The sequence below is a fragment of the Misgurnus anguillicaudatus genome, chromosome 17 (assembly GCF_027580225.2).
Source record: "Misgurnus anguillicaudatus chromosome 17, ASM2758022v2, whole genome shotgun sequence".
Lineage (NCBI taxonomy): Eukaryota > Metazoa > Chordata > Actinopteri > Cypriniformes > Cobitidae > Misgurnus > Misgurnus anguillicaudatus.
The window spans coordinates 39,299,016-39,358,859 of record NC_073353.2 but is presented as its reverse complement, the minus strand read 5'-3'; the positions used below and the strand labels follow the sequence as shown (position 1 = coordinate 39,358,859).

General features: G+C 38.6%; 2 protein-coding genes across 2 annotated transcripts; both read right to left on the bottom strand.

Annotated features, from left to right (window-relative positions):
- Positions 1–7,533: 7,533 nt before the first annotated feature.
- Positions 7,534–28,770, bottom strand: LOC129451595 (transient receptor potential cation channel subfamily M member 2-like). Its single transcript, XM_073854796.1, has 7 exons — positions 28,667–28,770; positions 24,461–24,629; positions 23,988–24,168; positions 9,149–9,315; positions 9,017–9,070; positions 8,377–8,638; positions 7,534–7,640 (listed from the first exon to the last, which is right to left on the bottom strand). The coding sequence occupies exons 1-7, from the start codon at positions 28,768–28,770 to the stop codon at positions 7,534–7,536; spliced, it is 1,044 nt and encodes a 347-aa protein (XP_073710897.1).
- Positions 28,771–36,785: 8,015 nt separating this feature from the next.
- On the bottom strand, positions 36,786–56,205 carry LOC129451722 (interleukin-1 receptor-like 1). Its single transcript, XM_073854745.1, has 9 exons — positions 56,044–56,205; positions 55,022–55,187; positions 52,531–52,684; positions 52,386–52,454; positions 52,054–52,177; positions 50,258–50,388; positions 46,925–47,071; positions 46,423–46,587; positions 36,786–45,635 (listed from the first exon to the last, which is right to left on the bottom strand). The coding sequence occupies exons 1-9, from the start codon at positions 56,154–56,156 to the stop codon at positions 45,244–45,246; spliced, it is 1,461 nt and encodes a 486-aa protein (XP_073710846.1). The 5' UTR covers positions 56,157–56,205; the 3' UTR covers positions 36,786–45,243.
- Between the last annotated feature and the right edge of the window lie 3,639 nt (positions 56,206–59,844).

Genomic DNA, 59,844 nt, shown 5'->3' with positions numbered 1-59,844 from the left:
GTAATCAACCACGTCACCAAAGAGCACGTGTGTTGAATGTGTTTACAACAAAATGGCTGCCGCTGGAGAATTCAGATGTGTGGATTCTGACATCGAGTCTGTTCTAAAAGATATCGACAGAGCATTGATTTTAAAAGAGGAACAGAGACACGCGAGCAAGGCATTTGTTTATGTTTTTGCCATCGTTCCTACGTGATTCAGCAAAAGTTGGTCGCACTTATGGAGGACAAATTTAAAGAAGCTACTGAAATGAGTGTCACGGCGATATAACTCGGCCTGCACGACGAGATGGATATAATTAGGGGTCGGTGCCAGCTTCTTTTCTGAACACCGGAATTGTGGCTGCTGAATAAGTGGAGGGACATGCTAGGCTCCGATATTTTTCAAGCCAACGTAACGTTAATGGGTATCGTCGTGGATGAAGTTCATCTAACGTACAAATGGTAAGAGATAGTCGTACTCTATGACTTAGTAAATACTTCATGTTGTGATATAAATGAAATGTTGTAAACATAGTAGGTGTTGATGTACGTTGCTAACTCAAACTTAGTATAATCACAATGATAGTGTCATTGTAGCGAAATAACTAGCAGTTCGGTCAGGCTGCAAAAGACGACATTTCAACATACGTTACACACTCCGTTGCTCTGATTGGTCATAGGTCTATCCAATTGAGTGGAGAGGCATTTTTCGGTTGAGACATGCCTCATAATTATAGCTCAATGGAGCGGTATCAGACTCAAATTCTGTATGACAACGTCAGGCTATTGGCTTGCCTGAAAAATATCAAATTTTTTATGAAACTTCACATAAATGATGATCTAAATTTGATTTAAATTGTTTTTAGATATTGATCTAGGTATTAGGTGTTGAGTTTAGCCATCGTTTTTTAGAAGAAAAAATAATTACTGTTTAGGAATTAAATAATTTCGATCAGCAGATGCCCATAGAGACCCATTCATTTTACTGGATGTGGCCAACTGCTCAAATCACTACTTTAGTGATACATTTTGTGAATTTAACATTAGAAAGGAAATTTAAAAAAATATTTTATTTCAAATAGTAATATTTGATAGTTTTTGATGCGTTTTGAAATGTCTGTTTTTACAAAATGCCTCAGAAATTCGACTGGGTATAAATGTGTGGGTCTGTGTGTGCGTGCACGTGAGTGTACATCTGCGTGCATTAGGTCACACCCCTTTATATGTTGTTTTCTGCATTTGTGACTGATTTTATTTGCCAAATTCCATACAAATGCTCTTTGTGGCAGTCATACCCGTGTGTGTGTGTGTTTGTTTGTATGTGTTTGTGTGAGCATGTGTTTTTTGCATCGCATTTGTGCACAAGTACCAGGCCTTCATCTGTGTCAAAATTATCATATTTATGCTGGATTTATTGATATTTATTTTTTGACAAATGGAAATAAAAACATTTTAATAAAAACATTTTTTTACATACCTTTAGAACAATCGAATCAAGCCCAGTTTTTTGTGTACGTAAAATATAGATTATTTAGGAAAAGTCACAAAGTTTTATATCTCTGAGATGAAGGGAACCTTTTTAACTAATGAAATATAGACCCCAAGGACCGTTTGAGGGTTAAGTAAAAGTATAAATCAATAAATCAAAAACTTGAAATGAAATGTAGTGGAGTAAAATTATGATAATATGCTTTGGAATTTATGTTTAAAAAAATACTGATAAAATATGAATACTTAAAAATGTACTTTTATGTAGAAAGTAAAAATACTTAAGTAGTGTCTGCCTCTGCCTAAATCTCATTACTGTATTACAATTAAAATTTACTGCAAGTTACAGTAAGGAGAATTAAATGAACTTCAACTGAATGAATAGTATGTTTTTTTTATATCCATGGTATTACTACAGTAGTTTTTGATAGCTCAGCCATAGTTATTTTTTGGTAACCATGGTTTAACTATAGTAACCATGTTTTTTGTGGTTTTAACTTCAGTATAATATTCATAAGGGGAGATTATTGTAAAATGTATAATTTCCCATGAAAATATAGGGGAATATACATTTAATCCTCATAAAAATGACGTAACAAAAACCAAAAAACTAAAACCACATCCTGGTGTAATTCATTCCTTATTCAGCTTACCATTGAAACCCTGTTGTCTTTAGTTGCTTTGTGTCGTGATGAGTCGTACAGAGGCTGAGTGAAGCTGCCCAACAAATGTGTTAATTCTTCAGACACGTGAATCAGTGAAACTTCATTACTGCCGGATGAAGGTGAATGACCACGTTTGTTCAGCTTACGTAAGAAGAAACAGCTGGGCATGTTGTCCTGAAGTTTGCCATAAAGTTTACAGAGCGTCTCCTCATGTTCCAGAAACTGCCGAACACACACACCGTTCTCCAGCAGAAGATGCACGAACTCCGGCTTATTGCCCTCCAGAGCCGAGAACATGGACGGGTGAAGATCACTAGACTGAGATAGAAAATCACTCTTTTAATTTCATTATAAACAAATCCAGCACAACAAACACCCTTAAACTATCAGTAAAATAAGTTCAAATACTAAGTCTAATGTTAAGGCTTTTGTGATCAGTTTAGTCTTCAGGTCACTGTCATAATACAGCAATGCTTTAAGAAATTTGCACACTGTAAAAAATCCTTTGATGCCTTAAAATTTTTTGTTGAATCAATTCGGATTTACAAGTCATTTCAACTTACTATTATTTATCTTGACTAGAGATGAGTTGTTATAGCTACAGGTGAGTTGGTATAACTTATAAAATGAAATTGACTTTTCTCAACTATATTTTATAAGTTGTGACAACTCATCTCTGTTGACACGACTTGTAAATCTGAGTTGATTTAACAAAAAAATTAAGGCAGCAAAGGTTTTTGTTACAGTGCATGAATTTACATTTGTGCATGTAGGCCTATGACTAACAGTGACTAGCAGTGTTTATTTGGTATTGTCTACATGTTTTAAATATGCAGCTCCAGTCAAAGTTATATTTGTTGCCTTTGTGAAATGCTGATTGCTGACTGGCTGTCAACAGTATGAATAACAGTAAAAAGATGAATAACTTTTATAATCTGACTATTAATATGAATAAATCTATTATAATTTTTTAACACACCGTCCATTGGCTCTCCTCAGTGAAAATCTCGGTCTTTGCAATGTCAACTCGATTCCAGGCCATGGCGAGCTCCAGCTGTCTCTTCCAAGACTGTCGACCGGTGCTTTCTTCATTCCTGGAGGCTAAAGAGACAACAAATGTTACACACAAAAATTGTACAGCGCACAATAAAATCAGCAGTTCCTTGCAGATGATGCTCTTCAATTTCCAGGTGTCTGGTGTGCATCGGTTCACTATGAAGCTTGTGTATTCTGGGTAGGGGTGGCTGATATGAGCCCGATATTTTCCACTTTCCAGCTGGTATATTGGTATTACAATATGTATGTATGTATTTATTTATTTATATTGTCAAATCGGAAAGGATTAAAACAATCAGGCCTGACTCAATATAAAACTGTTTTTTAGCAGGTTCCTGCTCTGCAGAACATAAATACCACACAGACAACAAACTCCAAAACAACTGCTGCACACAGTTTCTCACTGACGATCGGTAATAGTTGATAAATTAAACTTTTTCCAAAACCTGTCGAGAGTAGGGCAACATCTCCATTCAAAATGTTTAACAAACACTCTTGTTTGGGCTTAAGGTGGCAAGTGCCGGTTCTCAACAGCACATAGATATATACACTAGATGTTGCCTTGACTACGGCAGTTCATTGGATCGAATGCATCAAATAGAGCCGCCATCTTGAAACAGGGGAGCCCTGCATCAGCGTCATTATAGGCAATGGTGTAACGGAAATAAAATCACCTAAATCGTCATAAATGTGATTTTCTAGGTTTTCTTTTGGTTCGTTTCAACAGTCAGACATTTATTTAGCATTGAGTCCAGAAAAAATCTAAGTTTTGATATTATGAAAATCTACTTTTTCTAACTATAATGCATAGTGCTGGTAGGCCTAACATCCATGCGCAGCACAAAGTCCGGCATCGTTCATGAATTCAGAGTGCAGGCGGAGATAGCAACTTTACCTAGCTACTTCCTATGACAAGACCTCTGTTTTAAGATGGCGGTGGTTTTGACGCATGCTTAGAACCCCAAGGCGACATCTAGTGTATATGTCTATGCTCCAAGCTTTCTGTGCCTCCATGTCCGCTGTAAACTACAATCTAACATTCGGCGCTTAGCGTCTACGTCTCGGGTCTCAGCCCGCCCTCTGTTTGCTGATTGGGCCGTCGGTCTTGAAGCTGGAGGAAAACGATTAGAATGGGAGATATCTCAGATTGAGTACAGAAGCGTAATGAAATTTAGTGGAAGTACAAAGTCTGACGTAGTCAGGCTAATGCTTTGGTGTGCAACTCACAGACTCTGTGGGGGCAACCTATGTATATATGAAGAGTTTGGTTCCAAAACGCAATAAATCCATTTTGACATATTTTGGTAAAAACGTGTTTTCTATACCAAGAAAGTGACAAGATGAAAACAACTATTTTCTGTAACAAACTTTCACATAGCATCTTTAGGTTATAAAAACATAAAAAATTCAAATCCATAAGTTGATTTTCAAAGATTTATTATAAAAACGGTTTATTTTTTCCACAAAATGCAATAAATCCATGACAAGTTTTTATTCAAAATGCTATAAATCTATTGAATCAATGTATAAATGTGCATTCATCTTTGCCATGTTATATTCATTTAGTTGACTAGTTGTACACACTAATTAAAAATATAAACATTAATGTTATTAATCAAAACACTTACTTTGTCATATTAAGATCACTGTCATTGCGGTTACTTGACGTCCTCGCTTAACGTTTTTCACAGACATCAGCTGTAAAATGTTTTTGGTCCTGCTCGATTTTCGTTGACTTTGAGTAAAATTATGTACAGTTTTTCATAAGATCCTCTGGGGTCAATGTGTTAGCATGAGAAGCTTGATGCTGTCTGGAGAACAAGCACCCGTCTCCCGAGTGCCTCTCAGGGAAATTATTAGATGCTGATGGCTTACGTTTCTTTCCCATCACAGAAAACCATCACAGGTTTAGCGATGCAATTAAAGTATTATTTTGTTTTGTTTGTTGATCACGAAGTACAAAGTAGATGAGGAAAACTAGGATTCCGTGTACTCAGCGCGTCCGCCATTGTTTGTTTACATTGCGTGACTGGTGGGCTGTAATATCAGAAATGGATTGATTGCGTTCTGTAAAAAAGGGGGAGTGGCGTTTATCGCATTTTGGGAAAAAAGGGAGAAAAGATGACAGAATATCACGGCGGATATTGGATTTTGCGTAAAATTAAGAATTTACTTTTAACTACTGACCTGATATAATACTGATTTTGGCAGTAACTCATTTGTTTCAAAAATGGCGTTTATGGCGTTTTGGAACCAAACTCTTCATACTGTATATATATCTTTTGACAAGCAGCATTTATATTTTTCTATGGCAGTCTATTTTTCAAGTCTTTTATAATAGTCTCCCCCTGCACATGGCATTAAAATAACCTTTCTATATCACTCAGACAGTCTCTTTATGTTTAAGTGTGCAGTTCTTGTCCAGAATAATTTACAACATAGAGCAATCTTCATGGAGAGAGACAGAGGTCTGGATACAGACTACGTTTGCATTAAAGGTTCAATATTGAATGACGCAACAGAAAAAGCTCCTCTGCATTACAGGACAATCGCTCAATAACAGCACAGAAAAGCAGCGCAAACACTAACAGCTTCCTCAATCAGAGACTTGACTTGAATCTCAAGGAATCATGAAGATGTGTAAATCAGACTGAGATGCATTATACAAATTGACTCTGTGTTTGATCTAAAGGAATGTTAATCCAGCTTTATATCTTTCTATATTGTATTATACTTTATAAAACCGTATTATACTTTATAAAACCACATCATAACTCTTCTTTAACACAAAAATTATGTAATATATCTCTAAAACAGGCATGCTCTCCTTCCTTCTAATGGATGATGCTAATGATAGTATATTGTTAACTCAACTCCATCTCAATTAGACATCCAGCCATTACCACAGTAAACCAATTACACTAAATCGAGCTAGTAAATGTGATTAACTCTATAAAAAAGGGATCAAAATCGAACCTTTGAACAGAGCTTGCAGAATGGCAACATCAACGTCGCTGTTTTTCTCTTCGTCGATACGAAACACAGTCAGCAAATGAGGCATCCGGATTATGTCCTGAATCTAAAGAAAGTCAACATTACAACATGAAATAAAAACTCAATAATGTTGAAACAACTCTTAAGACTGATGTGTGAATCTTTTTGACTGATATTTTAAACTGAATTGATTTATTTGTATCAATGTGGTTTCTTCATCTTCATTCCAAACAAATGAATCTTGTAGTAAAAACTAAAATAAATTATTTTATTTCATCACCTTTTTGGTCCACTCAAAGAACTGAAGCTCAGAAAAACGTTTGTACTCCTGTCCAAAAAACTTCTTTATCAGCTGTTTAATATGGACCACAGTGACCTTTGACACTGGCAGATCGGCCACCTGAGCGATGACGTCTGCCAAACGGCCGGATCCTTCCAGGACGACACATGGCGTGTTGTTCAGCATTGAATTATAAATTGTCTGTGAGTATGAACATAAAAAAGATCATTCAGCATAAATCTGAATTTCTTTGGAAACTTGGACATTTTTTTGAGATTTTCTAAAATCTCACGTGTAAAGTTCCTGGTCCACCCTCCAGCGCCACACAGACCACAGGTATCGTCACACCACTCTCTATTAATAAAGATATTGTAAAAAGATAAGTAAAAAAATACAGGGTTAGATTTACTAAATGGGGCAAATTAGTGTGAGAGCGCAATTCCAAAAAAGTCGCAAATTACGTAACATTGTGTATGTACGTGTGGCTTGTTAAAAATCCTCTGTCTTGTACCAGACACTCTCTCTGATCTCTGCAATGCCTTTCCTATCAGCAACAATTACAGCTATTTCAAGCACAAAATGATTTAAGACTTGCTTGCCGTTAAATAATGATGCAAATACCAGTAATATCACACGCACAGACATTAGTAAATTGCGTTGCGTGAATCATTTGAATAATCTCCTCCTATAAATGTTGTTTCTGAAATGGAAACTCCTAGAAATGCATATGCAAAAAAGTCAGTCGCAAAAATAACAAGACCACACCTTTTCAGCGCTAATGATCCACTGCACGTCTTAGTACATCACAACAGTCATTATTTAACGCCAAAATGATGGTTTGCACTGACACAATTGTTAGTAAATCTGGCCCATAGTCATTTCAAACAGCTTCAGTGATGTTTGATTTACAACTGGTTGTGTTCAGAGGTGTAAAAATACTCAAAAATGTTACTCAAGCAAAAGTACAAGTACGAAGTGTAAATTTTACTCAATTAAAAGTATTAGACCCTGTTCACACTGTCATGCCAAATCCAATTTTGCTGCATATCTGATAGGAATCCAGTCACATTTAGAACGCGTGAACTACCAAAAACGACATGAAATCCACAGATTGTCGTGCCAGCGTGACGTCATTGCCATAGAAACAGTGCCGATAATCCGGAAAATGACAGAACACTACAGGACACACGGATCAGATGTAAACAGTTGTGATACACAATATGTTTTGAGAACAGGCACGCTCAACTCCCAAATAGTTTATGGGTGCGAATAATAAAAAAGTTATACAAATGAAAAACCGCACTCTTAAGATATAATTTCATAGATTTATTCATATCATGTCCACACAGAAGCCATTTTGACCTAAGCCTAAGGTTTTTTTTCATTTTTATTTATTTATTTTTGTCAAATTGCATATGCACTAAAATTAGATTTGGACTGACAGTATGAACAAGGTCTTAGTCTTGATAGAGAGGCTGCAAATAGCAGGGAACGTGTCACATGGGAACACACTTCAAGTATTGTCGGTTTCAAAGAAGCAAAAAAATCTTCATCATCAGATGAACTGTTGGCCAATTCCTTAGTGTGGTCCAAAGGATCCAGAATGAATAACATTTAAATTAAACTGACTATCAGCGCAATTCAATTAAGAGCAAGGGAAAATTTAATGAAGTGATCCCTATAAGAGAAGTACTTTTTGACTGTAAATAAAATTGTAAGGAGTAAAAAGTACTTTTAAAAAAAATGTAATTAAGTAAAAGTAAAAGTATTGGTTTTTAATTGTACTCAAGTAAAGTAAAAATACCCAAAATAATACTTAAGTACAGTAATCAAGTAAAATTACTCAAGTACTTTACACCTCTGGTTGTGTTGTAGTTTATAAAGAGAAATACTTCAGCTTGCAGCACTTTACCTCTGTTCCCCATTGGCTGCTCAGAAATCCGTTTCTCCATTGGCTGCTCAGAAATCCGTTTCTCCATTGGCTGCTCAGAAATCCGTTTCTCCAGTGGCTGCTCAGAGATCAGTTTCTCCAGTCGAGCCCGCAGTTCAATTTCACCTCCATAACGTCCATGAGTGCCATCATCCACCAGAAGAAAATGAGTATGATTTTCATCCAGACATGAAAGTCGTCCTTGATTCTGCTCATCCAGAGAATAATTAGCTGTGAAACAACCCTGACAGAGACACAGCATTATTAATATCATAAATATCAACATTACAAACATAAAAACCCAAAATAAAATTCATGCTTGAGTTGTTTTAATATACAGAAATATTCAGATGTTAATTGGGGCACAGAGGACCTTATTGTTCTTCAAGAAATTATTATTGTTATTATAAAAGCATTGTTGTTGCAGTAATCATGAATCTTACAGTTGTTACACAATATCTGTCAAAATGAACCATCAAAACAAGGACTCTAAATCTTTGACCACATTGTGCTATTTCCATATAAAATATTATTACATGTGTAATGTCGAGCATATTCTGTATGCAGAGGCGGTCTTAACATAGAGGCATAGGTAGGTGATCGGATGGGGGGGCCTACGTACCTTCGCCTTGGGGTCCAAATTTGCTAAATCCGCCACTGACTGTATGGCTATTGGCTGTGAATACAGGTGAGTTTTTATAGTTATTGCTCATATTTAATGTGTAAGTTGATGCAGGTAAATAAAACCTCTTACCTCAGGATTGATAAGTTCTTGTCGATTATGAATGATACCCCACGTCACCACACCGATGACCACGATCTGTCCCTCCATTGAGCTGCTACTGAGCTTGGAATCTTGCACGGCCATACCCACGTGTTTCATCACACCTGTATGAGTGCCACCTGTCAGGATCCATGCATCTGACAAAAGTTAAAGGGGTCATAGTGTGAAAATCTGACTTTTCTGTGTTTTTAATGCTATAATTGGGTCCCCAGTGCTTCTATCATTCTAGAAAATGTGAAAAAGATCAACTCAGTAACTTAATTTTGGTAAACCAATCTCTGCAAGCATGTGGAAAAAATACCTCATTCAGATTTCGCCTGTTTTGAGACATAGATAGCGAGTCTTATTATAATAATACCGCCCCTTAATATGCACTATCCAAACATGGCACTGCCATTTAATGCAGAGAAAAAAATAATTGACAACACAATTGAGTTTCAAATTCAAACAAACCACCATTATTGTGATCAGTGTTTCCATTTCAACAGCTCATTTGCATTTTAAAGGACACACACAGATACGGCACACTTTTGCTCGCATCTACAAAGTGGCAATTTTAACATGTTATAATAAATTATATGTGTGGTGTTTTGGGCTAAAACTAAACATACGTACACCAAATATTTATTTGACATCTTTAAAAAAAAATTCATAATATGACCCCTTTAAGAGGTCATATACCGCCAGACTGTTTTGGACAGATATATTTCTATTCTTATCATTTATGTATATTGTTGTGGTAATGTGTATTTGACAGTGATGGCTAGGGAACATTTTATCTGTGCATGACACTTGACCATACTTTCAACATGTTACCCAGTCTGTGAAAACCCAGCTAAAGTCATCTTTCATATTATTCTGATATTTCTGTGTTTTCTATATAAAATCATAATGTAAATAACATTCTGTGTTTCTTGATATCTTTAATAATGACTGAGGTCATGTGAAAGATTAAAGTAAGTGTGAAATTAATGAGTGAAATTAAACTTTGATGGACCAGACCTCATGAGTGTCATGTGTGTGGTTCCCTTTTCCAAAATGTGTTCCCTTTCAGTCGGTCACCATGATGTCGCGTTGTGACTGACGAAATTGGGAACCGCTTCGCGGAGACCTATCTGCTTCGAGAAAGTATTAAAACGCCAATGACCTTAGCATGCAGATATTTGCATCATCTGCCTGCTCCTTTTTAAAGACAGCTGTTCTCTCATATCATGGTCGGTGCGTCTTTTTAAAGACACACTATGCAGTTATTTCACCTTAATATAACAGCTTTATTTCGGTGGTAAACAATGTCATAGTAGGGCGAATCATCCTCCTGTTGAAGCTCGGGGAGGACGAACAACGTTATGAAATAATGCATTGTACACAATTAACTTTGTCATGTCATTTTGTAATGTTTACAAGAACACAAATGAAATGATACAGAAGATATAGACTATAGACTGTTTACTTGTGATTAAGCTGCAATTATGTAAAAACATTATAAGCCAGCAAACGCGGTACTTTATTATTATATGCCTACTCTACACTTGGAATAAACTTCTAATTATCCTATTACCTTCATCTGTAGTTTATATACAGTAGCCTAATATTTGTATGAAATTGTGAAACATTACCTGGTCATTATGTCACAGGTGGCGTTTTGTGAGGGCGGAACCAAAAGTGTGGAAGACGGGTTCCGCCCGACGATGGTTCCGCCCGGACGTTTTACTCTGAACACCGGAATTTCCGGGGTTTCCCCAATTACGAAATCAAGCCTGATTTCGCCCAGGTGAGGGTAATCTACGCAGGGGTTGCTGATAGGCCGATGAGGAGAAGGGGTAGAGGATATAAAGACCTTTGAAGACATCAAACGGTGTGCTTGTTATGTACTTTGTGTGCGCTGTGTTGCTGCTTTGCAGACGCTCTGTGCTGGCCTGATCGTTCCCTTGGGGAAGTAAAGGAAGGAAAGACAGCTAGCGAAGGAATATTGGGAAAGTTTCACTCGTGAGTGAGCAAGATTCAGAGCAACGGGATTACAGATACAGGAGGCTAATGACAACTAAGAGTGAGTAAACAGCCATTGTGTTTACCGTGTACTACGTTGAAGAGGAGTTGCTTGGTGTGTGTTTTTCTTGTGTTTGAGGTCCCTGGCCCCACCAGAGAGGGAAGCGTGGGCGAGCCGTGGGTTGACCGGAAACACGGATGAGACATTTGGATAGGAGGCGGCGTCTACGAATCGATCAGTGGCCCTGCAGGACAAGAAAGCGTGGGTGAGCCAGAGGAGTAACAAACAACATATCAGGGCTGTGAGTAATACAAAACCTATTCTCAACGGTGACCAAAACATCGCCCAACCATCCTCCCGAGGGAATCGAAGCCTGGTGGCTAAGTCCACATTTAATATCTGTGGGTGCTGTGGGTGAGTTTCACTTATTACTTGGTGTTGCGCTGTGTTGCTGTGTGTATGCTGTGCTTGTAGCGACCAAACTGCCGGCCTCGGCCGAATCGTGAGATGATTATATCTGTTGTGGCCTGAGTCCTACGGCGAGAGTGAAATTAAGCCCTGGCCCGGGTGTGTTGGAGAGAGCTTCACTCCTCGATTGAGCGGACAGTGGTGAAGCCCAGTGGTGGATAGGAGTGAGTATTTTCTGAAGTGCACTGTGCGGATTGAGGGTCATAGTTGTGTGTGTGTTCGATCTAACCAACAGAAACTCGTGGTGGCGGAGCCTCAACGAAAGTTCACTTCCAACTCTGGACCCCGGTCGTGGAAACAGGAGGGGGAGTTCGGGAAGCGTTCGGCTCCGTGCCACTGGACCCATCGGTCCCCACGACGCCCGAGACGCTTGAGTGGACGGGTGAAGGAATACCGTGCACCAACGCTGTAGCGAAAGTCCACTGTCTGAGAGTGAGTGCAAAGACCCCTAGTGCTGTGAGTAACATACCCTGTGCAGCGATATTTGATCTGTGCTTACAGCAACCACTTACCTGTGTCTAAACGAAAGCTCTGTGTGAACGAAGTTCCCCAGTGTTGTGAGTAACTTACCTCTGTGTAGTGTTATCGACTTGTGCTTACAGCAACCACTTACCTGTATCTCAACGAAGGCTCTGTGTGGAACGAAGATCCCCAGTGTTGTGAGTAACATACCCTGTGCAGTGATAGTTGATCTGTGCTTATAGCAACCACTTACCTGCGTCTAAACGAAAGCTCTGTGCGGAACGAAGATCCCCAGTGTTGTGAGAACTTACCTCTGTGTAGTGTTATTGACTTGTGCTTACAGCAACCACTTACCTGTATCTCAACGAAGGCTCTGTGTGGAACGAAGATCCCCAGTGTTGCGAGTACTTACCTCTGTGTAGTGTTATTGACTTGTGCTTACAGCAACCACTTACCTGTATCTCAACGAAGGCTCTGTGTGGAACGAAGATCCCCAGTGTTGTGAGTAACTTATCTCCGGTGCAGTAATATTGATCTGTGCTTATAACAATCACTAACCTGTGTCTCCTCGAAGGCCCGGTGGAAAACGAAGATCCCCAGTGTTGCGAGTAACTTACCTCTGTGTAGTGCAGTGCTTCTCAAATAGTGGGGCGGGACCCCCAGGGGGGGCTCGTAGCGACACCAGGGGGGGCGCGCGAGACCCTGGGGAAAAACACTTTTTCAGGAAGTTATTTTTTTGCACTGTCACTTAAAGACATTACACCCCAATCACACTGATAAGCCGCTTGAGTTTTTATTATTATTTATTGATTATATTTAATTAATTTTTTCAGTATCAAACGGTCAAAAAATATTATACTTTGAACAAGGGTTGATTTTTTTTCAGGCAAATTGATGCATTTTAAGTCTTTTCTGTTACAGACTAAAAACAATGTTAATAAAGTTATTCTTTGCTGTAAGTTGATCGATATTTCTTTTTTTGTGTTTTCTTTAATGTTAATAAGGATACAATGTTTTGCAGGTGTGTAATTTTATAGATAAATTATACTATTTATATCTAGTCGCGGCGGAGAGTTGGGGGGGCGCGAAATGTTTACTTCTTCCTAGGGGGGGCGTGACAGAAAATAATTGAGAAGCACTGGTGTAGTGTATTGATCTGTGCCTACAGCGACCACTTACCTGTGCCCCAGCTAAGGCTCTGTCGGGTACAAGGACCTCCAGCGCTGTGAGTTGTTTCCCTGCATGGCCCACCAACGATCTCTGCTTCCAGTAGCGGCTGTAGAGCGACGAACCTAAGGCATAGGAGAAAGAGAGAGAACACGGAGAATCAGAGTAGCAGTAAGACCACATCGAAGCACATTGTGATAACTCGTTTTCTTGATTCTGCCTCCAGGAAGAAGCGGAGCGCGCCACGGATTCTAGGACCAGAGCCCTAAGGAGCCCCTGTTCCCCAGTCCTTGTCCCAAGTGGCCCTGGAGGCGAGAGGAAACCATATTAGTTTTAAATTGCCCTTTCCCCTTTCCCCCTTTCCTTTTAAATATTTAATATTGTTTATTTTAAACGTAGTTTACTTGTCTGTCTGGTCATTGGGGTGGTCTTGGGAAACTCCTCGAGGTGGAAGAGTTGAGAGGGGCGTGACCTTTAGCATAGTCGGGTCCGCCCCCGTGGTGTGACAATTATCTTCGGAGGTGTACTAGAGTGGGATATTACGACAGTTGCAAGTATTCTCCAGCGACTCTAGGGGTCGCTGTTTGCCAAAAACGTCGAAAATGCATAGAGCGGCTTTAAAGATGACATTCCGGCCGTGTGCAATGTGTGCAACGCTGAGGCAGTGTTAGGTGAGGGATCATGTTCCATCTGCAAGAACATGTCTCTTGTGGATCTGAGCAGTTGGGTGGCGTTTGTCATGATTTCGGTCTTACCGGTTTGCTGTGTGCCTGTTTCCCTTTGATGTCTTGTATGTTTGTATCACAGATCCACATGCGTGTCTCTCACAGGTGTTCCCGTTCGCTGTGATTTCCTCACTACGTCATCATCACCTGAAGCTTGTTTGATCGGCAGTAGTATATAACTCCCCCTTTCCCCTCAGTCTTTGCGAGTCCGTCATTGAATGTACTAGTGGTGCCTCTGATGCATTTCTCCATCTTGTCCTGTCTTGTTAATTCTCAGTTTTTGTTCACATATATTAGTCTGTGTTATCTGCTGTCTCGCTTTCACAGACTTCCAGTCACCTATGCCGCTTCAATCTTCCCAGCCCTGCAATCAGCCTGCTCATGAATTAGAGATCTACTTCACTGTGGAGATTTTGGAATACCACGAGTCTCAGTCTATCTGCTCTACTGCTGCACATGTCACAAGGTGACAATCTTTTTGGGCAGAACCAAAAGTTAGGAAAGTTTGGTTCCGCCCGGATGTTTCCGCCCAGACCGGGAAGAGGAAACACCGGACATCCGGTAGCATCGCGAAGGGCTGTAATCAGCAAATGAAGCACAGCTGTGTGTTGTTAAGCGTCGCGCCGGGTGATTGGAAGACGGAGGCACACAGAGGAGTACTTAAGAGCAGTTAAATCACAGTTTGGGGTGCTTAGTGTGTGAGTTGAGGTGCGGAGCTGTGCTCGTCCGATACGCATTGGAGGCTGGTTGTACTTTCTCTCTCTCTCTCTCTGTCGTAGTTCGCAGTGGATGTTGGAGTAAGAGAAAACCCTGTGGGTAGAAGAAACATCGGTATACGTGACACATTTATAGAAACCAAGGAAGAAGGAAACGAAACAGTTTGGCAAAACATTAACCAAGAGGACCGCTGTGAGTATTAGCTTCTGGATTTAAATGAAGTGTAACAACTAACCTGTGCATTTACCGAGCACCTCCAGGAAGAGGAGGGCGGCCCTACCCCTGATCCAGCGTGGTAGGTGAGCCGCAGGAATAGTTGGACTCAGCAGCCACAGCAGCAGAACTAAACCTCCCGGCCGTATTGTCACCGCCCCCATCCGACCTCAGCGAAGTGGAGGACGTCGGGCGTCTCTTGTGTACACCTGTAGTGTGGTGGGTGAGTCCATGTAATTTAAAAACCTTTCACGTTGAAGTGGTGCTGTGTATTTGCTGTGGGTTGCTGTGCAAGTGCTGTGTGTCTTGTCAGACGTACCCCGCATCATCCATTTTTACTGAGGAAGAGACGGAGAGGCTGACGGTCGCAAGTAATATCATCTATTATACGCTGTGTGCGGTTGGAGTGAGAAGTGACGGTGTGGGCCTCTGGAAGCCGCCCCCGTCTGTATGTCGACAGGTTTCGGAGTGTGGCGGTGAAGACTTGAAAGCTGGCTGTGTGTGTGTGAGTACAACTACGGGCCGTTGCATTGCTACTTTACCTGTGTGTTTTCCCTTGTGGCAGAGTGAGAGGCGAAGGAGTTCCACCGCCCCGTGGTCTCTACAAAAGGGCGCCCCTGTCCGGTATTCGATCGCCCTACGGGCATTGAGGATAGGGCAGCGCTCGGCCCGGTGAGACGGTGTGACAGTTCGCCCCCCTGCTGACCAGCGAACTCGCCGAGAGGGTCGGGAAATCATCGCCCGTTTGCCCTTCTGTGCAGGCCAGCCGTCGTAAGCCCGCCCCCGTGCATTGTCGATCAGAACGCCGTATAGCGAGCTAAGGGAAAGCTGCACTTACTGAGAGCTGCCTACAGCGGAGAGGTGAGAAGCATTCAAGTTGAATTAACCGTGTTATTGTGTCCAAGCTGCCTGTGGAGAAAGAGAGAACAAGAGCGAACGTTAGGAGAACGAACTGTGGACCGTCATACGTACCCAGAGCTGTAAACAGCGAAGAGGTGAGAAGCATCCAAGTTGAATTAACCGTGTTGTTGTGTCCAAGCTGCCTGTGGAGAAAGAGAGAAGGAGAGTGAATGTCAGGAGAACGAACTGCGGACAGTCATACGTACCCAGAGCTGTAAACAGCGAAGAGGTGAGAAGCATCCAAGTTGAATTAACCGTGTTGTTGTGTCCAAGCTGCCTGTGGAGAAAGAGAGAACGAGAGTGAACGTCAGGAGAACGAACTGTGGACCGTCATACGTATCCAGAGCTTTAAACAGCTAAGAGGTGAGAAGCATCCAAGTAAATTAACTGTGTTGTTGTGTCCAAGCTGCCTGTGGAGAAAGAGAGAACGAGAGTGAACGTCAGGAGAACGAACTGCGGACAGTCATACGTACCCAGAGCTGTAAACAGCGGAGAGGTGAGAAGCATCCAAGTTGAACTAACTGTGTTGTTGTGTCCAAGCTGCCTGTGGAGAAAGAGAGAACGAGAGTGAACGTCAGGAGAACGAACTGTGGACCGTCATACGTACCCAGAGCTGTAAACAGCAGAGAGGTGAGCAGCATCCAAGTTGAACTAACCGTGTTGTTGTGTCCAAGCTGCCTGTGGAGAAAGAGGGAACAGAAGTGAACGTCAGGAGAGCGAACTGTGGAAGATCACACTTACCGAGAGCTGTAAGCAGCAGACAGGTGAGGACGACCCAAGTCCAGATTAAACGTGTCTTTGTGTCCCAGTCGCTGCCTGTGGAAAGAGGAAGAAAGGAGAGTGAGCAGTGAAGCATCTGCCTAGCGCGATACAGGTACAACGGGCGAAGAGAGAGTTAAACCCCTAAATCACACTATTTTGTCTTTGCCTCCAGGAAAGAAGAGGAGGGCACCACAGATAGCGGAGTTTGGCAGGAGCCTGTGTTTCCCGTCTCCCCCCCCCCCCTATACCTTTGGTCACCAGTCCCCCTGGAACCCCCGTTGCCCTCTTCCCCTTCTTACCACCTCCCTGTGCCGTGGTCTGCCTGGAAGGCAGAGAGAGGAAACTTAGTTTTAATTGCCCCTTCCCCATTTCCCAAGTTATTTTAAATATTTAAATAAAGTTTGTTTTAATACTTACCTGTTCTTGTGTTGTCTGGTCATTGGGTTGGCTTTGGGGACCTCCTCGAGGTGGAAGTTGAGAAGGGGCGTGGCTTTAGCCATTAACAGCCAGCCCCTAGCCGTGACACACACAGCTGAGTTGACTTTTGATTCATTGGATTACTACCGTTGTCAGCAGGACATTGTTATTGTTCTTCAACCTCAGCCACATTGTGACTTTGCTGTATATTACATCCTCAGCTAGCTGTCCAGTACTGAGCGCTGTCCAGCGCTTTCCCTGCTGGTTTATCACTAATGTTTTTCTCTCCATCTATCACAGCTCTGGACCGTTGCTGCTGGTGAGCTGTCCCTTTTGGGTTGGTGCCGTGGTTCAGTTTGCTGAATAATTCCACGGCGATTTAATTTCCCCCCCTCATTCCCTGTGGCTCCCATGACGCGGCGCTCACGGGAGCGGTCTATGTGCCCTGCCCCGTATCGGGGTCCCCCAGCCTTCACCCTGAGCATTAATTGCCAGGGAATATTTCTATGTGCTCTTTTCCGGGGATTTGATTGACTTTTGGTGGCTGAGAGACTTTTTCTGTGTGAGCTTATAATAAAGAACTCTGCTCTGGAATCCTGTGTTTGTGTTCCTGACAGCGTTTCTCCAGAACCGCCGCCTCCCTCCATTGCAGACCGGCCCTAAGAAAGTGGCCGTGAAGCTCCGAAAGGACAACCTGCGTATAACAGTGCTGAATCGGTCTGCTGGGTCAACCAGCAGTTCTTAACACCCTGATCCACAGCCTGAGGTTCTGATGGAGACGGCAGGGGCGTGTTCTACGTCACCCGCTGCATCCGTTGGTCCTCCCGAGGACTCCATGTCTGTTGTAACATCGGAGGGGGGGCCGTCTATTTTGGATAGGGCTGTGGAGTCCGTGTTCGACCCCAAGATAACGGTCATGCTCACTCGGGCTGCCGCGGTGGTCGGGCTGGAGTGGACACAGCCTCCACAACCCGAACCGTCACGTTTCGCCCACAAGTTCTCGGCCGCTCAAAAACAGACTGAGGCGATCGCTCAGATAATACCGCGTTGCAAGAAACCAACTCTTGGCCCCTCAAAGCCAGCCCCTCAGATTGTTGATTTCTGTTCTGCCAGGTTTCAGCCGGCACCCACAAATCCACAAAAAGAGCGAATTCCTCTTCCTTTTCCAGGTCTCCAGAGGAATACGGAGCTATGGTCGGGTGCAAAACCCTACACTCTTAGAAATAAAGGTACAAAAGTTGTTACTGGGATGGTACCCTTTCAAAATGGTACACCTTTGTACCAAAAGAGTAGGGATGTCCCGATCAGGTTTTTTTGCCCTTGAGTCAGAGTCCGAGTCATTTGATTTTGAGTATCTGCCGATACTGAGTCCCGATCCAATACTTCTATGATACATAAAAAAAGAATAAAGAAGAGCGAAAAACAGATCCAGGACGTTCCTTATGTCATGCCAAACGCATTGCTGTTTCTGTGTGAAGTCAAAAGGGTCTGTGCTCTGTGCCAGCGCATAACTATTGATGTGTTAAAAAATAATGAGAATATAGTATATATGTTAAGGGATTAAATTGGGGTTTGTTTTGTGGGGATGCTCTGTTAGCCGGGAGGGTTTGAGGGGTAACATGTTTAATCCTGATGACAGCAAAGCCACTGGTGTGTTTCAATGACATTTTGGACCTCTGGTAGGATTTTATAAGTTTTAGGTTGACCCAAACTTTAAAACCTGAACATTAAATTATGCAAATCTATGAGTCTGACAGCCTGTATGCATTTGTTGCACATGTCATTATGCACTATTGATCAAACTTTGAAGGAAGTTATAAGACTCAACCTCCTTGACTAATTCTAGGCATAAGATAGACTACCCAAAAAGACTAACAAGAAAAACAACATACTTATTCAGCAATAGGCTATGTCTTATAAATCAGTTAGTTAAACAATCACTATAGTTAGGTCTCAATTGATTTGTATAATCAAAATACATGATTTTATTAAACTATACAACAAGTAGTATCCAGTTATATAGTTAACATATTGTAATAAGATGAATGACTTGGCTATACATACTTTAATGCTTTGTTTCTAGACTTCTATTACGTTTTTTCGACGTGTGCACCATTCTTACCTCTCTCTCTATCTCTCATCTCTACAATGTGTAATGTGATCCTCCTACGCGATTGCGCGTTCTTGAGGTTCTGAGTGAGACGCAGAGTTGCGTACTGATGTAGATTAACTGAGCACATAGTGACAAAAACAATCGACACGTCGTTTAAATGAGCGAAATACCCGGTTTTGTCGCGCATGCACGAGTGTGTGAAGCCTGAAAACACGTGAATAATGATTCGCGTCACTTCACACGCACCAGCGCAGCACGTACACTGGCGCTGAGCGGAGGGAGACCTTCAGTATGTAGAGTCCTGATCGGAAGGTAACGTCCGATTCCGATCAAGTCTGAAACCACGTGATCGGGGCATCCCTACCAAAGAGTGCATATTAATACTTCAAAGGTACATATTGGCAGCATAAAGATACATTTTTGTACCTAAATGGTACATATTAGGAGCTTTTTAAAGGGTACTGCCCCAGTGACAGCTCTGTACCTTTATTTTTGACAGTGTATGTACTCCTCTTCCTCTATCACCAGTGGGTGTGTTGCAGGGGCCGGGACCCAAACAGCGGAGTTCTCCAGCTCAGCCACCCATCTGGGAAGTTCGGTCAGTGTTTCACTACACAACACTTTGTGCCGTTAATTCCTCTCGTTCGGTTTCTGGATAATTGGAAAGAGCATACCAGCATGTCACGTTCGCTTTTACGCACAATTCAGCTTGGCTATACAATTCAATTTGCTCGGCAACCCCCCAAATTTGCCCCAATTCAACAAAGCCTCACATCTTTTAAACGTGGTGTTGATATATTTGTCGTTATGAAATTAAACTAAACACACACATCGAACTTTTACAATTATGTTATTGATAATGTTACCACGGACATGCATGTTTTTTTTACAAGTTCCTCAGGTCACATGAGCCCTTTTTGCGAGCAGAGGAGTCGTAGACTCGTAGCTGCATGCGTGATCTGAGTTGCTTGGTTGCATTAGTATTAGCGATTGGAACTGGGCGATTTTGACCAAGTGACTCAAGTGACTCAAGTGACTCGCACAACCCGGTGTCACGGTAGGAAAATCCATTGTTTTCCTCCGTGTCATGTTTGTGTGTGTGTGTTGTTCACTTACCCCTGCCATGTGCTCGTTAGAGAAATCCCTTTCACCTGTGTGTTGATTGTCTCGCTCCAGCTGTTCATCATTACATCATCTCCATATATACTCACCTGACTTTCTGTTCCCTGCCAGATTCTTATGTTTGCTCAGTCTCCGTGTTGCTTGGTTGTTTCGTGTGCTCTGGATTACGTGTTACAGTTGGATGTGTATTGTCGTCGTCGTCTTCGTGTGGATGTTCCGTGTCAGCCTGGATTTCACCACTGCTCACCACTCCACCAACGTCGCACTCAAAGCACCAACTTCCACCGTAGTCATCGTCACCATTGCCTTGAACAACACCGGACTGGATTACTTCCGCATTGACTCTGAATACTCTCTCTTTGTTTACATAAAATAAACATTGTTATATTTTTCACCTGCATTTGCTTCCGTCTCTTACAAGTCATTACACCCGGATCATATTAGTGAGTGACTCAGATTAACCCGAATCCTTAAAAAGATCCGGGTTGACCATCACTAGTTGGGCGACACCTAATACTTTCACTAGATTCTATAGTGTTCGTATCAATTCAATTCAATTCAATTTTATTTATATAGAGCTTTTCACAATTGTTAAAGGGATAGTTCACTTTAAAATAAAAATGCTGTCATCATTTACTCATTGTCATGTTGTTCTAAATCTGTATGAATTTCTTTTTTTCTGATGAAGAAAAAAGAAGATATTTTGAGAATGATGGTAAACACACAGCAGTAAGTGACCATAGACTTCCATAGTAGGAATAAAAAATATGATGGAATTTAATGGGTAGCGTCAACTGTGTGCTTACCATCATTTATCAAAATACTTTCAAAATATTTTTTTCCTACTATGGAAGTCTATGGTCACTTACTGCTGTGTGTTTACCAACATGTCTCAAAATATCTTCTTTTGTGTTCATCACAGAGAAAAAAATTCATAGAACAACATGAGGATGAGTAAATGATGACAGAATTTTCATTTTAAAGTGAACTATCCCTTTAATTGTTTCAAAGCAGCTTTACATTACAGTTTTTTCCAATTTTGCACAATTTTGCAAACTAGTCTGGTTTTATCAAAAAACTTAACACAATTTACAAAACCACACACCCAAATAGCAAAATACCACATATATCCTGCAAAATGAAGCACTCCAACCGAAACTACATATAACATTATCAAAATCAAACCTTGACACAAATTGGAACACACTTCATTCATATTACCAGATTTTTGTCTAACCAACTACACACAGTTGGGCATAATGAAAAGTGCACTTTTCTTTAGTATGCTTTGCCATAATACTAAAATATGTATTACATGCACAGAAATATTTGCAGATACACACACATGCTGTTGATTTTTTTTTAATTTTTCAGCAAACAAGTCACAACGCCTCGTCCACATCACAGGCAATATATTTTCTTGCCAGAAATCGAGAGAAAAGCGCTTTGAGCGCATTATCCATCCCTAAATTGCACCCACATCAATCTCATCACATGCCTCTTCCATAGTCTGCAAAAGAGGCATGCGCACAAAGGGCTGCTGGTCATATACCTTCCATATAACTCTTCAATGGGGTTCAAAAATGGCGAGTATGGTGGGAGGTATTGCACGATAAATGTTTGGTAGTCAGCAAACCAGTTTTGGACTGGGGCTGCACGATGAAAGCTCACGTTGTGCCATACTACAACATACCGGTTTCTTTGGTCTGCATCATTCATACACTCTGATAGTATGAGAATGTTGTGGAGTCTTTCTAGAAATGTGAGAATATGGGCTGTGTTGTATGGTCCAAGGTTGGCATGACGGTGGAGAACACCATCCATATTGGAAATGGCAGCACACATTGTGATGTTCCCACCACGTTAGCCAGGAACATCTATAATGGCTCTGTGGCCAATGACGTTCCTGTGGTCTTTTCTAGTGCTTACATCCTGATTGAAGTGTTAACAATTAACCATTCAGGTGTTTGGGCAGGTGGCACATATATCTTGTGCAGAGAACCAGGTTTAGTGCATTTAAAAAGTGCCATTGTGAATTGCAAAATGTGTGTAAAGCAGAAAATGTGTTTAGACTTTTGGAGACTTGAGAAGAGGTGTTGCTCTCTTTGTGTCAGCTGTTCATGTCATTTTAGTGTGTTAGCAATTGGAAAAAACTGTAATTGATGTAGGAAAAGCATAAACAAGCAAGCGTAGTATTAATATAACGTATACAGTAAAGTAAAGTAGTTAAGCCAAAGATGGCGGACTCTCCAGGGGATGAAAAAAACCCCTAGGAGAAAAACTCTCCTGGCTAGTCAAGGGGGAAAACTCCTAGTAGGAGAAAAACCCCTGAGAGAGATACATATATTTATAAATATAAATACTATCAGGGTATGTGAATGGGCAGCAGGACGGGGTCAAGGACAAGACAAGGAGAGAGAAACAGAATCCTACTAGCGTAGGGGCCGTTCACATGTAATGCAAGTGTCATACAGTGGTTTAAATCAGCTCGGTCTCGGTCATCGAGCGTCTCTTTTAGCATAAACCTTTTAGACGTGTCTGAAGCAGGCACTTATTCTGATAAGACACATGATGCACACAGGATCTCTTAAAGCGCAGAACACATATTAAAAAAAAAGATCCCCACACATGACGGGCTACACACATGTTGTGATGAACTTCACATCGAGTGCACTCGAAAAAAGAAGTCACCGGCCGCCACTGCCCTAAACCCAGTATCTGTCTTTACCTATCTGCCACAACCTATTAAAGGCTTAAATAAACCTTATTTCCTGTCATACAATGTGTTTCACATGGTTTGTGGTTCGAAAAACACATTATTTTCCAAATATTGTTCCACCTCTATGCGCTGCCTGAAACGCGTTGATTTTGTACAAAGCTTATCATTCTGAAAAGCGCTGTGTCCCTGATTGTCCAGCTAATCTGTACGTTGTGATTGGCCTGAATACCTCTGACATCATCCGAAATGTGATGCTCCTTACCATGTTTTGAAGATTAGCTCACAATGCAATCCTGACAGGAGTTATTATCGTCTTTACTCCATTATCAATACAAGCCCAATCGATCCAGAAAATGCAGATGACCAAGCCGACCAATCAACGTTACCAGCGCAGCTTGAGATGAACATAACAGATCAGTATACTAAAACCATGTCTCCATTTGTGATAGTAGATACAACAAACAACAAGCGCTACTCTACACTGCTCAAAACTTGTTTGAATCATTAGTAAATGCTTTAAATATAAAGGCATAGACTATTTACTGGCTGTGAGTCAGAAGCGGGTGGAGTTATGATAATGACAGTCATGTCAGGAAGTAAACTGTTGCCTACAATCTGTGTGTTTGTTGTTGTCCAAGAACATTTTTTTAAGTTGAAGATAATGCACGTCATCATTTACTTTGGGATTTGTACCTTTGTATATCATTAACATGTACTAATACACACTTACACACCAAAAATCATGAATCGGAAAAATGGGTGTTCTTTAAGAATAATGAAGGTCTTGAACAAACACAGACCATCAAAATTGTCTGTAATATAAACTACATCTGTATGTTATTGTTTCTAGTATTCTTTTAGCACTGAATTAAATTTTGATTCAGAGTCGACAAACTTTGATGTAGAGTACATCACAGAAATATAGTAAGCTGTTATTAACTGACACAAGCTCTCTATATTGCTCATTTCTCGAAAGTATCGGATCAGTTATCTCCCTGGCATCGGCTCTGGGCACTTAGATGAGCAGACGCTGGTACCTGTGGTCTGGGCCACTTTGATGAGGCCACGCCGAAACTTATCCTTCAATTGACTCTTCATGCCGAAGTTTTTGGCCCCACCGGTTACTGATATCAGGAGATTGGGAAGACGTAGTTCCCACTGCTTTGTCATCAGCTGATAGAGATGCTCAGGTGGCGTGGCCGATGATATCCGAACATACTACACACACAAGAGAAGACCTTCAATAAGTTTCCAAATAATCTTTAAACAAGATCAACATAAATCTTGTTTGTATAATATACCTGTATAATATACCTGTTTTTTTGTATATTATACAAAAAAACAGGTCTAGGTAATATTTTGCATACATTAGAAATATCACCTAATTTGCCACTTTAGCTTTGTGTTATTACATTAATGTAATTTACTTACAGATTTTGAATTTTAGTGATAGTAAGATTCATTGATAGAAAATGTCTAAAACTTAAAATATAATAAACAAGCTTTTCACCTTCCCCAATTTCTGTCCAAGCCCACCAAAACTAATAACTCCATAGGCATCAGTGGGTTCTTCTCTGATGTGTTTGTGATGACTCCACTCTTTCCCCAAATATTGCGCAGGTTTGATGGCATCATCGCAGTGTTGTACCTTCGGGTATCCACACTTACAAATCCCCTCACTGTCAATTATAATCAGAGGTGGGTAGTAACAATTACATTTACTTCATTACATTTACTTGAGTAATTCTTTTGGGTAACTAGTACTTTTAGAGTAAATTTAAGGATGGATAAGTTTACTCTTACTCAAGTACATTTCTAGTGAAAAAACTGTACTTTTACTCTGCTACATTCGGCGGCGTTACTGCGCTACTGTCAAATGGTAATAATTAATGAATATATATATATATATATATATATATATATATATATATATATATATATATATATATTTATTTATTTATTTATTTATTTATTTATTTAAAAAAAAGTTTAGAGGGCTTGTTAGAAAATCTTGCGAGACGTTATAGAGGCTACGTGCGTTGCGAGAGGTGGCTACGCAGTTTCATAATGTGATGCATGCTTTGTTCACTAAATGAGCTGACATCTCAGCGTACAGGAAATCAAGATCCAACCTGAAGTAAGTGTCACAGTAATGTCTATTTGATCACTATTAATGGCCATTTCACACACTGTCCGAGTGTTTTTGCCATATGCATGTCTTGCTATGTCTTGTGCAAGCGATGACAAATCCTAGTGTAAGTTAAACCATATAAACAGCACGTTCACATCTGCACATTTCTATATCATTTTCTCACAAAACTAAACAAACTGTATAATGCATAATGTAAAGACATCTTGCCTTTATACACAAATCTGGACACCTCACTAATGTGTACACAATACATTCAAATGTATTTTATTTACAGTAAATCATTCCAAAGGATGTTTTTAAAGAAACATGTATTATATATTATAATAAATGTAGAGTTGATTTGCACAAACAGATAAGTTCCATATGAAATTGTAAAATGATCATTTTTATGTTGCTCCTGTTTATGTTCAGTAATTGCACTTTAATGGCAATGAAAATATCCCATTCATATAAAAACATTATAACAAACAGACACACACTTTCTTATTTTGTTTACTGTTTGCTTGTTTAGGCAGATGCTGACAAGTTTGTGTTGTGAACATGAAAATAGTTACAGAGTTAACCGTCAGATAACACCGTCAGACACTATCTGCAAATGCTCAAGACAGCTTTATTTGAAAAATACAGTAAAGTTACACATTACTGTATTTAGTGACGTAACTAAGTACAAGACACTGAATATGTATGTTTCACAGTTTCACTGCATATGCTCTTTGCAATTCTAATCTGTTCATAGTATTATATATATATATATAAATATGATTTTGACAACTAGTTCAACATTTTTGTATGTAATGACTCAAGCAATGAAATGAGGACTATTAGTTTTATATGGAATGACTATTCAGCATTCACAAGTATAGTTAATATTGACTGACATGGCATAAGCAAATGATAATGTTATAAAACAGCAGAGAATTGTATGAAAGCATTTGCAATTTGTTCGAAGGAATGAGAAACTGCTACTATGATGTGCACAAATGACTAAATGTTGTGGAGGTTGAACTAACTGTTGTGCAAATGTAAATAGTGATGTGAGAAATGCACCAAAGCGACTGAGAAAAACTGTAATGTACCCATTGCAGGACTGAGATACTTACAGTTTTTCTCAGTCGCTTTGGTACATTTCTCGAATCATACTCACAATTTGCAAAACAGTAAGTGCATTTCTCAAAACAATTTGTACAAATAGCAAAACACCATGGATAACCTGCAAAAGCCACTCTTTTACTCAAAATGCTTAGTTCATCTCTCAAAATTAAATATCTGTGTCAATGAACATGTCAGTGCCATCAGAATAACAAGTCATTGTGTCATTGTGTATGGATAAGACAGTCAAATTGTTTAGTCATGTTGTCAATATAACAGTTTACTCTGAAGTGATGTTCTGATGTAAACTATGGCTAAAGTTTTGACGACAAGTATTGTAAATTGTAAGTTACACTTACTATAAGTTATGTGGGAGTTTGATTGCAAGAGACTGGACAAAATTTACATTTACGCTTTTACTGTTTGTACTGTAATTCGTTGAAAGACCATGTCATTGCCATGAAGAAAGATAAAGACAGCACTGCATAGCATAAAGAGAAAAAAAAACAAAAGTAGAAATGTGAACATGATAGATGTCTAAAAGATGTCTAACCATAGCCCAAGAATAGATGATGCATATACTTTTAGAACATGTAAAAGAAATGAAAGCAAACACCTTGAACACACTTTGCTTACATGTTGGAATATCATACATCTTCAAGTTATTTTGGCAAAAATGGCATGTAACCAAATTCAGGGTTATTTAGGGTAGAAGTGGGTTACTCATAGCCGGACTATATTGGGTCAATAGTTAGCAGTCATTTCAACGTCTCCGTTTTTGCTTGCTGGGGACGTTTCTGTCTGTTAGAGAAAGTCAAGATTCACCCGGGAGCAATTTACCAATTCAGGACAGATTTAGAAAAAAATGTCTAATGGAAATGTATAGAAATATGTTTGACCATATTTTGACAACATGTTCAACCATTTTGCATGTAAAGACTTATACTATGAACTAATGCCTAAATATTGTGGGGGGTGAGACTATTCAACAGAGAATCATTATAATACATTTTGATCAACATGACAAAAGCAACTGATAATGTAGGAAAAAGCAGAGAATTGTACATAATCATTTGCATGGATGTACTAAAGCATTTGCAACTTGTTCAAAGAAATGAGAAACTGCTTTTTTGATGTGCACAAGTGACACAATGATGTGAGAATTGAACAAGCAGTTTTGAGAATTTCAGTTCTGATCTGAGAAATGTACCAAAGCGACTGAGAAAAACTGTAACTTAGGTTTCACGTATAAGCAGAACAATGAAACTTTTAAGGAGAGGTTTGTGAAAACCCTCCAAGTAGTCTGAAATTCAGTGCTTTTGCTATACTTCTTTTTCAGATCGGAAGTAACAAGTAACTAACTACTTGAGTAGGTTTTTCATCTAATACTTTTTTACTCTTACTCTAGTAAATAATTAGATTGATACTTTTACTTGAGTAATTTTTTGTATAAGTACTTGTACTTTTACTTGAGTACAGAATTTGCGTACTCTACCCACCTCGGATCATAATTCACATTATTCACACAAACACACATGCACGCACGCACATGCACACATTATCAGCAGCAGTTTACTTTGCAATCTCCTTTGTCAACAGAACAATAGAGATGAGTTTTAATGCTGATACAAAATAAACCTGCACATGATTGACACACATATCACATTACATCATATTGATAAAAAAATGTTTGTAAAATGACAGGTCACCAGAAATAGATAGATAGATAGATAGATAGATAGATAGATAGATAGATAGATAGATAGATAGATAGATAGATAGATAGATAGATAGATAGATAGATAGATAGATAGATAGATAGATAGATAGATAGATAGATAGATAGATAGATAGATGACTCCTGAATTCTAATTAAATTCTTAAATTTGAATTGAATTTGAATTGATGTCAAAAACAGGATCTAGAATTACAATTCGAATTTGAATTAAAGGAAGCAGAATTGCAATTCAATAGAAGTTCAAAGAAATTCATATACATATTATACAGTAAGTAAAGTGTTAAAAATTAAGCTTTCAGTATATGTCAGATATGATTGCATTACATTTAAATTATATTAGTTAGAACTATTTTAACTATAACATTAACAGGAAATGTTTCCCCCCCAGCAATTAATGTTAAAAACTCTAGTCACATAACAAATAATTAAGTTTGATTTGTTTGTAATTGTAATTTTATGGAACACGATGGAACTTATTTTCCCAGAATGCTTTACTTCAACCAAGTATTTAAAATGGTTGCCAAACAATTTTCCAAAGTAACTTTCCTAACACTAATTGTATTTCTAGTGTGTCACTGTGGAATTTCCAATTCCAATTCCAATTTAACTTTCTGTAGGGTGGAGTCAATTCAAATTCCAATTCATGAATTGAATGGAGGCCAATTCAGAAATTCTGAATTGTGCACAAGCCTGATAGAGGGAGAGAGAGAGAGAGAGAGAGCGAGAGAAACACATACCTAGCAGCCTCCACATAGAAACAACACGTTTTCTTCTTGATGTTATTTTTATACCAGTCATCGCTCCCGACATTGCCATTCAGCTTCACTCTTGTCTCATCCATGATCAACATCAGACTCAGTGTAAGTGAAGAATATATAGAGGTGAATGAAAAAGAGAGGGAGGGGAGGAGACTGCAGGACAGGACAATCCACATAGTGCAGTCATTTAAATGAGGAGAGTGATGTCATTTACAAATGATAAGAGCAAGACAGAGAGAATCTGACCCTGCATCCCACTTCATATACTATCATCTCTAAATTGTAGTCGAAATTAGATTTGTGATGTCCCATTATTTTAAATGCACTCAGATGCCTACTGTATACTTTATTACCATATCAAAAATAGTAGCCTAAACACATTTTGGGCAGGCTTGTGCACAATTCAGAATTTCTGAATTGGCCTCCATTCAATTCATGAATTGGAATTTGAATTGAATTGACTCCGCCCTACAGGAAGTTGAATTGCAATTGGAAATTCCACAGTCACACAACAGAAATACATTGTGTTAGGAAAGTTACTTTGGAAAATTGTTTGGCAACCATTTAAAATACTTGGTTGAAGTAAAGCATTCTGGGAAATTAAGTTCCATCGTATAAAATTACAATTACAAAAAAAAAAAAACTTAAAAGAAGGGTAACACATTTTGAAAAATGCTAACGGTAGCCGCCTAGCAATGAAATCATAATCCCACCCTCAAGTCAAATCGCCATCCAAAGTCACGCTTGTTTCAAAACACATAAACACGCACAGATCAAACGGTCACATCTCATGTCTCATTCAGCAGTGAGAAAACTTTGCAGTACAAAGTGAATAACACTTCCAAAATAACCAAACAACTGGTTTACATCAGAATTAATTTAAGCACACGTTCGCTTGTGTAGACGTAGTTACTATATCGTTACGCTAATCCATAAACGAACACAAATTTCATAAGCAACACAATGTTTCATCAAAGTAGAATATCTGAATCCATCTCAATACAAACATATCTCGTACCTACCTTACCAAAATAAACAGTGCAACGACCCTTTCAGACCCTTTGCCTCCTGCAGCTGTTTGCATCTCGTGGTAAAGCAGTAAAGTTACCGATGTTCATTTGGGTTTTTGGACTCGATACGCGGGGGGCATTCAAATTACGCTTACGTATGAGGGACAAAAAAGAAACGTCCGTTCGGACCGAGATCTATGATTGGTTGAACATTTTTTGGTCCTACGCCTTTCACAGATGACATACATTTCTACAAATACATTTAAACAACTTAACATAGTGATTGCTATCAGGATGTGAGGAGACTTTTAACCAGCATAACTAAAAATGTTTCAGGATCAAATCTGTTACCCTACCTTTAATTATTTATTTTATGTAAAGTACTTGAGTAATTTTACTTGATTACTGTACTTAAGTTTTATTTTGGGAGATTTTTACTTTACTTGAGTACAATTAAAAATCAATACTTTTACTTAATTACTTAAAAAAGGGCTTTTTACTCCTTACAATTTTATTTACAGTCTAAAAGTACTTATTTTTTAGAGATCAATTCATTCTATTTTCGCTTGCTCTTACCAAAACAATTGAATTGTGCTGATGGCCAGTTTAATTTAAATGTTATTCATTCTGGATCCTTTGGACCACATGAATTTGCCAACAGTTTATCTGATGATGAAGATTTTTTGCTTCTTTGAAACCGTCAACACATGAAATGTGTTCCCGTGTGACACGTTCCCTGCTATTTGCAGCCTCTTTATCAAGACGAAGACCTTGTTCACACTGTCAGTCCAAATCTGATTTTGCTGCATATCTAATTTGACAGATTTGCTGTCCATATTTTGTATCAAGTATAATTTTGGCCAGATACTTTTACTTTTAATTAAGTAAAATTTACACTCAGTACTTGTACTTTCACTTGAGTAACATTTTTGAGTACTTTTTACACCTCTGTTTATTCTGTAGAAAGACCACAGAAATATTGTAAGATGAAGATTAATAAATAATCAGCCCATGCAGTCTCTTCTTAATATGAATATTATTTCACCTGCATGTAAAAATATGATTATAGATCTATTTTTACTCTATTCATATATACGTCTTACCTTCTCAATGTCTACCAGCATACTGTTTAGTTGATGACTTCCAAGCTTGAAATTGTTGATGTTTGTTGGGTGAACTTTCTCATCTGATGAGCACAGCATTTCTGTGGACTAAAGTAATGACCATCATTCACTTACAATACACACCGAGTTATCAGACCCTGATTGAATCACATATCAGTACATAGACCAACTAGGGCTGGGCGATATGGCAAAAAAAAAAAAAAATCAAGAAATGTTTTCTATATCAGTCGATATCGATAATTATCATGATAAATAACAAATCTTTATTCCTGTCAAATTAAAAGGCAGATTTTTGCTCCTGAATGAAAATGGTAAAAACCAGACAGTTAATAATGGTTTTAAACTACTTTATATTCAGAACATGACAAATACAAATACTAAAATCTTGTTTTAATGTTCAGGCATCTGTATTAAATGTAAATATATTGATTATGAAATCAACACATTTCTGACACAGAAAGCAGCAGGCTACTGTCACTTTAAGACCCAAGACAGACTGCTTTAAGTTTTGATATACTAAATAACATCCAGCTGTATATGTTCACTTAAACAAGAAAAAAAACTTAGTTCAGTGATCACGCATGCATTTTACATATATGAGCTATTCACGCTGATGAATGAATGTCAAGAGCATCACGTTGCTGTGGGAGCGCACAATTAAACAGTATCTGTTTCTCAATATGCGTTCTTCAGCGATCTTGCGTCCTGAAATCCAACCAAATCTGCTAAAAAAGATACAATGTATCATTTTTTGCTTTTGGTCCAGACCAAATGAACCGAATTACAGATGTGAAAACACCCTAAGACTATGTTCTAGTGTGTGTGTGTGTGTGTGTGTGTGTGTGTGTGTGTGTTTGAAAGCTTATGTGTGATGTCTGAGGGAAAAGTTTGGTTTTTCAGTAAGAGTGAATGGTTTTGAGTGTAGAGCCTTATTTTGACCTGAAAATATAATGTTTGGAGAATTCTGTGAGTCGTTTTGGAATTGTGTTTACAGTTTTGAGAATATGAGGCATAGTTTCAAGAAATGTGTTTAAGCAAATGAGAAAAACTGTAAGTGAAAAATGTTTTTACATGTCCATTTACAACCCTAGGATTTGCCTTTAGAATGAACTGGTCTATTATTACTTTATTTGAAGGGTCATGAATAATAATGTTGAGCTCTGCTCTGATTGGCTGTTTCTCAGAGCAGCTCCTTCAGTAGCTCTCTGTGTGTGTAAACAGATCTTATGTTTGAGTCTGTATCAGATGAAGAGACAGATTTTGAGGAATAACCAATTGTTTGGAGATTGTTAATGGATGTTTCTGAGTTTTTTCAATATAGACCAGCAAAATATACTATATACCACATAACTGAAATGGTAACATGTCAATGGTAACTTCAGTCTAAATGCTAGCATATAGCATTAACTAGCATATCATAGATATGTACACTAGATGTCGCATTGGCTACGTCAGTTCATTGTAACAAATGCGTCAAATAGAGCCGCCATCTTGAAACAGGGGAGCCCTGCATCAGCGTCATTGTAGGCAATGGTGTGACAGAAATAAAATCACCATAAATCGTCATGATTTATGGTATCAAATGCCCACTTTGGAGCACAGGCAGGTGATGGTCCAGCAACAGACAAATGAAGTGGTGTAGCCTCTGGAGCCAATTTCTATGGTGCAGGGGCCATCATCTGTGCACTGTCAGAAAAAAAGGTTTACATTTTTTCTTTTTCTGTCACTGGGGTGGTACCCAATAGGTCCTTAAGGTATAATATTGTACCCCAAAAGATACAACATTTCAATATGTTGTATACCCAAAAAAGGTACAAAACTGAACCTTTGAGGGTACCACCCCAGTCACAGAAAAAGTACAATTTTAAATCTTTTTTTCTGACAGTGCACATATGATGGTCCCTGCACCACAGAAATTGGCTCCAGATCCAACACAACTTAATTTGTCTGTTGCTGGATCATCTCCTGCCTGTGCTCCAAAGTGGTATCTGTGCCAAAAGGTACATTAAGTTAATTCCTTGCACAGTTTTTCCAATAATATATTGTCTGTGACTTTAAATGTGTGCTTTAGATTCAAAGCCATGGACACAAAATGCAGCATTGCTTTTAATTTCTCTGGCAAAACAAATGGCTGAAGATTTTCAATCTAAAACGATGACTGAATTCAACACCTCACACCTATAACAATATCTAAAAACAATTGAAATCAAATTTAGATAATGATTTATGTGAATTTTCATAAAAATGTGATATTTTTCAGGAAAGCCAATTGTGTAGTTGAGGATTTTAGTGGTAAACCGGTACAAAACTACTTCAAATCTCTCAAAACACAGCTTTATTGTATAGATGAGAAGTGAACAAATATATATATACAGTCTTGTTGAAAATAATAGCAGTACAATGTGACTAACCAGAATAATCAAGGTTTTTAGTATATTTTTTATTGCTACGTGGCAAACAAGTTACCAGTAGGTTCAGTAGATTCTCAGAAAACAAACAAGACCCAGCATTCATGATATGCACGCTCTTAAGGCTGTGCAATTGGGCAATTAGTTGAAAGGGGTGTGTTAAAAAAATAGCAGTGTCTACCTTTGACTGTACAAACTCAAAACTATTTTGTACAAACATTTTTTTTTTCTGGGATTTAGCAATCCTGTGAATCACTAAACTAATATTTAGTTGTATGACCACAGTTTTTTAAAACTGCTTGATATCTCTGTGGCATGGAGTCAACCAACTTGTGGCACCTCTCAGCTGTTATTCCACTCCATGATTCTTTAACAACATTCCACAATTCATTCACATTTCTTGGTTTTGCTTCAGAAACAGCATTTTTGATATCACCCCACAAGTTCTCAATTGGATTAAGGTCTGGAGCTTAGGCTGGCCACTCCATAACATTAATTTTGTTGGTTTGGAACCAAGACTTTGCCCGTTTACTAGTGTGTTTTGGGTCATTGTCTTTTTGAAACAACCATTTCAAGGGCATGTCCTCTTCAGCATAGGGCAACATGACCTCTTTAAGTATTTTAACATATGCAAACTGATCCATGATCCCTGGTATGCGATAAATAGGCCCAACACCATAGTAGGAGAAACATGCCCATATCATGCTCCATGCTTCACTGTCTTCACTGTGTACTGTGGCTTAAATTCAGAGTTTGGGGGTCTTCTCACAAACTGCCTGTGGCCCTTGGACCCAAAAAGAACAATTTTACTCTCATCAGTCCACAAAATGTTCCTCCATTTCTCTTTAGGCCAGTTGATGTGTTCTTTGGCAAATTGTAACCTCTTCTGCACATGCCTTTTTTTTTTAACAGAGGGACTTTGCGGGGGATTCTTGAAAATAGATTAGCTTCACACAGATGTCTTCTAACTGTCACAGTACTTACAGGTAACTCCAGACTGTCTTTGATCATCCTGGAGGTGATCATTGGCTGAGCCTTTGCCATTCTGGTTATTCTTCTATCCATTTTGATGGTTGTCTTCCATTTTCTTCCACGTCTCTCTGGTTTTGCTCTCCATTTTAAGGCATTGGAGATCATTTTAGCTCAAGCTTCCTTAAATAGGGGCCACCTGATTCACACCTGTTTCTTCACAAAATTGATGACCTCAGTGATTGAATGCCTCACTGCTGTTTTTTTGAACGCACCCCTTTCGACTGGTTGCCCAATTGCACAGCCTTAAGAGCGTGCATATCATGAATGCTGGGTCTCATTTGTTTTCTGAGAATCTACTGAACCTACTGGTAACTTGTTTGCCACGTAGCAATAAAAAATATACTAAAAACCTTGATTATTCTGGTTAGTCACATTGTACTGCTATTATTTTGAACAAGACTGTATATATATATATATATATATATATATATATATATATATATATATATATATATATATATATATATATATATATATATATATATATATATATATATATATATATATTATTTGTATTATTGAAAATGTATATTTTTCTTACAATTATGCTTTCAATTTTGGGGTCATATAGACCACAAGGGCCAGAAGTGTAAACAGAAAACGTAGAAAAGTAGAAGTGTGAAAGTAGAAGACATATGATGGTCCCTGCACCACAGAAATTGGCTCCAGATCCTACACAACTTAATTTGTCTGTTGCTGGATCATCTCCTGCCTGTGCTCCAAAGTAGGTATCTGTGCCAAAAGGTACATTAAGTTAATTCCTTGCACAGTTTTTCCAATAATAAATTGTCTGTGACTTTAAATGTGTGCTTTAGATTCAAAGCCATGGACGCACAATGCAACATTGCTTTTAATTTCTCTGGCAAAGCAAATGGCTGAAGATTTTCAATCTTCTGTATTAAAGAAAGTAGAAGTGTGGAAAAAGGTGTCTGGACAAATGCAGGCAAAATTAGGCTATATGACTTTGGAGCAGAGACATGTGATAATAATTCAGGCAGTTAAAGCACAGGTTTGTTTTGATACTGGCATTTGCATTATTTTGGGTAAATTGCCACTTAAAGACATTTGCTATGTCTGGGTTTCTCTTAATAGATACAAAACAATAGTGGACAGTTATAGAACAAGACTGGGCATGGTGCCAGCAGCTGGGTCTTTTTCTCATCAATGGAGGACCTCCTGGCTGATGATCCCAGTGTGAAGCTGGTCCTGGTCATGTCATCTTTTGCTGCTGATTAACTTTTCGATGTTCATTTTTTGTGCCACATCAACCTGAAGTAACACAAAAACTTAAAAATATTATTATGTAAACATTATTGATGTTTATTGTAGGTTTTAATTAAATCACTCTGTGATGGTCTCACATTAGTATTCATGTATGTCAGTGAGCAGAGTAGGCAGATGTCAGAACTCATGAGCCTGCAGAAATGAGCAGTGGAAGTAACAAGTGAACGTAACAACATCTTAAAAGATTTTGTTTTTGCTTTGACAAATAAATAGTAACTTGTGTTTTCTCCTTTTGCTACATTCTGCTGATGTTTAGGTTTTATTTTGTTAGTTTAATTGCATGATGTACAGTGTATATATGCTGAGAGACATAAATGCAATATTGATGACCTCACCTTTGTGGCTTTTTATTCATTATTTTACTTCCATTCTGTTATGAAACAAAAAATGCAGAAAACTTAGGGGTACACAATAAGAATGAGTTAAACAGAAACTTTAATCATCCCCCACAAAAAATTTAAATAAAAAAAATTAAGTTCATCCCTTTTTCTTTGACCTGAAGTATTTTCAGGGTAGCCTGGTCCAACCAGACTCTCGTACATTCATTTTTTATTTGTACAGAGCAGTGGCGGCTCGTGACTGCACTTCCGAGGATGCGCTAATTCATAATAACTGTTCGGATTGTCACGTGTGTGGTTCCCTTTTCCAAAACATGTCTCATGTGTGTGGAGAGATCCTGTGTGCATCACATGTCCTGCCAAAACAAGTGCCCGCTGGAGATGCGTCAAAACCGTTTATGATAAAAGAGACGCTCGACGCAACACGCAAGACACTCCCTTAACAGTAACTCTGATTACGCATGAGATTGTGCGAATATCTGGCACACGCGAGCGTCTCCTTTCAAGTTCAAGTTCAAGGCAGCAGGCACTTATTTTGGCATGACACGTGATGCACACACGATCTCTCAAAGCGCAGAACACATATTTTGAAATGACGAACCACACACATGACAAGCTACATACATGTTGTGACGAACTTTGCATCGTGAGCTTCAAAATAAGAAGTCACCAGCCGCCACTGGTACAGAGAGTCTGGCCACGCTACATTGCAAAGCGTTACTTCCGTTAAGGAGGAGAAGTTTAAAACTATTGGATCTGCCCAGAGTCACTCTGAGTCTGCCATAACCAATTGCTAACGTTTGGTCGTGATGTATATCTTGGACCGAAACCAGCCGGAAAAAACAAGTACGAATAATCAGACAAACAAAACTTAGCAAACCTGGTTCTTGCTCCGGCTTTAACTTCTGTATATTCGGCAGTTTTGCAACAACGGACCGAATAGATTTTCTCACGTCTTTCTCCGCTGCTATTACTGAACTACATCTCAAACCCACGCACAACCTCAAAGTCATCCTTCTTAGCCACCCCCATCTGTTCGCTGATTGGTCCTGCAGATTTTTGCAGGAGAAAACCAAACTCTACAGAGCAGACCCAGACGTAGTACTGAAACGAAATGAAAATTAAGCGGAAGCACGTAGGAGGGCGGAGCCAGGCTATTTTCAGGGTATCCTGCTTCATAATCATTGTCATTGTTGCCATCCACTTCTTCACAATCCTCCATTTGGTGGCCTTCCTCCCTCAAGAGAAAATTGTGTAAAACACACGCAGCTGTGATAACCACTGGGACTTTTTTAAGGTCTTCCATTGGCAACTATTTTAGTCATCTCCATTTCCCCTTGAGAAGGCCAAATGCCCTTTCTATCACAACTCTGGTTGAGCTGTGGACTGTGTTAAATTTTTTCTGTCTTTGGGACAAGTGCCCATTATCTCTGTATGGTGTAATGAGATATGTGCTGAGTGGGTATGCAAAGTCTCCAAAGCAGGTTGTAGTCACTTCTCATCACATCCTGGAGATGGCCATTTAATGGGCAGTTTCGAAACACTCTAGCATTGTGCACAGACCCTGGCCAACCGGTGTACACATCCAGGAACATTATCTGTGATGTACACACTGATTGGAGTTGAATACTTGCATGTCCTTTCCTGTTTATGTAACTGTTTCTATGGAATGTGGGTGCTGGGATGGGAATGTGTGTGCCATCGATTGCTCCAATGGCTCCAGGAAATCCAGTTTTGTCTTAAAAGTCATTTGCAAACTCATCCTCTCATCCTACTCATTGTACAAAAGACCTTGCAAATGTTGATGAAAAAAATGTTCAATCGGACATATTAAACCAGTCTGCAACACCCCTGAAGCTCTCTTGGTTTGCTAACAACCAAATAGAGCACAGCAATTTTTTCTCAAGGTTCTGTTTACAAGGAAATGACCAACTTTCTCACAGAGAGCCTGAAGAAAAGTATATGCAGCATTTATAAGTTTCTACATCCCTATGATGCTATAAATAAGCTAAGACAAATCTTGCTATGGCTGTTGTATACACACTGATGCACATATTGCTTTATACAGTAGAATTTATAAATATTATGTATTAGTGGAATTGTAGGTAAATGAAATTAACATCAAAATAAATTCACTAAGAGCAAGTACATCATTTGCACGTTTACTTACATTACAGGCAAAATAACTGAAATTATAAAATCACAGGTATAGATCTGGAACTAAGTCTGTCAAAATATTTAGTAATTGCTATGTCTTCTGGTCCTTTCAGTTGTCCGGGGTCCGCGACACAAGTGGGAATGCTGCATTGATCTGCAAACAAATCCTCTTCCCAGTAATGCGCGGGTTGATCCGAAATGAGCGGGTGCCTGCGATTACGAGTCATCCAAAAATATTTTTTATGATATTCGGGTCGCGGTCAGTCGGGTCGTTTGAAATAAAGATAACTATTTTAAACAATTACAACTTGTAAAAAATGCGGGCCAGGTCGGGTACACTATTTATTTTTTATTTTTTTGCGGACCGAGTTGCATGCGGGTTATTTGGAAACGCCTGGAGGGTGCCGGTTGTTTTGTACATTGACCCGCGCATCACTGTCTCCCACGTCTCATGATATTTCAGTGCCGAATTTCCCTTTTATTATGTTTCTTTTTTCCAGCACCAACTGGGACAGCAGCAGTAACTGATCCTGCGTCCAGTTGGGCTTTCTTTTCCATTTTGGGGAGTTCATAGTCATTTATTTATTACATTAGGCTACTTTAATAGGAGCAAGATTTTTTTGCTTTAAGTAGTGTATTTATAGGATGTCAATTAACCAAGCAAGTGTTTATGCAATGTCGTTTTTCATTATTAGGTAATTTGTGGTTTTCATTACGGTATAGGCTACCTTGATTTAATTTAATTTCATTTACGACTTTTCTCTCTCTCTCTCTCTCTCTCTCTCTCTCTCTCTCTCTCTCTGCCTTTTCTGCCTTTTTAGAATTAAACTTCACTGAGGTGTGCACAAACATGACATAATATATGCATTTTGATGACATTACTATTATTATTTTGTGTAGGACACAGACATACTGTATATCAATGTCGTAATTCCATGATTTGGTGCGTCTGTGTTATGTTCCGAATTACCAGAACCACCACCGCTTCACTCTGCAGACATCTGTCATGTTGGACGTCCATATCAATCACAGTACAAGTCTGAGGAGGAGCAAGAGCCACCTCAACTATCCAGTGAGGAGTATGAAGAGGAAGTGCTGGAACCACCGGCAGAGCCAGCAATGGATTCTTCCTCACCTGTCTCTTCCAGAAGATCCCTAGCCCCTGAGTACCCACATGTCCCTCATGTAGCCCCAATTCCTGACTGTCAGACTGAGCACTTACAGCAGTTACTAGAAGTAAGGAATCAAGGTAAACTAATCCAGCGCTGCATACTAGGCAAAGGCCACTCCTTACGGTCTTGTTCAGTACCATTTCCTGAAACATTGGCCCTCAGTTAGTAGCATCACAAGCCCAGCATACTGCAATGCCACCCCAGGCTACCACTAGTGACTTCAAGCCCTTTCCTTCTCCACCTTGGCAGCAGCTTCCTTGTCCACCTCCTGTAAGCCATGCCCCTGCCAGTCAGCCCTTAGTTCAGTACTGGCAGCACACAATTCCTTCTGGCAATAGTCACGGAATTGTCTCAGGCATTACACACGTCACGTCTCAGGCATAGACTACAGTATTTAAAATAGCATATATGCATTAGTTATATTTTCAATTTAATTTATAGAGCAATTCCTGCAAAGATTTTAGGTTAACTATAGTCTATAGAAGAGAGTTAGTGTATGTCGACTCGCAACGGAGTGGGCTGGGGCGTGGCATCACGATGGTGTCTCTCTATCATGATGTCAATCAACCATCACAATGATATCCTCCATTGGCACAATCCTGATGGCCCACTCTGCCCAGCCAGCGTACCAGCCCCGAAATGTGCAGCCTTCACCACCATACTTCTGCAGCCTCACCAAGCCATTTAGCCTCCCCTTTAGGCCGACTGCACCCATATAGTAAGATAGAAGGTCCCTCATTCCCTGATCTTACTAGAGAAGATGAAAACCAATATATGATGTTGAAGATGGCCCTAGATGAGATAATGGAGATGCCTGCTATCCGTATAGGTGATTGTAGAGGCCTAGATCAGTTTTCCCTTAGAGTACAAGCCTTAGTGGTTCTCCTCTAGTCCATGGGTCCCAAAGGTCTCTCTGAGCTTACCTGTGGCTCACATGTCGAACGTCTACTAGAGAAAATACCCAGTGAGCAGTTTAAGAGAAGCATGAGTTTGAGTAGACCAGGTCCCCTATGCTATAACCTCCTAGATTTTTCCTCCTGGTTGCATCAAGAAACCCGTTGCCAGCCCAGAAGGGAGAGAAACCTTCAACCTGTCCGACCAAGGCCACCACCCTCTCACCAAACATCTGCAGGTCCTATGCAACATCAACCAGAGGCAAGTGCAGAATTTCTACCCAAACCATCCTAGCGATTGCAATAAAGTGCTGCTAAAAGTAGTTGAAGTGACCCTGCATAATGGAAACAAGTCCATATACACGTATGCCATATTGGATGATGGGTCAGAACATACGATCCTTCTACATCCTGCAGCCCAGAAACTCCAGTTGATAGGGGAGTCTGAGAGGCTGAGGACTGTGAGACAGGATGTCCAGACTCTAAATAGTGCCACCATGTCCTTTACCCTCATTCCAAAGGCCCATCCAGAGAAAACATATGCCATCAGGCATGCTTTTACTGCAGATCAGCTTTCTTTATCCAAACATTCTCATCCTGTGAAATCCCTCCAGTGGCGCTACACTCATCTCAGACAGATTCCCTTGAAGCAGTATGATAAACTAAGACCACTCCTACTCATAGGAGCTGATCATACCCACCTGATTACTCCAAGACTGCCTGTAAAGTTAGCCCCCCCTCCGCCCCATTAGGAATCAAAATCTGTCTCGACTGTATGTTACAGGGCCCCGCTAGAGATCTTGTCAGCTCTCCCTCCACAAAGTGTCATAATATCTCGTTTAAATGTCCACCTGATGACATTCACCACAATGTCCAAATCCCCTCACAGGTGGAGACCTACACCAGAGAGATCCAGAAGCTAGTTGATGCTGTGTGTCATAATGAAAAGGACCGCATTGTATTTGATTGATCTGTCTCCTATCAGAATAGATGCCTGAATTCACAATTAACTGTCTTCAGAGTCTCCCCACACCAGATGAAGCTAAGGACCTTCTTCACTGCCTGCGTGCAACCCTCTCCTCTAGTGGCTTTGACATTAGACAATGGGCCAGTAATGACCCAAAGGTCATTTGTGATCTCCCTCCCAATGCTAGGTCAGACCAGGCAGAGCTCTGGCTGTCACACCATCCTTCTCTTGATCCCATGGAATCTACTTTAGGACTTCATTGGAATTGCCATACGGACACCCGGAAATACAGGCACAGAGCCATTGAAGCTACTACTCCAACCATGCATCACATCTACAGAGTACTTGCAAGCCAGTATGATCCTCCTGGCTACATCCTCCCCTACACAACAAGAGCCAAGATAATTCTCTAGCATCTGTGGGAAAAGGCAAGAGAATGGGATGACCTAAACCTTCCCCACAACATCCTAGAACCCTGGCTTCCCTGGGAAGGAGAACTCTCTAATCTCTCCTCAATAGTACTGCCCTGTTGTTTTATCCATTGGAAATCAGACAGTCCCTCAGCCATCCTAGACCTGCACATCTTCTGTGATGCGTCAGAGCAGTCTTATGGTGCAGTCGCCTACATGTGCACTGAATATGATCAACAGGTGAATGTGTCCTTCCTAATGGCGAGGTCCCGTGTTGCGCCCAAAAACAACTCTCTATCCCTCGACTTGAACTATGTGCAGCCCTCTTTGGAGCTCAGCTGTTCAACCTCCTTCAAACAGAGCTGACCCTCAATATCAGACAGGCTACTTTATGGAGTGACTCTACCACAGTCCTCTATTAGCTTCTCTCAGACTCATGCCGCTATAAGGTCTTTGTTGGAACCAGGGCAGGAATGGTGCTATGCGGGTTCCCAGAGCAACCCAGCTGATGATCTGACTAGAGGAAAGCAGTTGTGTGATCTAAGTGAGCCTTGCAGGTGGAACCAAGGACCTGCCTTTCTCCTGCAAACCCCTGACCTGTGGCCAACTAACCCCACAATAGATCAATCCAGTAGAGTTACGTAAGCCCAGTTTCTGTGGTGCCATATTTCTTAACCAAAATCCCTCCACCTCTGACCCTACCCAATTCACCACCTTTCAGGATCTCCTTGACTCTACCGCTGCCTCCCATCATGGGTTGACAGAGCCTCCTGCAACACCATCAGCAGCCACCTACCTAGATGCAGAGATTGTCATCCTAAGACAGGCCCAGCTGGATTCCTTTGGAAATTATCTGGCATTTCTTCAGACGCACAAACCTCTTCCACATCCCAGTCGTCTTCTCTCTCTTGCTCCAGAACTAGATTCAATGTCAGGCCTCATTCGAGTAGGCAGCAGGTTACAACAAAGCAATGACCTAACCCCTGATTTTATTCATCCAGTTGTCCTAGACCAGGGGTGTCAAACTCAAGGTCCGCGGGCCAAATCCGAGAGCTTACAAATCATGTTAATTATGTGGCCCAAGAGAGCTTACAAATAATTTAATTGTTATTATAAGTTTTATTTTTGCAGGTTATTTCCAACATTGATTTTTTAGCAGCCACCAAAATGAATTTTTGTCCCGCCAAAGTCTTTTTGTAATGTAATTATAGTGATAATGTTGATGATTGCAGGAGAGAACAAGCTGTGCCCCGCACGCGCGCACTACTTGAGTGGCCGTGTCTTAATGCGAAGGCTGCAGCCTCCGGAGGTCGCATATACAGGCTGCATATGTCTTGTTTCAGAATATTATCAATTAAAAAGTTGAATATTATTCTTCATTTATAGTAAATAGTTGTAATATGCGTATGACTTGCAAATGTAATGGTCAGTTAACTTAAATAAACCAGGCTTGATGACGCTACATATGCAACCCCAGCAGGCTGCAGCCTTTGGATTTAAAAAATCTATCTGCTCTGTCTGTCTCTCCCTCTCTCGCGCACGCTCACGCGGATCCAGCGAGAAAATGTTTTCCATCTCATTTACAGAAATGTTTCGCACTGGGATTAGTTTACAACGCGTCTATTCCCGCTAAATACGCGAACTAATGACTCATCTGAACCGATTACTTTTAATAAATGATTGAAACTATTGATCTGTATCCTACAACACTGAACTCATGAGACGTCAGTCAATCAGACACTCAAAGCCATGTAAAAAAGTACAGCTTTTTTGCAAAGAAGGCAAGAAATGACAAGCAAGAGTATATGTGTCTAATTTGGTAGAGATTGTAAAACTCTTTATTAGTATCTTAAAATGCCTCTCATTTTCTTACCTGCACAATAAGGGATAACAGAAAATTTTGAGTGTACTTGCATACAACATGCGTTTTTGTCACCACAATTATTTTTAAAATAATCTGTAGAATGGTTGAACTCTATACACTTTGTCATCATTTGCCTGGGCTTCTACTTGTATTAATTGAGTTATTAACAAAACCTATAGTAATCAAATGCACAGAAATAATTATGCAATGTACAGTAATAAAAGAGTTGATACATTAATACCGTCGTTCAGATACAACCGGCCCTTTGAGAGCAACCATAATGCTGATGTGGCCCTGGATGAAATTGAGTTTGACACCCCTGTCCTAGACCCTGCCCATCCAATTAAAAAACTATAATTAAAGCTGGTGATGACCACCTACAGTACATCATCCTGGGGGCCAGAGAGGCTATTCGTTAAGCTGAGAAGGAAATTCTGGATTCTGAGGGGTCGTGAGGCTATGCTAAGTGCCAGCAGTCCCGTGCCAAACTCCTTAGTCCCCAAATGGCTGATCTTCCTCCTGCTCGCCTCCTGCAAACCTCCCTTTTTTCCACCGGGATAGATTGTTTCGGGCCCTACACTGTGAAAGTTGGACGGCGGGGTGAGAAAAGGTGAGGAATTATTTTTAAATGCCTGACAACTAGGTGTGTACATCTAGATCTACTTAGTCACATGAATACAGATTCCTTTTTAATGGCACTAAGGCACTTTATAGCTCGTAGAGGCAAACCTTTCAAGCTGCTTTTTGACAGAGGTACCAACTTTATCAGGGGAAACAGAGAGCTACAATAAGTCTACCAATCCCTAACCTCTGACCTCCAGGCAGTCCTGGCTAAACAGAGGATCTCCTTCAAGTTCAACCCCTCAACGCACCCCGCTTATAAATGTTACCCCTAGGAGACATTATCAGGAAACATAAGTTTCACTGCTATGCGGATGATACCCAGCTTTACATCTCCTCACATCCCAGCGAAACACACACGTTTTCTAAGCTAACAGACTGCATTAGCGATGTTAGTGACTGAATGGCACATAACTTTCTTAAGCTCAACTCCAATAAGACAGAGATACTTGTTATTGAACCGAATCGCTACAAACATAATATGTCAGATTACAAATTGCACATAGATGGCTGTGGTGCCATCTTCCTCGGTTAGGAACTTAGGTCTGATGTTCGACAGCAACTTATCCTTCGATAGTCATATCGTCAACGTCTGCCGCACAGCATTCTTCCATCTTAGAAATATCTCAAAAATACGCCATATACTGTCTACATGTGACGCAGAGAAGCTTATCCATGCTTTTATGACCTCTAGAATAGACTATTGTAACTCGCTACTTGGGGGATGCCATGCAAATCAGGTAAACAAGCTTCAGCTAGTTCAAAACGCTTCCGCAAGGGTACTTACTCGATCTAAAAAGTACGACCACATAAGCCCAATTCTGGCATCTTTACACTGGCTACCAGTTAAATATCGCATACAATTTAAAATATCACTAATCACCTACAAAGCTTTAAATGGCCTAGCACCCTCATATCTTAGAGAATTACTATCAGAATACAATCCATCACGCACACTACGGTTGCAAAATTCTGGTCTATTGACTATCCCTAGACTATCAAAAGTGTCTAAAAGTGGAAGATCCTTTTCCTATTTAGCCCCTAAGCTCTGGAATGATTTACCAACTGAAGTCCGAGAATCAGACACAGTCGATCATTTTAAATCTAGACTTAAAAACTTTTCTCTTTAACAAAGCATTCACATAATTTGTCTAGTAAAGGTACTTAACTCGCAATAGTTATTTTTACGGAACAAAGTTATCTAAGATTAAGTCAAAGATGTGAATTCAATCTCATTATTAGATTTTGAGACTTCAGCCTGGATTTAGAGCCTGGATCATATTTGTTCATTTTCAGTCTGAATCTTGTGATAGTTTAATTTTACAGATGTTTTCTTCAGACAGTCTTTCTGACATGATGGAACGGGTAATCTGTAGCGCACTTGTCTCCAAAACCTTGAATTTGTTTTTTCTCCATCTCTCCATTGTAAAGGAGGATTGTTTTTGAGAAGATGCTGCAGTCCGAGTGGCAGATGTGTGTAGTCCTGGATTTCTTCTAACTGGATGAGGATGACAGCGGTGTCTCCCTGTACCAAAGCCTGATGGAGTCCCACCTGAACATCATAAGCTTCAGGAGAACCGCTGTGTTCTTGCTCTCTGTTTCCTGGAGTGATCATGAAGATAAGTCTTCGGCTGAGCTCTATCTTAGTTTCGATCAGATTCATGCAGTCTGGTGATGGCACAGGAAGAGAGATATAAGTGAGAAACAGTCCAGCTCTCAAAACATCTTACACAGTAAAAGTATCGGCTACAAAAAGGTTGCTTACCACAGTGCTAGTTCAAGGATAACATAGGCAGCAGGTTGTTATCGCGGAAAGTGTGAGCGGAGGCATTTATTTTGCAATAACAACCTGCTGACGCTGACCATACATTATCCTGTTTATTACATCGCTATTTACTTCATTAATAAGGTAAGAGACATTAAATATTGATTTGAAATATTTCATTAACTTATTTTTAATGAATGCAGACCTTCCACAATGAAAACACGTTTACTTTCTTACAAACCTGCAAATGTCGCAACTGGCCAATCAGATTCGAGCATCTCAAAGAGCTGTGTAATAACTAATGTTACCAAATACAACTTTAAAGTGTTACTCAATAATATTTTATTAAATTATTTTAAAAAGACATTTCCTCATGGTTTTAAAAGCATTTATAATTTTCAACAAAAATACCTCCTATACTGTGATTACCACTGTGATAGGTTTACTACGGTAAGTACAGTCATATAATACTTTATGAATTAACATTAATAGAAACTCTTCACTGTAAAAAAAATGCAGGATGAAGTTAAAACCACTTGGTTTTGCAAGTCACTTCGACCTATTATTTTAAGTTTTGGCTTGTTAAAAGTTTGCATAAATTGTTAAATTAAAGTCGCATAAAAATGTTGATTTGACAAAAATGCAGTGTTGTTGTTATTTTACATTTACGTAGAGGTTTATGTGATGTACCTTCGCCTGGTAGATCATCTCTACCAGGAATGAAAAGTTTGTAGCCGTAGTTTTTCTCCAGTACCGTAGGAAGTTCTTCATTAATAAATTCACTTAAACTTTTTTCTGATGTCTCGTCTAAGTTGTTTCTCTGGTAAATCACATAAGCGTCATACACTTTCCCATCTGTCAAACAGATGAACAGATTAAACATTGCAAAGGTTTGTAAATAGGACAATACAGGCATTATAATTATAAGTTAAGAGCCTGCTGAATCAAGACGGTTATTAAAGAAACTCTGCTGTCGTTTTATCATCCTAAACCAATGTGCTGTTATTTTTGAATTTGATCAAATCTACATAGCTTGTTCATATAGAGATCACATCACAGTCATATGGATGTTTATAAGCTTTCATAATGAGCTTTGACTGTGAAGAGTTAAAGAGGTAAAAGCTTACTGCATACCGGTTTTCATGAGCATGAACTAATCTCTTAAAGTGCAAATGATTGATTTTTTCTTCACCTTCTTTTCTGTTGAGCTTCTTGAAAATTCCTCTGACTAAAAGCACAAAATCTACAGCGAACATGTTGACTGCTCCGGTGATCAGCAGAAAGAGAAACAGCACACAAACACAAACTGAGATCAGCGTCAGACTCGATACTCCCACATCTGATGAAGATAAACACAAAAACATCAATACTTTTGATATCACTCTTCTAAAAGAGAACTCATATATATCTCATTGCTCAGTTAAAATAAAGTCAGCTAACTTAATCAAAATAAGTTAAAGAGCCCCTACTACATTGCTAAAAAGAACGTTATGTTGTGTGTTTGGTGTAATGCAATGTGTTTGCGGTTCAAAACACATTTTATTGTTGCACGTCTATGCCCCGCCTTTCTGAAACGTTCCAATTTCTACAAAGCTCATCGTTCTGAGAAAGTGCAGTGTGCTCCGGTTGGCCAGCTACTTAGTGCATTGATGGAAATGTGACGCTCCTTATCATATTTGGAAGATTAGCTTCCAACAGAAGATAACATTGACATTACTTATATGAGCTGAATCTGATCCAGAAATTGCAGATGAACAAGCTGATCGATCAACTTTGTCATCCCGGCTTGAGCAGAGCGTAACAGATTGGTACAGATTGGATTTTTTTAAAATTTATGGCAGCTTTTTTAATCTAAGTATTGTCTGTATTATCATTTTAAAGCTGTAACATAACTAATTTTGACAATGACACTTCTCTTATCCAAAAAAATAGGCAAAATATGTTTGCTATAATCCAGTAACTATGAAGTTACATAAGAAAGGTAGATTAGTAAGCATCTCTAATCTAAACCTATTTATAGAAGTAATGTTTCCACACAATATTAATCTGGGCTGCTCTAATTTCCAATCAAGGTTCCTCAACAATGCCAACAAAGTAAATGTGGCGTCTAGTACTCTAATTTACATTTTTAACATAACAATATAACCTTTTAATAGACTTCTTTTCATTCACATCTTATAACTGTTTATCAAAGCATTTCTGTTGTGAAATAATTTTGAATTTCAGTGGAATGGATATGGGCAAAACGTAATGTAAACTATATTTCTCAGCTTCTGCACTGTAAAAAATACTTTGCTGCCTTAAAATTTTTGGTTAAATCAACTCAGATTTACAAGTCATGTGAACAGAGATGAGTTGTCACAACGTATAAAATATAGTTGAGAAAAGTTAACTTAATTTTATAAGTTATAACAACTCACCTGTAGTTATAACAACTCCTCTCTGGTCAAGATAAATAATAGTAAGTTGAAATGACTTGTAAATTCGAGTTGATTCAACAAAAAATTTTAAGGCAGCAAAGTATTTTTTACAGTGTGACTTCTCTTCAAAAATCATATATCTATATATAAAAAGGGATATTTGCTATGAGCAAGGTTTTTTGTTCCAAGCTTTAATTCACTGCGATTAAATGTAAGCTACTTAAAGCAACACTATGTAGTTTCCATGTAAAAATGACTTACAGCTCCCCCATGTGGTTGAAAAGCGCAACAGTGCCTGGTATCAGACATTCTTCTGCAGGCAGGGGGAAGGGCTGTGTTTCCTACCCTCCACCGCCACTTTCAGAGTGTGCTTGTAGCAGCTAGGAGGCTGCTCAGGTTGCAGCAACAGTACAATTTGTCCAGTTAAAAGTTGTTCTATCACTGAAATAATTTTAGAGACATTATTTAAAGATAAAAAACTACATAGTGTTGCTTTAAAGGTGCAGTGTGTAATTTTTAAAAAGATCTCTTGACAGAAATACTAAATAATATACAAAACTATATTATCAGGGGTGTATAAAGACCTTTTATAATGAACCATTATATTTTATTACCTTAGAATAGGATGTTTTTATCTACACACCGAGGGTCCCCTTACGTGGAAGTCACCATTTTGTGCCACCATGTTTCTACAGAAGCCCTTAATGGACAAACTTTTTTTACTAATTTGTCTTCGTCGATGACCTGTTTTTCCGGTGGCGACTAGCTTCTCTATCCATTTCAAAAGCGAGGGAAGAGCAGTGGACTGAGCCATTGGTTGCAATTAGCAACCTCACCACTTGATGCCGCTAAAATTTACACACTGCACCTCTAATATAGCAACGACATTGTGCAGCAAAGCAAAGCAGGCAGAATAACTTAGATCAGAGCGCTAACATTAGCCGTTAGCCATCCATATAATATATCCGTTGACGCTATTTACCTTACATAACTATAAATATACACTTTCACAGTAATAGAGGCATGTGACGTCACTTTTGGCGAAAGTGACTGCGGTAATGCCCACTGAGTGGCAAAACGTCTGCGTCAACATCAGCATAGCGCGAAACATGCATCTAAAATGGGAAAAGTAGTTGTGTGATCGACTATGCTAACAGATTCAGCAAAAGTTATGTGTGGACTGCAAAAACACTCAAAGGAGAAGTAAATCAGTAGCAGTAGCCATATGTCGGGTATGTACAATTTAGGTGGGATGGTTCAATAGTCTAGATGGAATCTATATGTCCATCTGTTTTTATGTATTACTTATTTTATTTAAAATAAAGCAGATATGGAGGAAATATTGTGGTTGATTTTTAAGTTACCATGCCAGAATTTTTCCTGGCATCACAAAAAAGTTCAAAGTAACCAAAAATAATAAATAAAACAGAATTATTGTATATTTGTTGTTTTTGGCTTGTAACCTTAATAAATAAGTTTATGATGACAAAAATACTATTTTTAAGTAAAAAAAAATAGAAAAACTTTGAGACAATGCGGCTCTGAAGACAATTTTATTTATTTCCCCACCAATGTCAAAATCAAACTTACTGGATGTATAGACACCATTTCATTTTTAAAGAAACTCACAGTTTAAAGAAACACTTCAGTTTTATTTGTGAGATGAAATTTTAGACCTACCAGTATTGTTGCAGTGAATTTTGTGAAATTCAATATTGTGTAGCTGTTTTTGTTTTTATTTACTTAAGTGATTTTGTTTTATTCAGTGTGTTACTATCAGTTGACACTAATAGCAAAGTAAATCAGTGTTAGTATTGTGAAGTATTAACTGTCCGCACATTGCACTTTAAAAATGAGTTTTTAAGGTTCTTGTTGGTGAAATAGAATTGAATATATTTTTCCCCTCTTTATATATTTGAAATCAAATAAGATGTCAAAAGTAATCTAAATGTAATCACGTTATCAATGATGTGTAATCTAAGAGATTATATTACTGACTGCAAATTTTGTCATGTAAGTCGTAATCAGTAACGGATTACAATTGATAAGTAATCTACCCAGCTCTGGTTACATGTTGTGTAAGATGTGTTGTGGTAGATGTTCACCTCTGCTCTTCAAAGTGACCGATACAAACATCACTTCATACGAGTAATCAGCAATACACTGAAACACAGACAGGTCCACCTGAGAAACTTCACTGATGGTCAGAACTGCATGAATGAACTCATCATCCTCTCTAGAGAAAAACAGACAGGCTTTCATTATTACTTTAGTTTCATTGACATTCAGGCATTTTCCTTTTCTGCAAAGTGATGAGGAGAACATTTGAGCAGTTGCACCCATGATCTTAGCGGTGCCAGCGTCATGTTAATGATCTACTACTTTAAAGGGGCCATGGCATGAAAATCTAACTTTTTCCATGTGTAAGTGCTATGATTGGGTCCCCAGTGCTTCTATCAACCTAGAAAATGTGAAAAAGATCAACCCAGTAACTTAGTTTTAGTAAACCATTCTCTACAAACACATGAAAAAATAGGTCTTTGAAATGTGGCTCTCCTTATGATGTCATAAGGAGCTCTGATTATAATAATACCGCCCCTTAATCTGCACTATCCAACCACAGCACTGACATTTAGTGCAGATAAAAAGAAAGAGAGAAAATAATTGACAGCACAATTGAGTTTCAATTGCAACAAACCACCATCAGTGTTTGCACTTCATCAGCTCATTCGCATTTTAAAGGACACACCCAAAACGGCACATTTTTGCACACACATACAAAGTGGTTATTTTAACATGCTATAATAAATTATCTATATTGTATTTTGAGCTAAAAATCACATATGTGCTCTGGGGACACCAAAAGATTTATTTGACATCTTAAAAAAGTCTTGTGCCATGGCCCCTTTAAACTATGGTAGACTCTTTGTAGTTACATTGTCAAGGTCCTGTTGCTTCCACAACAAGTCCCAATAAAAGCAAAACTGACAATTCTTATTTTTTGTGTAATATTGCAGTGTTTATTATAAACAATTTATCCGTGTAAAGCAACCCTGCCGCACAAGCCCTGAAAAGGAAGCCAAAACGTCTTGATCGCCCCCCGGTGACTGGTCCCAGTATAGGTCATAAAGCCCACCTCCCCATGTTATTCAATGGGACTTGAGACCAACTAACAATTTAATTACACTTCAATTATCTTTTTTCCGAAGCTGCTTTGTGTCATTTACTGTAGTTTTTATCACGCTGATGTAAATTCAAGTGTTTTTAAAATAAGTTTGTTTTTAGTTCGTTATTTAATGCTATAAAAACGGTGGTGTCACGTCATGATTGACAGCTGTGATATGCACATTCTGCGAGAGTGAGGGCGGGGTCTTGATTTCGCGGCTTTACTTCCTGCTCACTAATGCGCAGGACTGGTCCCGAAATCCCTAATGCGCAGACTCAAGACCCAAGATGTCAGCGCTGTATCGGGACTCTGACAGCTTCACTTTTCACCAATGGAAGAGAGCGAACGGGCGTCATCCATCTTTTTTTACAGTCTATGGTGTAAAGTCATAATTTTTTATTTACGTGACGTGCTTCATAAATTGAATCAAAATAAAAATTTTTTACTTCTTGTGGAGATCATTCTCTGATGATGTCAGTTAGATGGTTTGGGCGGAGCATCTGTTAACTCCGCCCTCTCCAACTGTCAGTCTGATGCCAGTTCTATTTCTGAATGAAACGCCTACTGTTCTATATCCAATCAAAGCACAGTGGAAAACACTAGCCACGCCCACTATTTGCCTCAAGTGACATTCTGTTTCACTCGGAAATACGTCATAACGGCTTCCGCTTTACGGGAACTTTAAGGTTATAACTGAAATCTATAGATATGTAGAGTTGCTAAAAGTATTTTTACCTGTATTCCACTTCATATCCAAGCACTTCACTCAGCGTGGTCCCGTTTCTTTCCCAGTCACACCAGCACTTATCTTTCCCGAAGGATCCAGTGAACACAGAACATGTGAGGACAATTTCTGTACCTGAAAAAAAGAGCAAGAGAAAAGGGGGAAATTGTTATGATAAACTTATTTATTGTATTTGTTGACTAGACCTGAGGAAATATATTAAAAAAATATGATATGACCCCTTTAAGAAATAGCAGTAGCCTATATCTGATAAATGTCAATCATTTTTGCTGAGGAATTCCATGTCATGATATTATTATTATATGAACTGATCTGTCCTCACCCATATCAACATAAAAAATGGAGTTATTGACAGGAAGAATGATCTGTGGAGGAATAATGGCAGATGGTTCTGTAGATCAAAAGAGAAGATCATCAGAAACAGAGATCAGACCTTCAGCACAAAACAGGTGATGAATCTACTGTACCTGTAATGTAAACTGGACGAGATCCAGAGGTGTTGTACTTTCTGCCGTGATGTTCCCATGTACAAACACACGTGTAAATACCTTCGTTTTCTTTTGAAGCATTACGAATGCGGAAAATATCCCCAGACTCTTGAGTTGAAATGAGAGAGAAATTCTTCCAGAGAAAGAGAGAAAACATTTGCATGATTAGTTTCAGGTCACCATATAGAAATGAGTTCAGTTTTATCTTTAAAGCTCCAGTGTGTACTTATTTTAGTTAATTCTTAGCAAAAACCCATGTTTTCTTTCAAAAGTATGTGCTCATTCATGTGTAATTACTTCCACCCCACTAATCAAAGTATTCTCGTAAGTGTAGAATCTGCTATTTAAAATACATACCGCCGTAGCGCTCTCTGGCTGAATCCATGTTGTGCCTCCATCTTTGAAATACATTCGCCGACGAGGGACATTCCTGAAATTCAAGCTCCGCCTTTCGCGTTTCAGACTACACACTGGTTGCACGGAGGTTGCATGTGTTGGCGGTATACGCCATCAAGACAGACTTATTTCTGAATATTAACAATTATAAAGCTGACAATTATTCTTAGTTAATTGTAAATTGATGTAATATGCTTATGACTTGCGAATGTAATGCTCAGTTAATTTAAATAAACCAGGCTTGATGACGTATGCAGCCTGCGACCTGCGTAGACTGAATCCTTCGGCCGCACGCCGTGTTACCTGCGATCTAATGCTTTGATTTGAAAGCCTGTTAAAGACATATTCTCGAGGACATTAAAACAAGTCGCCAAGGAAGCGAAACGGGGATTTTAAACAACAACGCGACAGGAAAAACATCAAGACCAAAGTCAATATTGGAGTTAGTTTTCCAAGATGGGGCTCAATGGACACTGAAGTTGCTAAGTTACTTTATATCTTCACCACAGGTAATTCAGCATATTCGTTTACATCTATACAGTCTATGTTGTAAACTTGAAGTTTTATAGTTCTTTGGCTAACTAAAGCATGTTTATGCAGTTAGTGTAAACACGCATGTGGTTTTGTGTGCTCGAACCGCCACACGCCGTCTCTCCGCCCATTTATGTAATCTGAGGTACTGAGATAAATGTTTTTCATATTTTCTGACCTCTAGCACAAACACACGGTGTACAGCGCTATTTTTAGCCTTTCATTGATAAAACGCCGCTGATCTGCGCGTCTTTCGTTTCATTTTACAAGCGTGTGAAAGTTGTGCAATCTTATTTCACCAATATCAGAGAAAGCTCTTACATATACACGAACATGTAACGTTTACTTAAAACATAAGCATTGGACTCTGACATATTAGTTTCGCGTCCATTTAAACCTGTGATTACTCCAGCTCAGGATTAAATGACAGGAGAGGGTCTCGTCCACAGACCATCTCCTCAGTAATCTGGAAAGAAGCGGTCGAAAATGGACAAAAAGAGACGGATTTAAACACCAAGTGTAAACGTAATGTCTCTCTCGTCCACTTGTGATCTGATCGACGAAAACACATCTAAATACCAAGTGTAACAGCCCCTGTGATATTTTTCCTCGCGTGGATGAAAAAGGAGTGTCTAAGCTACGTTTATGGTTGTTTTTTGTATGTGATTTTAAGCGGACATATCATGAAAATCAGACTTTTTACATGTTTAACATAAATCTGTGTGCTTTGACGGATCACACGATTGCAAATTGTTCATTTTTTTCATCGCTTTAGCTTTAGCTTTAGCTACTGGAAGCCATGTTAACCTTGACATGACAGGGCCACCGTACTAGTTAAAACGCGTTCCGAATGGTGGGGGCTAGAGCGTAATAATCAGTTGGTTGTCATATAGATTTTTGCCGCTAGATGGGAGTAGATCCTACACAGTGGGGCTTTAATTTAACACAGAACAACTCATTAAGTTATAGCAGCAACATAACAATGAATAGTTGAATAGAAACACAGACACGACTTTAAGAATGTTTTTGCTTTAAAGTAAACATGAAATGTTATTCACACCCTACTGTGCTACTGTAATGTGACAAATGTTAAAGTGAGAAAGGATGAAACATATAAGACATATAAGACAGGATGAGATTTTATCACTGGAAAGAGTAAGAGGGATTTGTAACGAAAGAAATAAAATACATTTTATTTAAACAAAATGCTGATGAATCTTTGAATCAAGAAAACTTAAAAATAATAAAGTGAATCAACAGATAACAGTGCTCAAGCTGCTATAGAAATAATACAACGTTTCTTTGTTTTATTCGTTTACCATCTCAAATCTTTCTGTTCATTTACAGGTTTAAATAAAGCCCTGCATATTGTCATTGTAATATATAACCTACAGCTGTGGAAAAAATTAAGAAAGCGATTCAAGATTATTTTCCGTCTTGTCTATATATATACTGTATATATAGCAGAATGTACCTTAACCCACTACTAGTTGTACTAGTTGTAGTAGTAAAGACATGACAGCAGTCTAAAGAAGCTTCATACCTTATACCAGATGAATGTTCCGTTTTGATTTTCACACACAGGACAGGGAATTGAATTCGAGCTTTCCCTTGATATTGAAATGTCAGAATATAAAAGATTTGGGCTAAACTCTTCATAAACCACAAGGTCCCCTTCAAATTCACGACAAGTTTGATCCGAAAACCATCTATAACACAAGATGACAACATACATGAGTTACAGCAAAATGACAGCAATGAAGTACATACACTAAAAAAATTCACAGCAGTTTTGTTAAATCAACGTATATTTTTATGTTACTCAAACTTAAAAAATTAAGTTAAACAATTTTAACTCGAATTTATAACACTGTTAACCCAGATATTGTCTTTACTCAAACAATCAAGGAAACACCATTAATATTTTTTGTTTTGAAGCCAAAGCTTAAAAAGTTTAGTTGATTTAACTTTTAAGCTTACAAAATCTATTAAAGTAAAACATTCAAGTAAAGTGAACTTAAAATTATTAGTTCATGTTGTGAGGAATACCCATAATCCTTTGCGCCGTTCAGGTGATCAGTGTTACCGTACATGAACCCTGTTCAGAACACTTTATTGTATTTCTCTCCACTGTACTTACAATGTATGTCAAAACACATTTTTTGTGTGTTTCTGTGGAGAATCACGTTTATTCAATGATTGACTTAAAGTCATTGTTATAATACCATTTGTAACATCAAAAGTAATATAAAGTGATAAAAACTAAAGTTGTATGCAATAGGTTTTCTCACACATTTCTAGTAATGTCATCTTATTGGAAGAAATTAAAACATTAAGTACATTAAACTTAAAATTAATTGTTATTTCAAACAGGCAAAAGTAACACTTTTAGAGCAACGAGTTTCCAGCAATTTTTAAGTTCAATTAACCTGTATGGGCTTACAGTGAAGTTATGGCACTTAAAAGTAGTTTAATTAGTAGTTTGAATTGATTTGCTAAACCAAGTTGTTTTAACTTCATTTTTATAAATAAAGAGTTCATTGATTTAATCTGTGTGATACTCACTCCTGTGTGATATAACGTCCTGTATCTTCTAGAGTTAACTGAAGGATGTATAACACAGATCTGTGGTAATGCACACGCTCGTGTTCCTCTGTTCCAATCTTTTCCAAACTCATCGTTTTATTGATATTCTTAAACCAAACATATGAACTGTTATATTTGTCTTCTATATGTCTCTATGCTAGAGAGAGAGAGAGAGAGAATCGCAAATATTATTTCTATTCATGTAAAAATATTTGATACACTTAATACTAAATTATTATTATTGTTGCTATTATTAGAATAATTTATATTTTAAATATGGATTTTAAATCAAAAAATTAATGTGGTCTCAGATTTTAAAATGTACATTTTTCCAGGAATTATTTTAGTTAAAGGTTTTATTGAAACAGCACCAATTATCAGATTCAAGATTTTACATTTCCTTTGGTGTGTAAGTGTGTATTAGTTCATGTTAATGATATGCAAAAGGTCCCAATCCCAAAGTAAACGATGATGCGAGTTATCGTCATCAACTTAAATCTCTTTTTTTGTACTACAACAATTACACGGATTGTAGTTTACTTCCTGGGATTGGTGAGACAAGACCGACATTATCACAATTCCTCCCGCTATTACTCACAGCCTTAACTTTAAAGGGATAGTTCACCAAAAAAAAAAAAATTCTGTCATAATTTTCTCATCCTCATGTTGTTTTAAACCTGTATCAATTTACTTTTTTTCTGATGAACACAAAAAAATATATTTTGATAAATGATGGTACCCATTGACTTCCATAGTAGGAAAAATAAATATAATGTAATTCAAGTAGAACCGTCAACTGTATGCTTACAATCATCTATCAAAATATCTTTGTGTTCATCAGAAAAAGAAACTCAAGCCCTATTCACACGAGATTAGTATTACCTGGTGACCTCTATATTTATACACTCTCAGAAAAGATGTGTTAATTTTTGTGCGTTAAGCAATGTGCTGTTTCAATAATAACACAGAGATGGGTGAATTATGGGAAAATGCATTTAGTGTGTTGTCCCAGAATCAACACTAATGTCTTGTTTTTAACACATTCGTTCTAATAGTGTAATAAATGTGGAGGTTGTCTGTGATCTTAATCCCGTGCGAATCTGCCGCACTGTAAAAAAATTCAGTAGAAATTGCAGCTGGTTGCCGGTAATTTACCGTAGATTTAAATTTATGTTATTTACTAGCAAAAGTTTGTTTAAAGTTAAATAAATAAAAAAATATTAACAAGTCTTTATCTTTACAGAATAAAACTACACAATAACAGCCTCATGCAAAGCATTCTTGTTCATTTAACTTTGAACAAAATGTTGCCAGTAAATAACAAAGTTAAATCTACGGTAAGTTACCGGCAACGCAGCTGCAATAACACTGTAATTTCTACAGAATTTTTTTACAGTGGTCTGTAATTTGTAAAGTAAAAATTCCCCCGCAAATGATCTACAATATTTCACCCAACACTGAGGTCCTGTGATAATATTAGTCCAGCCAAATCAAAATATCTATAATTTTTTCAAAACTGCGCTTTTTTGTTTCTGCACCTCTTGCACTGCAACTGAAGAGCGCAGTGCGCACAAATACTTTACAGAGACGCATCCTTCTGATTTTTATTGCTTTCCATGTGAAACTTGAAGGTTAAACGTGCCTCTAAATCTTAGTATAAGGATACATAAAGTGTTGTGAAATTAACAAGACATTTCAAATCTTCACTTTCAGAATAATCATCATCTTATATTATAAATAAAATCACTCATAATTAATAAATGTTGATTTCAGTAAGATGTGCTCAGTTATTGTCATGTTTTTCCAGTTTGCTAATATAAAATTCTCACCTGTGTAGTTTGTAAAAGTAGAGACCTGAGTGAGTTCAGTCAGGAGGAAGATTAATCCCACCTGCTTCATCATCATCATTATCATTATCACACCTGTACATCAAACAAAACAAGTAAAAAATAAAAATCCTTTCACCATCATTATACAACTGTTATCACAAACCTTTGCTCTATAGTACACATTCACAGACAGGTTGAACTAGTTAATGCGTCAATCTAGTACACTGTAACACATTCAGACTATAAAATACCATCAAAGGTGAATTACCTTAATGCAACTGGATGTGTTCCACTGAAGGTGAGAGACGTTTTTCAATGTGTGAGAGTCAAAGTAAGTGGCACGAAAGAGGATGTATTTCAAATTTTTTAAATATCGTATAATCTGTAACTTATCTCCCTTCCTTGTGTTTTCTCTTGAAAACAGGATATTAAAAAAAGATTTAAACAGTATGAACAGAAAGTGCATAAAACATTCAAAAGATTATTTAATTTAGAGCAGGATTAGTTAAAAACTAACTGTAAGTCTATAAAGGGTTAATGGAATGAAAACACAGTAACAGTAAATGGGCAAATGCTATTACCTCTTTATGAAAACATTTCCATTTAGCTTTATAACTTTATGGTTGCTGATAAGTGCCATCAGAAGACGCTTCATTAGAAATGTCATAAAGTTTAGACATGCTGTAATATCTGCATTGATGTGAAATTGCTGAGAAATTTGATTAGAAAACCTTCCTGTTTGATTTGTGGGAAAATGTTTTAACTTTTGGCATTTAAAGAAAAAACTCGAGAGCTGCTTGAAACAGAAGATTAAATTTAAGTTGAGTATTTTGTGTAGTGACAAGCTTTGCTGAATTGCAGGTTAGTTTATAGACAAGCAGGGATTAAGGGGCCCTATAGGCGAGACCATGAAAATGGGCCCCACTGGTGTAAAAATGGTCATAGTAATGCAATAAGTGAAATTAAAATACACAAAAATGAAATGACAATTTATTTTTTTCAAGTGTAGAAGTTTTTATGCAACATATTCAGCAACGTTGTTAACAGAACTACAGTACTGTCTGTATCAATACAGATATCATGAATAATTACTATAAAGTAGGCTATTCTGTATACTGTTTTTGAACCTTATTATATACATGTTTTAGTATCTAAGAATTGACCACAGTTTACTATAATAGATAATATAGTATAATAGTATTTTTCATGTGGGTAAATTTATACAAGGGTGATGGACTTTTTCTTGATTTTAATTAGCATATACATTAAACAATGTAAGGCAGGACATACCTGTACAGTGAGATTGCTTTTCTTCCTCTGTGTTTCTCTTTTCAGCTCTTTAAGGTATAGATAAGGTAGATATTTAAGACAGAGCTAAACAATCGCGTCATTAACATTATGCAAATTAGCAGTGGCGGCTGGTGACTTCTCTTCCCAAGGCCGCGAATTCAAAATATGTGTTCGCTGCGTCATGTGAACCATGTGCATCATGCGTCATGTCAAAATAAGTGGCTGCTGCACATTTGTCAAAAGGGTTTATGATAAAAGAGACGCTCACATTAACAACATAAGACACTAACTTAACACTATAAACTAACATGAAAGTACACCTGAGATTAAACGAGTATCTGGCAAACACAAGCATCTCTTTTATCATTATCAAAGTGTTTGCAGCAGACCCTTATTTTGACAAGATGCATGATGCACATAGATTCACTTGACGCGCCAAACACATATTTTGAAATGACGAGCCACACATATAACGGTCTTCATACATGTTATGATGAGCTTCGTATCGTGCATCCTCAAAAAAGAAGTCATCAGCCGCCACTGCAAATTAACCAACTCTGCTCCTATTTTGTAATGTTTTCTGTCTTTATTTATACTGATGTTTTGTATTTATTATCATTTTACTGTCCATTGTTCTGTGGAGAGTTTATCCTGTTATTAA

Bases quoted from the DNA above. Each gene is read 5' to 3' on its own strand.
- LOC129451595 (XM_073854796.1), bottom strand. From the start codon at position 28,770: ATGGATGAGACAAGAGTGAAGCTGAATGGCAATGTCGGGAGCGATGAC. The intron at 24,630-28,666 runs GTATGTGTTTCT...TATAATTGACAG, and splicing joins TTCTATGTGGAGGCTGCTAG to TGAGGGGATTTGTAAGTGTG. The intron at 8,639-9,016 runs GTACGTAGGCCC...TGTCTCTGTCAG, and splicing joins ATTTGGACCCCAAGGCGAAG to GGTTGTTTCACAGCTAATTA.
- LOC129451722 (XM_073854745.1), bottom strand. From the start codon at position 56,156: ATGAGTTTGGAAAAGATTGGAACAGAGGAACACGAGCGTGTGCATTAC. The intron at 50,389-52,053 runs GTAAAAATACTT...GTTTTTCTCTAG, and splicing joins GGATATGAAGTGGAATACAG to AGAGGATGATGAGTTCATTC. The intron at 45,636-46,422 runs GTACATCACATA...TGCCATCACCAG, and splicing joins AGATGATCTACCAGGCGAAG to ACTGCATGAATCTGATCGAA.